At 38.3% G+C, this 72,089-nt stretch overlaps 2 protein-coding genes across 2 annotated transcripts; both read right to left on the bottom strand.

Annotated features, from left to right (window-relative positions):
- Positions 1–22,864: 22,864 nt before the first annotated feature.
- On the bottom strand, positions 22,865–23,961 carry LOC127790556 (uncharacterized). The gene is made up of 2 exons (XM_052320116.1): positions 23,580–23,961; positions 22,865–23,447 (listed from the first exon to the last, which is right to left on the bottom strand). Exons 1-2 carry the CDS (start codon positions 23,719–23,721, stop codon positions 23,209–23,211), a joined length of 381 nt encoding a protein of 126 aa, XP_052176076.1. The 5' UTR covers positions 23,722–23,961; the 3' UTR covers positions 22,865–23,208.
- Positions 23,962–25,011: 1,050 nt separating this feature from the next.
- On the bottom strand, positions 25,012–27,181 carry LOC127791233 (heat shock 70 kDa protein-like). Its single transcript, XM_052321091.1, has one exon. It carries the CDS (start codon positions 27,009–27,011, stop codon positions 25,065–25,067), a length of 1,947 nt encoding a protein of 648 aa, XP_052177051.1. The 5' UTR covers positions 27,012–27,181; the 3' UTR covers positions 25,012–25,064.
- Positions 27,182–72,089: the final 44,908 nt, after the last annotated feature.

A 72,089-nucleotide genomic window follows, 5' to 3' on the forward strand; every position in this document is an offset into this window, starting at 1 on the left:
AAATATAAACATGCACTGAACTGATATAACTCACTGAAACGCACATATATATATATATACATGCACTGGAACTGATTCAATTCTGGAAATCTGATATCAAACTCAATTAAGACCTGTAAGAAAGGATTACAGGGGAAGGATACTTGCCTTATGGTCTTCTTGATCGACTTAATGATCTCACGAGAGCCTCCTCTGCAAAACTTGAACTCACTAATTGCTTCTTGGCTCTCTGTTCTTGCGGCGTGAAGAACATATGGCTTATGAAACTATATATATACTGATCTAAGAAGCCCTAACGCCATAACTCATTCTTCTATTATAACTAGGAGTCTTTCAATCCGAATCCTCCTCACAGCTGGGTTAATTAATCCCTTAAACGAAATAACTTTATTTAATAATTAAATGCTAATATCAAATCCTTAAATGACCAACACGTCCTTGCATTTAATCTTCTCAATAATTAAATATAATTAAATGCTATTTTCTCAATTAAATCTCTAAATTGCCACATTAACAATTAATTGGCAAAAATTCTCCAAACAAAACTAATTAAGAAATTCAATAATTTCTAAATAAAAATCTAAACCCTCTAATGGGTCGTTACATAAATAGGTTGTCACGGTCCCATATCGATATATGCTCTTCGTTTTCCAAGATCACGTTTATAATATGAGGTATTACTTTCAAGTGGCTCAATAATACATTTATCTGAAGGCTTGGATCTTTTAGTTTTGGATGGTAATATAGAACTTGAAGAAAGAGCATTGCGGGGACCATTTGAGTTACTTGATGATTGATCATTGGTTTTCTTAGTGAAGTATTGAAAAATATTTTGGTTGTGCATTTTAATATACCTGCATATCACAATTAACAAAATCCCAACTAAGGCAATTCAAATATTCAATCACAATTAACAAATCCCAACCATGACAATTCAAATATTCAATCACAATTAATAAATCCCAACCATGACAATTCAAATATTCAATCACAATTAACAAATTTTAGTTAAGAAAATTCTTAACTAAATGCAGTAGTCAAATAACAATTAACAAAAAACCAAATGCACTAGTTTAACCCTAAAGTCTTAATTCATAAACCCATCATAGGTGTTAAATTAGGCAAAACAAAATAGAATATAATCAAATAAATTAACTTACTTTTAGTCTCTAGAGTATGAAGGGATGCTTACTGCCTAGTGTCTACCTTCCAAGAACAAGATTTTTCAACAATAAATTCTTGTATATTATTACTTTTACCAAATATCCTTAGGCTCTTAACAGAAACAAGTTTATTTATATCTTAATAGATGAAATAAATATATTCAATGGAGATGTTCTTTGCTTAGCCAAAATAAAAATAAAAATAAAGATAAGATGATTTATTAAAAAGTCAGAGGCGATGCAGGTTGCCGGAGTCGGAAGCAATGGCGAAGCAGTAGCCCCCCGCCTTAGCCCAGCGTGGCCACTAGCCATCCCCGAAAAATCCTCCTTCAATGATGTAGGCCATCGATGTGGGAACTTGGAAGCAACAATGAAGATTGAAGAAGTAGAAAAAATAGATTTTGAAATATATAAATAGAAGAAGTAGATAGAATAGATGGCTTACCTGAGGAATCTTGATTCTAGAATAAGTGAAAGCAAAGAACTGATTGTTGAGGCAAGATTGAAGAAGAAGATCGTGGCTGCGCTGCAGGAGCCAATTTGAAGCAATAGCTTAGGTTAAAAGATTAGGAATTTATTTTAGATTTGGGTTAATAATGTATTTGGGCTTAGGCTGATAATATATTTGGGTTAGTTGGTTGGCAAGTTTGAAAAAAAAAAAAAATATTTGGGTTGGCTGATTGGGGTGGGTTTGGGAAAAAAAATTATTTTTTTAATACTAAAAAGTCTATTTTTAAAAAAAAAAAAATCGGGGGGCTCCACCCACCCTGCCCATGGGCTAGGTGCGCCCCTGCATGACAACCATATCTGATCGTAATTGCAACACAGCCTCCAATCACCTCCTTTGATTTCATATATATTAATCTCATAACATATTAGTGTATCGTATAAATTAAATTATTAAGCACCATCTCATCTAAAAAGTTAATCTAATAGATAGAGAGTTAACTTTATCTTTTATATTATAATTTTTATTTTCACTATGTAACTAGTCAAAAAGCATGCAAGTATATAAACATTAGGTTAGTGGTGAGGTTTGAATAAAGAACCTTTAATACCGTATTGAATTGTTAACTACTATTTTATCCAAAAGCTTAATGTAGTAGATAGATGATTAACTTTATCTTTTATTTTAATGAAGGTGAAATTAACTTTATCGTTGCATAACTGGTCCAAACATAAGACAATATTATTTAATTCCATTTCTATTTTATCATTATTTAATCCAAATCTCAAACAGTTTGTTAGGGTTTATCCAAATCTTCTTTGGTTTTGGGTTTAGTTACGCCCTTTGTTTCCAATTCCAATTTACATCTACATATAACTCGGATTTATCCCCACAATTTACATCTTGGACTCATTCCTAATCTTTCTCAACACCTCTGTGATTATCATTATCTGACATTAATTTTGGAAGTCAATTTCATCTCCATTAGGATTTGAATTTATTGTTAACTTTGTCTAAAAACTCAATTCCCTTCAGTGTTGTTGATCTTTGTTTTTGGATGTTACAGCCTAGGATCTAATTAACCTCGCTTGGATAATTTGATAGAATTATATATAGGTTTTATAGTCTTGATAGCATGTTCAGTGAAGAGCATCACTTGGGACAACATTGTGCCACTTTTGATAAAAAGAACTGATGATAGATTTTCTGAGGTGGTAGCCGCACGTTCCCTTCTTGCCTCCCTGAGTGTACCTGCAATAGAGACGGGGCTTGTTCCCCCGGTCGATCTCCGATGATTAAGTTAGTCCTTGATCTAGGATTCATTGTCCCTTTTAAACTATGTTCTCTCAGAAAAGGATAAGAAGAATCTCCCACCTTTTTCTCTTACCTCTTCTCAAGATAGGGATCATGGAGGGATCTTCGGGATCTTCCTTCCGCCTTCTTCGGGACTTTCCCGATAAGAATTTCGCGATAGCATCCGTCTCCGAGAAGTTCGGGATAGCTGTTGCCTCCGTGATCTTCGGTGGGTTAGCCTGCTCCTGAGGTCTCGGAGGTTTCTTTACTGAGTGCTTATCCGATTGACGTGGCGATGCTTGTCTGCCATGTATCTTTTGACCGCCACTAGGTATCCGTCTTGGCATAATTATGGGACCGAGGGCGTTCTCCTCATCAAGAACCATGGGTGTAAGAGAAAAAAAAATGCATAAAATGGATTGCAAATGGGGAACAGAAGTTGTGGCACTTTTGATAACGTTTGCACGTTTATTCTTCTTAAAAGACTTCAATGTTTTGGCCCAAAAAAAGAAAAAGCTGCTGGTTATGATTCTGGGCTTTCATTTAGTAAATGGCTAAACAAGATAGTTGTAGGAGGGAGGGCATTCACACGCACCTCTTTGGCATTTGAGTTGGGTTATGTTATAATTGAGACTCATAATTTGATTGTAATTATGATTTCGAATTTGACTATGATTATCATGTTATCAAATTCAATTTTAAGTGAAATTTATCTCATTTAGATGAATATTCTCATGAATTATTTTTTTATCAGGATATAATTTTCTGTGTACATCTATAGATAATTTTATATCTATAAATATGTAACGACCCATTATTGAGTCTATGCTATTATTGATATTTATTTTATTTTGGTGTAAATATATATATATAATGGCATTATTTTAAAATTAAATAAAATGGATTGAGGGTTTAATAAAGCTAGATTTGGGCTAATGTGAGAAAGCCCATGGCAAATGCTAGTTAGAATTCAAATGAAACAATTTTTAATGGATTGAGCCTAACTATGTATAGATTGAGTCCATAGTTGATTTTAAATGAAGTGAGTTGGACCAAATGAAAAATAGAACTTTTGAACCTTAAGTGTTGGGTCAAGTTGAAAATAAGTCTTTTGGGCTTTATGAGATGTTGGGGCTAATTAAATGAGTTGGGATTAAATTATATGTGAAGGGTGAATGGGTTTGAGCTTGAGCCCATTTACAAAAGGATGATTTAAATTTAAAAGGAAAATTAAATGAATGACAAATGACATAAAAGGGCATGAAAATATATGTATGTGTGTGTGCAAGTGGGAGGGACAAAATTGAGAAAGCATAAATAGGGGTGGGGTGACAAACATTCCTCCATTTCCCTCTTTACGTTCCTTCTCCTTGCTTTCTTGTTCCCTTCTCTCTCTCGTTAGTATTTCTTCTTCTTCTTTTCCTCCTCCAACTTCCTATCTTCTTCTTTTTTTCTTTTGCTGATTTGGAGCTTCAAGGGGTGTGACTTTGCAGCATTTATTAGGCTTCTTATTTTCTAAATTCGGTTTCTCTATTTAAGGCAAGTCTCATTTTTTCCGCATTCTTCATTTTGAAATTATTAAATTTTCGGCCAACTTATGCATGTTGTAGATTTCAGGCTATAACTTTCTATATTTATATTCAAATCATGTTCTGTTTGTTGCATTGGAAACTAGATTTCTTGAGATTCGTTTTGATATATTATTTAGAATTTTTAGCCAAATATTGAGCCTGTAAGTGCTCTATGAAATATCAACTCGAATATGAAAATTCCATTTTCGTGTAATCTGTCATTATTCCGGTTTTTTCCCTATACCTTTCTGTGTTTACATCCAAATCAAGATCTGTTTGTTGTGATGTAAACTAAACTTCTTGAGCTTCGTTTTGATATATTACTTGGAATTTTTTTCCAACTATTGAGCCTGTAAGTGCCCTGTGAAATATTTACTCGAATTTGAAAATTTTGTTTTCATGTAATCTGTTATTACTCCAGTTTTTGGCCTATAACTTTCTGTGTTTACATTTAAATTAAGATCTGTTTATTGTTATGTAAACTAGATTTCTTGAAATTTGTCTTGATATATTACTTGGAATTTTTGGCCAAGTATTGAGCCTGTAAGTGCCCTGTGAAATATTTACAAGAATCTGGAAATTCTGTTTTCGTGTAATCTGTCATTGCTCCGGTATTTGTCCTATAACTTTTTGTGTTTACATCCAAATCAAGATCCGTTTGTTTTGATTTAAATTAGACTTAGTGAGCTTCATTTTGATATATTAATTTGATTTTTTGGCCAAGTATTGAGCCTGAAAGTGCTCTGTGAAATATCTACTCGAATCTAGAAATTTCCTATACCGCGTAATCTGCCTTGCTTTAGTTGTTGGGTAATAACTCATTGTTGTTATTTCCAATTCTAGATCCGGTTGTTGTTTTAGAAACTATAGATCTGAAGCTTTGATTTGATATATGAATCATGATATTTGACTGAGATATGAGCTCGAAATAGGCCCTTGAAGTTAGACTTCAAAATCTGAAAATTTTCTAAAATTTTACCTAATTAAATCCTTTTATATTGTCTATTTTTTTTATAATTGAGGTGATGTTTACCCTTGATCATTCTTCTTAAATATTTGAAGTATTTTATTCAAAATCCTTGATAAGGTTTTGTATCACCTTATATTTCTTAAGGAATGACACATTTATTGATTAAGGTCCAAAGTCTTGTAAGATTTGGTATTTCTTTGCAAGTAAAAATTTTGGTTCCTTGTGATTGTTGTTGGGGTAAAAATATGTAGTAAATATTGGTTTGGCACTTCTAGAAGTATGAGTAAATAAATGTATTAAAATTTACCATATGATCATGAGATAGTGCACACCTTAATTTATGTAATTGCGCATGATAACCATGATTTGAGATTTTCTTAATCATCGAGGATTGATATGAAATTGGGATATACATATGTGATGCATGATTATTATCTTTGCGCACCTATTATTTTGCACAGCAGCTACATCCGTAGTGAGAAAATGATATTCTATCAGCACCTGACGTGGGTGAGGTGGCTATCAACTCGGTAGGCGAGACTCAAATTGTTATTGCTTGTTGATGTATTTTCATGGATATATTGATTGTGGGAGCCTTGAAAATTATGTAAAAAATTCCTTACTATTGGTGCATGTGCATAAGTATGGAAATGACTACATGATATGTATAATAATCATAGCATGGGAAATTGACGTAAATAGAAAACTTTTGAGTTGTGTTATACTAATATCTTCTCATAAAGTTGTTGTTTACTCTATCTTGATTATCCATGCCTTTGATTCTATATCTCCATGCTTTATAAATATACTTGCTGAATCTTGTGGCTCACTTTGTTCACTACAAGAAAACAGTCAATTTGAGACGGATTTTGCGTTTGAGACGGATTTTGGGCGGTCGCTAAAATCTCCGTCGGTAAATTTGAGACGGATTTTGAGACCGATTAGAGACGGATTATTTCCGTCTCTGTTTGAGATGGATTTAGAGACGGTTTTTTTCCGTCTCTGTTTGAGACGGATTTAGAGACGGATTATTTCCGTCGCTATTTGAGACAGATTTAGAGACAAATTTTTCCGTCTCTGTTTGAGACGGATTTAGAGACGATTTTTTTCCGTCTCTATTTGAGACGGATTTAGAGACGGATTTTTCCATCTCTATTTGAGACTGATTTAGAGACGGATTTTAGAGACGAATTTTTTCGTCTCAAATTGAGACAGATTTATAGACAAAGTTTGAAAAGAATTTGAGACGGATTTAGAGACAGATTTTTACCGTCTCTAAATCCGTCTCTATTTTAAATTTAATTAAAAAATAATTTTCTTACAAAATTTTATATATAAACCTGTTATGCACAATATAAATAATATATAAATATATAAACCTGATATACACAATATTAAATCCATATAATATTAAATTCATACAAGAAATCCATACAATATTAATAAAATACATCGTCCATGAATAATAAAAATAATACAATGTAATATCTATCCATGGCAATGACAAATCCTCTTAATGATCCGATCCCATATACACGACCCTTCTTTTTCTTGCCTGCAACCTCCAACCATAATGATGTCTTATCAAAAGCTAGTTGTGAAGGTTGTGCAGCAGCGTCACTATCTTCTGTCGGGCCAACTGCTGATGATTGTGATGATGCATCATGTTAGCGCATCTGGAAGTCAGCCTGCAAGTATATACATGGAATAAGTTGTATTATCAAAAATGTCAGTTAAGCATAATAGAATATAAGACACAAGTATTGTTGTATACTTACATAAGTTTCCTCAGACCTATTGTCAACGAATCCTGATTTATCTTTTTTTTGGTGCGTCGCAATAAATAACTCAACCTGTGTAGGTGGGCGACCAAGTAGCTTAGACTGCAAGGGAAAAAATAAAGTGTTCATGCAACCATACTTAAGTAATTAAGTATAATGAAAATAACAAAAAATATCAAATATTACCAGTCTCTTCTTATGCTCTGATATAGGGATGGAACCACAAGTATGCTTGCTACCTCCGACATCTGAAGACCGATTTTTCTTGGCCTTTTCTGATTTGTTTTTAAATTCTGGAGTATTCCAATACTCCTTGAGTGCTTCAAATACAACTTCACACATCCAATAAGGTTTTTTTGACAAATCCCTCCTCACACAGAACAAAAGGTCAGTCAAACAATCAGAGGCTGTCTTTTCCTCCCTCACATTCTAAGTAAGCCAACACTGACAAAATAGGTATATAAACTACCCTAAGCCCAGTCCATATATATTTAGTCACTAATATCCAATGTTATTTTTAAAACTATTGTTTTTCACAAGACACTCAAAAATATAAATGATAAAATAATGAATCTCAAGTGAGAAAAAACAAATCTAAATAGTAACACCACAAAGAACATCAATCATATTCGGATTCCTTCAGATCCCAAACATCTTTGATCAATTCATCAATGATTTATCTCCATAAGTCATCAAATACCTCTACCAATAATCATCTCTAAGGGATATATGCATGAAAATGCTATTTGCTTGTATACTACAATAAACACATCCAAGGAACTATTAGTGTGTGTGAGAGAGAGTGTGTTTAAAAGAAAGAGAGAAAGTAGAAAGAGAAGGTAGCCATAGCAGTAGAGGCAACTGTTCACGACTAAGGCCTCGTTTGGCTTGGCAGTGTTGTGTTGTCCATAAGACCGCAAAATAAATAAAGATTTCCATCATTGGGCAAATGTATCGAGATATATACCACATTCAACCTTAACTTGTATATGAACATAACTTCAAAGGAGTGCAATATAGATCATACAGAGCAACTGCTTGCTAGTGATCAGACCAAAAAATCAGCAATTTAATGGCGGAAGAGGCAAGGAAAATCTGGGGCTAGAGAAGGCAGTGATTTTAAATAGTCATTCCATGCTTTGATAAAAATAGTGTTGGTAACGATTAAGCGCCTGCTTGGTATAACAATATTAAACTAAACAATAATTGATAGGTAGTACACAAAAGCTTAAGCAAGGAAAACACTATTCTAATCCTCAAACAAACTAGCAATACAACAACATAGTATAGCTATACAAAATAATTGCAATAAGAAAACCACTATAACTTCTAAAGCTTCATACTTGAAACACCTACAAGTAAAAATAACATTTAAGTAATCATGAATTAAAGAATCAAGACATAATCAACAAGTTAAAATCAATTGACTAGAGCGAGCATATCAAAGTTTCATGGAAGTGTTGGAAAGCAAAAGGAATAATGATTGATTTTTCACAAAAAGAATAAAAAAGTCAAGCAATACAACAAATTGGTACAAACTTTAATGATATTGAATTATAGATAAGGCCACAAATCCTAGTGAATCTATTTCCTATCTTTTAAAACTGCTTGTTCTTTTGTGTTGTTAAGGAGTTGGATGAAAACTATGGCAATTTTCAGCACTTTGAGAAAAAGAAAAAGGACATAAAGCGCATTTATTCACATTTACAAAGACCAAAGTCTCTATATATACATTTTGAAGTTAATTTATTCTTTCTAAATGAATGAACAAATGAATAAGTACTCCAATTTCTTTCACAACAAGAAGAGGAAGTATAGATTGTCCAAACATCTTAAAAGCTAACATTTGAAGCAAAGGTACACTTGAACCATAGCATGTTCAACACTTCCTAAGTTCCATGTCATACCTCTCATAATAGAATCTGAATTTCCAAATAGCCCACTTTTGAGAAAAAAAAATTTATGTATTGCCCCACCCCCACTCACTTCATATATTTATATATATTTTATTTATATTGCCCCTCTAGCCTACAATACCTTCATATATCTTGTTGTTTGGTTAATTGGCTTAGATTGGTAGACATTTTTTTGCTTGAAAAAACTGCAGGCTAGTAAAGCAAGTAATATGATCATTATCTCATAAATCATGCTACTTTATCAGAACATCAAATTAGAGTTTGGGAGTGTATTTTAATTAGTGATAATGATAACAATAAGGGAAGGTTATCATTGATCCCACCCACTTCAGTTGCAAGCATGTAATCCCCTGGCATCACTGTGCTCCCAAATTACTAGATTTTCAATGCATATATATATATATATAATATGCATACGTAGAGGAAATGGGCACTTCAATTATTCATTCATTTCATATCTTCCAAATCACATGATTTTCACGAGTATAATAGAGATTAATATGTGTTCAAGTTACCTATGGTTTTGTTACAAAAAAAAAAGTCACCTCAAATAATATATATTTAGAAAATAAATAAAAACAGAATTTGAGAGTTTAAAAGTTCATGTCTCTCTGAAAACTATATCTATCTATATACATTTTAAAAGAGTTTAGTCACTTAACAAACAGTCTTATTTGCTATTCAGTTGAATCAAACGAGAAAATATCTTATATTAAATTATCATCAATGACTTATTTCCTTTCTTGCTCTCTATATTTTATTCTATTTTGTTATTATCATTTTTGCTTTTCGATTGTTCCTTTAGAACCTACAAGCACCTATATGGCACAGCCAAGCATGCACCGATCCATCCTCAAGAAGGTTGAGATTTCTAATTGAACTGACACAAACACAATTCTTATCCTAGAGCTGAGCTCTGTATGAAACGATTAAAATCAAACAGCATATAATTAACTACCAAACTGACTAGAACAAATGGAATCATCAAACTCTTAACCAACCTAGTCGAGGAGGACTTGGAGAAGAGCTGGTTGAAGAGTGAGAGAGAAATGGGAGAGTTTAGCCTTACGGTTTCTTTTCGTAAAGAGGGAAATCGAAATGGGCGGTGGAAGAACCAGACCTTGAGACAGCTGCGATGATGATTGGAGGCGGATCAGGAGGCGGTGACGGCAACCGAAGGCGGGAGACGAAGCGGCAACGACGACCCGAGGCAGGAGACGAAGGCGGCGGCGACGACCGGAGGCGGGAGACGAAGGCAGAGGCGGAGGCGGAGGCGGAGACGTCGGGCGTAAGTTCAAAGAGAGAGAGGGGGGAGCTAGGGATTTGAGGGAAATAGGGAATGAGAGAGGGAAAGAAGGATTTAGGAATTTGGGGATCGTGAGTTAGGGATTTGAGGGAAAGAGGGAATGAGTGGAGGAAAGAAGGATTTGGGGATTTGAATTTTTTTTAAAAAATAATTAATTATTAATTAAATCTTAATAATTTTTTTAAGTACTGTGTCACACAACTTGGTTTATAAAATATTAAAAAAATTATAATTTTTATAAAAAACAACAAAATTTATTATTAGATATACTTTTTAATAATAAATGATACAAAAGTGGTTTTTTACTTTCTCATTTGTATATGTACTTTTCTATTATTAGATATATTTTTTCAATGATAATCTTTATTATCCTTTCTTGAATATCAAATATTACTTTAATATTTTCATATTTATATATATATTTATCATTTATATTTTTCAGCTGAAAAAATCTCAATGATCTAAATATAAAGGATAATGATAACATCAAAATTAGTTGTCCAAATTGATTGTCGAGTTAATAAAAAAATAAAAAATAAAATATCAAATAAATTATTATGTAAATAAATAAAAAATAAACTATCAAATATTTTATTATATTTTAAGTTTGGGAGTGTCATAATACTTGAAAAGTAATCAAATAAATATTTAATTTTGAATCAAATTAGTCAATAAACTTTATAATAGTAAAATAATAAATTATTTTACTTTTAGAATTAGGAATCTAATTTTGAGTTAGTATCTAAATTACGACTTAAATTTGATAATGTGTTGCAAGTGCCATTATTTTTATGAAACGCTCATGTTTTTGAGTTTTAATACCATTCATTCTCCTACCAACATACTCAATTAATCAAAAAAAAAAAAATTAAATAAATCATACATAAGCCCTCAAACTTCTAAAGAAAGGGCTGCACGATTAATGAAGATTCATAAAACAAAGTGAAACACTGTCAATTGTCGCTGGCTATTTTTGACGATTAGAGACAAGCACCCAATACCCTTACCCATATTGACCAACATACTCAAAAATCAACAAAATCCAACGGTTGGATCTCTATAGATCTATGTTTAAACTTCTGGCCAAATACCCAATTTCCACATATAAGTATATATATCATGGATATATACTAAAAAAATTGTATTGATGAAACTAAAAGACTTACCTACTTGTACATCGAGTTCACTTTCATAATTAAAACGTGTCGGATCGACGATCGAACGGCTACATACATGACATAAAGCGATGATTTAGAAAAGTGTTATTGAGATAAAATTGAGAGAAAAAATAGAGCAAAATTGGTGGGGAAACTTTCGCCTCCCACTATCGACCCCATCCTATTTATCTTTGGGCTGATCGGCAAGAGACCTTCCCTTTTAGTAGGCGGATCTGACCCCATCCGCTTGACTTCTCTTCTTTTTTTTTAATATAGATATATGTGTATATATATATCTATTTTTTAAATATAGATATTATTATTATTATTATTATTATTATTTAGAGATCGATTTTCTCCCATATCTTCCGTCTCTAAATTTGTCTCAAAAAATTTCGTCTCAAAATCCGTCTCTAAACTGTTGCTTTATTATAGTGTCATTTCGTTACAATAAGTATGTTGTCAGAATTTTCATACCTATTGTGACAAATTAGTTTGTCAGAATAAGTCTAAATTCTTGTAGTAAATGTATTCACTATCTTAATGTGACTGGCATTGTTGAAATCTATAGGGTCCAATTGAACATATCTTTAACCTATCATCCTTAAATAAATAGACAGTTCTTAGATTTCTCAGAAGAAAAATATCATAAATTAATTATAAACTGACACATGGACTACTACTTTTAATTAGTATGAAATATTTATATTAAAGAATAATAAGTCACATGTCAATATTCATGAGATGAATATAATAGATATATGGATAAATGTTAGTAGAACATCTACTGAATGTGACACGAGTCACATAGGTAGTACCATTTTTTTTGTTGATTCATATTAGAAAATTATTTATATATTTATTATTGAATGTCTATAATTTTTTTTATTTAACATTTTTTAATTGATTTAAAGGTGTTTTTAATTAATTAATCATCTTAAATTTTAGATTAATTAAATTTTAATTTAATTATTTTTTAATATTTGATTCTCCCATTTTACGTCCTCAAAATTTAAAATGTAATGTATGTTTAGTATATATTTTATTTATAGAGTTTTATAATATTAAAATGTAGTGTATTACTAATTAAAATGTAATGTATATATTATTAATATTAATTACTAATTAAAATGGAGTGTGTGTTTTATAAAATTTTATATTTAGTTTACATTTTTTAATATATTTTTTTATTATTTATATATTTAAATAAACTTTCAATAGATTTTAAATTAAATAATTATATTTAATTGCTAATTAGAGACGGATTTAGAGACAGAAAAATATTCGTCTCTAAAGTTTGAGACGGATTTTCAGATGCAAAAAAATTCATCTCTAATTAGAGACGGAAAAAAATCCGTCTCAAAATCTGTCTCACATTTCAGAGACGGATTTTTTCCGTCTCTAAATCCGTCTTTAATTTGAGACTGATTTATTTTTGTCTCTAAATCCGTCTCAAAATAGAGATAGAATTTTTTTCGTCTCTAAATCCGTCTAAAAAATTTTCTGTCTCAAAATCCGTCTCTATTTGAGATGGAAAAATCCGTCTCAAAAATCCGTCTCTAATTTACTGTTTTCTTGTAGTGGTTGTACTCTCGTGTCATTCCAGGTAAAAGTAAAGTAGTGGTTGAGGGCGAGTCTAGTGGGACTAGAGCCCAGGGTTAGAGGTGTACAGAGATCTCCCATATTAGATGGTCCATGTTAGTGTTTGTGAAAATGGCATGTGTGAGGAAATTTTATGTTGTAAAATTTGTTAGTGTCCTTGTATTTCATTTTTGTGTAAGCCATGGTGCCAAGATGTTGTAAACCTTTATGTTGGTTTTCGCTGAATTTATCTAAAGATATTAATGTGGTGTTGTATGTTATTGTTCTATATCATTCTTGTGATGACCTCCTTTTGGAAATCCTATACTAGTGAGACTATTCGAGAGTGGGTCACTACAAAATAGGTGTCCAATACTTTAAAATTAGTTGCAACTATATCACTGTTGTACCAAGAATTATTTGTTTAGTGATAGTTTTTGGGTCTTTTGCGTAAAATTCTATTTTTGTGTGTGATTGATTAGTTTGATTATGGTTTATTTCGTAATAAAGTGGTATTAGAACGGTTAGATCAAACCATCAACGTTTAGTAGATCTTAGTCATTAAATCTGCACATCTGTATTATCATTATCACTATTATCTTTCAGCAAGGGTTTCAAAGCTTCTACCGCCATTGTCACCTCCTGATTGCAACAACCACTATTCGACGGTTGTCGTTTGACTGTTACAACCGTTCGACCACTACTGCGACCATAGGCAGTTTTTACTACCACCGTCGCTTTTGATTCGACCGCTGTCTAGCTGCCTTCGTCACTGCCCCTGACGGTCTTCACCTCTGCCACTGTTGGCTAATTCTTCCCCATCGTTGGCCTTTTTCGAAGCTTGGTCGACCTACACCATCGACCACCATCACGATCTTTGTTTACCATTTAGCCACCACCGCTGTTAACCCATTATTCCCCATCGTCAACTACTCGACGCTCCTATATTTCGACCACCATCAAACGTCGGTTGTCTCTGCTCTATTCAACATCGTTCTCATCGTTGATCATGCGGCCTGCTTGGTTTTCTCCCACAATTGACCACCTTCTGGTTCCCCTTTTTGGACCCCCGCCTTCATTCGTCATTGCAGCAACTGTTGGTGTTCTACCATTGTCGGTTGTTCTAAGCTTCACCAAAATCTGGTTTAACCCATTAACCCACTAGACCCACCTGGATCAAATCCACCTAGATCCATTTCAGTTATGTTCAACCTAATCTGACCCAACAACCCAGATTCAACCCGTCAGATCTATCCACCTAGATTCGTTTGATTTGCTGCCTAGATCCGTTATCTTGGTATATTTTCTATTCAGGTTTATTTATCAATCATTTGGCATCATTTAGGGTTATTTGATTTTCGTGATAACTACTTTGAAATACGATATTCTTTTGTTGAATTAAAATATTTGATTTTCATTATCAAAAATTAAGTTGTGTGCAATTTTGGACGAATGAATTTAAATGAAGGTGGAATTATCAAGGAAGATTTACATTGATGAATGTGGAGTCATTAAAATCAGTAAAGATATATTAAGACTGATCTCATTGCATATATTTTTAAATGCGGCTGAAGATATCCATTACAATGAACTTTGTGTGAATTTTGGTGGTAGTGGTGTACTTTTGGTTGTTATTTATTAGGAGATTAATTCTCCTTGATTTTGTTGAAAGAAAGATTTTTGGATAATTATATACTTGAATTTAATGTCAAGGTAGAACTTATTATAATTGTGACACAGAATTCAAATTTGTCTAAAATTGGGATCCTAATTTGACTGTGATTATAATGTTATCAAATTTTATTTTAAGTGTGATTTATCTCATTTGGAGAAATATCCCCATGAGTTATCTTTCAATCAGGATATGATTTCCTGTGTGCAGATAAACGATTTTAGATCTATAAATAGGTGTCCAATGTTTTGAAATTAATTGTAGCTATATCACTTTTGTACTAACAATTATTTGCTTTGATGAAGCGGAGCCGATCACCTTCTTCTGTCTTGGACCAAGTACCTGCAAAAAGGGTGGGGACTTGCTCCCCGTGATCCCTCCGACGCTCAAGTCAGTTCATAGGGTTTTTGAGGAGTATAATAGTAATGGAAAAATAATATATGAGTCCCTTAGGAGTCAGCTCCTATACCTGTAGAGCCTGTCCTCTATCCGTTAGCCTTTCCCTTAGGAGATAAGATATATTTGAAAAAAAGATGTTGATCCCCTTTCCACGGGAAGAAAAGATAATCTTTCCTAATAGAGATAATTCTTGAGATATTTAAAGATATCATTGGTTGACTTAATCTTACTCTTTATCTCTTTCCAGTTCAAAATCATAATAAAGATTATAAAGATAAGCGGAGCTCCTAAGTCTTGACACGTGGCGATCGCATATTGGCCTTTACTGGCACACATGGCTCCGAGTTAATGGTAACCTCCCAGGGGTAGTACAGTAAAATTGCCCCCTGTAAATATTCCCTCATCATGCTTAGTGATATTTTTGTTCTTTTACTCGTGATTTTTCTAATTTAGATTTTTCACATAAAATTTTAAATTTTATGTTCATGTGTAAGTGATTGGTTTGATTATATTCCGCTGTAGGTCCAATTTCATAACAGGTTATTCTTTTCTTTACAAGGAATCTTTCTAACAGCGTGATTTCTCTGAACAGTATCTAAGACAATCCTTTGAGCTCTTCCTCCTACACACACCCTGGGTGGGTATCGCTAGCTAGGCTTTGAATGATATACGTGTAGTTTATGACTAGATTGTTCATCCAGCCAAATGGGGTACTATGAGGGCCTGGGGGAACTATCCTGATTTCTTCACCCAAATCACCAGAGGCAAATCTGTTTAAAACATCTTGTATTCAACCTTTTATACATTTTTCTTTAATTATTTTATATTGTTAATGGTAGAAAATTGCCCAGAGACACAGGAATGTGAAATCCATAAAAATTGGACAGCTAAATGAGGGAATAAATCTCCATGCTACATGGTTGGATGCTCCTAAGCTACTGACAAATGACATGGTTACTACCTTTTGGTTACCAAGTTGTCTAGGATTCCCATTTCTTTATCCTCTTGGTAGATGATTGATTTATTCTTCTTGAAATCTAGTTATGTTGCTTCTTTTGTACTAGGGACTCTGCATGTCAAGCCAGCAACTAGTAGATTTTTTGTTCGAGAGCAATTGAAAATTGTGAGTTCTCCACACCTTTCTCCATAAAACTCTTGTGATATCCCCTTCTATTTGGAGTTAAAAACATCTGCATCTTGCAAATAATGAAGGAGACTAAGCTTTCACTGGTTTCTGAGAGGGTGTTATTAAATAGGCATCTGGCACCGTCATCTAGCAACGAAGAATGTGACAACATGATAGAGGATCTGCTTGGTGCTTCTGTCGCAGAGCAGCTTCTTTATCTCCTACCTGATCCGCGTTCTGAAACTGATGAAAGCTTGGAGGAATAGGATTATGAAGTGGAGTAGTAGTAGTAACCTGATCAAAAGGGGAGAGGAAGAAGAGCTAAAAGAAGATAGAATTAAAGAAGAAAGAATAGCAGACGAGACAAAAACTAGGTTTTCAATTCCTCCCTTATTCATGATATTCTTTGACTATTTATAATAGTCTTACATGCTAGAAAAAGAAAACAAATGTGGGAACAACTACTCGCTGCAATGCATGGAATTAGGAAAAGATTATCCACTACCCACTACTACACTACCACCTCATCTTAACAAACAAACAAACTGACTGATTAATTAGATCAAGTCCCATCTAATTGATTTTTGATTGGTTTGTGAATGTCAATTGGCATAAAGTACCTATTTTTAACAATCTCAAATTTTTTAGAACACTTTTTGAGGATTATGACAATGGGTTCCTCGTCAAAGATTGGAGGACCATCATAAGTATCGCCATCATCAAACTCATCGTATTGTTCGGGATTGTATGGTGAAAATAAGTTTGTTGTATCAAACTCATCAACGCTATACTGTTTGCCACAATCCTTTGCTCCAAACATCTCTTGTGGTTGAGTCAAGATTATGACTCTAATACTATTGTTACACCCATTGGGTAGAATTTATCTTTAAAAATTAACTGTTAAAGGGAGGGTGCTCAAAAGTTATAAACCTCACGCTAAGAGCCTAAACTTCTAATGTGAGATAAGTCCCATACCTTTTAGTAAACCATAACATACTACCACACTCCGCAATCAGGTGCCCATGACGACAAGTTGAGCACTGGCCACGATTAGTCCCGAACTAACACTGCAATGCCAGTGTCATCTCTGTTGCCAAGCGATTGCAACTAGGAGACATGGGGTTGCTTATGATACCACTAATATGGATAAAATTTGGAAGAGATGAAGAAGAGCTAAAAGAAGACAAAACTAGAGAAAAAAGAATAGCAAACGAGACAAAAAGTGAAATTTTAATTCCTTCCTTATTAATGATATTCTTTGACTATTTATAATAGTCTTACATGCTGGAAAGAGAATAGTTGGTTGGGACTTCAACCTATAATATTAAGCTTTAGATGATTAGAATAAACAATTGGCTGATTATTGCCTCCATAGAATTTCTCGTTCCATCTCTCTCTTCTTCTCTTCTTCACTAATTGGGTTTTACAAACACTGAAATTAAGACTGAATGAGTAAAATGACCACGATGCTCTTGCTAGGCCTTTTTACCATGGGCTTATATATGTCAGTTTGGTTCCAATTGTTGAAGTCAGGTTTTTCTAGATACTTCTAAGTTAGATTAGAATATTTGTAATGATATTTAGCTGTGGAGGGTTAGTAAAAAGGAATGGATGTCCTTGTTTTATGGAAAGTTTTTTGTAAGGGCTGCTAAAGAGAAAGTTGCAATAGGTATGGCCCCTCTTTAAATCATGGGATTATGTCTTTTGTGTATATATATCAGCAAGTATCAATGAGGCATTATTTAAGTTCTGAAAAACAGGAAAGTGTGCTCCTTCCTTTCTATGCTATAATTCTAACAAATGGTATCAGAGCTGTCTTCTTGAGGGATCTGTGAGGAAAATTCTGAGAGTGTTTGTGAGGTGAGAGATCAAACACTTGAGAGAGTGAGATGGCTTCCAGCAATTTCCTAGGGACGGGTCCTCCAATGTTTACAAGAGAAAATTATCACATATGGGTGATAAAGATGAAGGCATACCTCAAGGCTTTAAATTTGTGGGATGCAGTGGAAGTAGGAGCAGATCCTCCGCCTTTGCTGCCTAATCCAACAATGACTCAGATTAAGAATCATGAAGAACAGAAAGCTAAACAACCAAAGGCTCTTACATGCATTCATTCAGCACTGTCAGATGTTATCTTCACCAGAATAATGACATGTGAAAGTCCTAAGGAAGCATGGGAAAAGCTAAGATCAGAATTTGAAGGAAGTGACAGGGTAAGGGCTGTTAAACTCCTAACTTTAAAACGTGAATTTGAAATGCTAAGGATGAAAGAAGGTGAAACGGTGAAAGATTATTCTGCTAAGCTCATGGAGCTTGTAAATAAGATAAGGCTGTTTGGAGAGACTTATGAAGATAGTAAGGTGGTAGAAAAAATTCTAATCAGTTTGCCAGCAAGATTTGAGTCCAAGATTTCAGCCATTGAGGAATCTTGTGATCTCAAGACTTTAACAATTGCTGAGTTGATTAGTAAACTACAAGCACAAGAGTAGAGAACAAGTATAAGAGAGGAAGAAGTATCTGAAGGGGCATTTCAAGCCAGGCATAAAGGGAAACAGCCTGCTAAAGACTCAAAACAGCCTACATCAAACAAATGAGGTAAAGGAAAAGGTATTATGGGGTCCAAGGAATTTGGAAAAAATGGCAAGTTTCCACCGTGCAACACTTGTCAAAGGACCAATCATCTGGAGAAGGATTGTTGGTACAAAGGAAAACCTCAAATAGAATGCAGGTTTTGCAAAAAGCCTGGTCACATAGAAAGAAATTGTAGGGCCAAGCAAAGTCAATCTCAAGGTCAATCCACACAACAAGCAAATTTTATAGATGAGCAGGAGAATGAATCTGCTAGTCTGTTTATGGCTTTCTAGGAAACACAAAACTCCTATAAGCAGACTTGGTTTATTGATAGTGGCTGCACTAGTCACATGTCCAAAGATGAGCAGATTTTTTCCAATTTAGATAGGTCTGTGAAGACAAGAGTAAAGCTTGGAAATGGACAGGTGGTTCAAGCAGAAGGAAAGGGTTCAGTGGCAGTAAACACTAAGCAAGGAACTAAATACATTCATGATGTGCTATTTATACCTTGTTTAGCTCAGAATTTATTAAGTGTGGCTCAAATGCTTGCAAATGGGTACTCATTATCATTTAAAGGGAAATTCTGCTATATTTATGATCCTCGTGATTGCTTGATTGCTAAAGTGGTTATGGTTGATAAGGCCTTTCCTTTAAACTGGAATGTTGTTGGTGATAGTGCTAATTTTGCAAAGATAGATGAATCTGTGGTATGGCATAGAAGGTATGGGCACTTTAATTTGGCTGCTTTAAAATATATGCAAGCAAATGATTTAACAAGGGACCTACCTGAAATCCAAGTGATGACTAGTGATGTGTGTGGTTCTTGTCAATTTGGAAAAATGCATAGACAAACATTTCCTGCTAGTGCAACATGGAGAGCTAAGAAGAAATTAGAGTTAGTGCACACAGATGTTTGTGGACCAATGAGCACAGAATCATTAAGTCAAAACAAGTATTTTGTGCTCTTTATTGATGATTTCACTAGAATGACTTGGGTATATTTCTTGAGAAGCAAAGGGGATGTCTTTTCTGTGTTTAAGAAGTTTAAGACTATGGTTGAGACTCAAAGTGGATGCAAGTTGAAGGCTTTGAGATCTGATAATGTGAAGGAGTATACTTCTCATGAATTTGAGAGGTTTTGTGCAAATTTGGGTGTTAGTCATCAACTAACAGTGAGCTACTCACCAAAGCAAAATGGAGTTTCAGAGAGGAAGAACAGAACTATTGTGGAAATGGCAAGGTGCATGATGGTGGAAAAGAATTTGCCTTTGAATTTCTGGGCAGAGGCTATTCATACAACAGTGTATTTACTCAACAGGCTGCCTACTAGATCAGTGGATGGGAAGACTCCAGTGGAAGCTTGGTCAGGGTTAAAACCAACAGCCAAACACTTGAGGACATTTGGTTCAATTTGCTATGTCCATGTGCCCTCTGCAAAGAGAAGCAAGCTAGATCAGAAGGCTGAAGTGGGAATTTTCTTGGGCTATTCATCCATGTCAAAAGGATACAGGATTTATAATATGCAAAGTCAAAAAGTTTATGTGAGCAGGGATGTGGTGATTGATGAGTCTCTACACTGGAATTGGGACAAAGGTCTTGCTGAAAAAGACAAAGTTTTCTTGCAGAAAACTGAAGAGAAATCAAATTCACCATAACTTTCTATTTTGACTTCTAGAATGAATTCTGACAAGGCTGCTGATTCCCCTCCTGATTCTCCTATTCTCAAGACAAAATCATTGTCTGAGGTATATGAGAAATGCAATTATGCAGCCTTGGAGACTTCCTCCTTTGCTGAAGCAGTAAAGTATGAAGAATGGAGATTGGCAATGCAGGAGGAGATTGATATGATAGAGAAAAATAATACTTGGCAGCTTGTGAACAGACCTGAAGTAAGAAATGTGATAGGGGTGAAGTGGATTTTCAGGACAAAGTTGAATCCTGATGGCTCTATTTACAAGCACAAGGCTAGACTTGTTGTCAAGCGATATTCACAGCAAGCTGGTGTAGATTATGGTGACACGTTTGCACCAGTTGCAAGGCATGAAACTATAAGGTTGCTATTAGCTTTGGTTGCTAACTTGAAATGGGAAGTGTATCACTTGGATGTAAAGTCAGCATTCTTGAATGGTGAGCTGCAGGAGGAGTTATTTGTTGAGCAACCAGAAAGGTTTCAGGTTTCGAGGATGGAGAACAAGATTTACAAGTTACAAAAGGCTTTGTATGGCCTGAAACAAGCTCCTAGAGCCTGGTACAACAAAGTAGACTCACACCTGCTGCATTGTGGTTTCACAAGAAGTGAAAATGAAGCTACACTCTATGTTAAAAGGTTTGAAACTGGAGAATTGTTAATCTTATCTATCTATGTTGATGATATGTTAGTAACTGGAAGTAATTCAAGAAGGAAATGGAAGCTGTATTCGAAATGTCAGACTTGGGGCTTATGACCTACTTTCTAGGGATGGAGATTAGCCAATCATCGACTGGCATCTTCATTTCCCAAAGAAAGTATGCACTTGATTTGTTGAAGAAGTTTAATATGGAAAGATGTAAATCTGTTGCTACACCTCTGGCTCAAAATGGAAAGCTGTCAAATGCAGAAAAGGGTGAAGATGTGGATCCTAACCATTATAGAAGTTTGGTGGGAAGCCTCTTGTATTTAACTACTTTAAGACAGATATCATGTTTGCAGCAAGTGTGTTGTCCAGGTATATGCAATCACCTGGTCAGGTTCATTTAGGGGCAGCTAAAAGAGTCCTAAGGTATGTCAAAGGTACTTATGATTCTGGAATTTGGTATACAACAGCAGAAAATGGAAAGCTGTAAGGGTTTTCTGATAGTGACTGGGCAGGATGCCTTGATGACATGAAAAGCACCACTGGTTATGTATTTTCTATGGGTTCAGGAGTTCTTTCATGGGTTTCAAGGAAGCAAGATGTTATTGCTCAGTCAACTGCAGAAGCATAGTACATAGCTGCTGCTGCTGCTGCTAACCAAGCCATTTGGTTAAGGAAGGTTTTGGCAGATTTGTTTCAAACTCAACAGGAAGCTACTGTCATTCAAGTTGACAATAAATCAGCCATTTCAATGACTAAAAATCCAGTGCAACATGGGCGTACAAAGCACATAAATGTCAGGTTTCATGCCATCAGGCAAGCTGAAAAAGAAGGTGAAGTGCAGCTGATTCATTGTAGCTCAGAAAACCAACTTGCAGACATTATGACTAAGTCACTTGCAGCTGGAAGGTTTGAAGATTTAAGGGTCAAACTGGGAGTCTCCAAGAAAAATCATGAGGAGGAGTGTTGAAGTTAGGTTTTTCTAGATACTACTAAGTTAGGTTAGAATATTTGTAATGATATTTGGTTATGGAGAGTTAGTAAAAAGGAATGGATGTCCTTGTTTTATGAAAAGTTTTTTGTAAGGGTTGCTAAAGGGAAAGTTGTAATAGGTATGGCCCCTCCTTAAATCATGGGATTATGTCTTTTGTGTATATATATCAGCAAGTATCAATGAGGCATTATTTAAGTTCTGAAAAACAGGAAAGTGTGTGCTCCTTCCTTTCTATGCTATAATTCTAACACCAATCCTAGCAAGTACCAACCCTTGGCAATCTCTCCTCTCTGGCTGGCTGCTGTTCAGTTTTAAAAACATTGGTTTCTACCTAGTTTTGTTTACTTCTCTTTGGTACTTCTAGAAGTCGCAAGCTATATATATATATATATATATATATGAAGTAAAATCAATCAAACCTAGACAAAGACAAATCTTCCATTAAGTTAAAAATAGATGGTCTCTATATATGAGTTACATATATATAACTGTTGGCAAAATCCCTACCTAGTGAAGGTCATTGGTAACCCACCCAAACACCAAACTATATGTTACCAATTCTCTTTCCCGACCAAATCTGGCCTTTAAACCGACAACACAATAATATTTAATTAATTGTCATAACAAATCTAATTAATCTCACTTCCACAAAAGTACTGAGACAAACATATAAAATGAAAAAAAAAACAGCAAACATATCCGAAAGCCCGACGAGCTCAGGACCATTCCATTGTACACTACTAGGAAGTATCGCATGCTAGCTGCCACTTGTCAAAAGCTTAATCCTGTGCCCGTCAGAAAAGAGCCCCAAAACGACGTCGCACATCAACCCATGCACAATAGAAGGCTAAATAGCCTGAATTATATATATATATATATATATACATACACACACACACACAAACGCGACAAACTTGAGAGGTATCATCAAAATGGTAGGGGAAGGACCAGATTGAAGCCAGCATGTAGTAGTTCTATGGTGGTGAAGGTGATGAAGAAAAAAGACCACCGCCACAGCCCCGCCGCCGCCGGCGATCCTGCACTTTTCCGAGGATTTGGGCGGTGAACTACATTTGCACCTCCATAAGATCCCTTCCCTTTCCGTCCAGATCTCCGGACAACCTCTCCTGCCTCTAACAATTGCCTTTTCCCACAGAACCAAGAACCTGAATATATACATGCATACATATATACATATAATGGCATCTCAATATACATGTGTGTATATATACATATATAGATAGATAGATAGTGGGAAAATGAGGCGAAGAGACAAGCCATGTGGCTGAGCTTCTTACCATCATCATTCACTTGCTGCGAGGGGGGGAAATCCTTGGCTGTAGCCGTGGAAAGTGTTTCATCATCAAGAGCCAAGCTTGAAAGGGCTTGAGCACAAAAGAATATGACAAACGGCATTAACCCAACAAATTTTCTCTTCATTTTCCCAGGAAACTGTAGGAGGAGAGGGATGTGCCCTGTTTGGCTTGCTGAGAGATCACTAAATGGAGCTTGCAATTACTTCTTACGCAGAGACAGGGAAAGAAAATATTAAAAGGTTGCTTCTTTGAAGAAAGAATCCAAAAGGATTGGTGGCTCCCATTATGACAGCCAGGGCAAATCCTCAAGGGCCAATTCTTTATAGAATTAGCCCCTCATAAACCTCTCTCTCTCTTTCTCTCTCTCTCTCTCTCTCTATGTATATTTATTGTAATGTGGAGTGATATATATGTATGTGTGTATAATTACAGGAGGCTGTGTAGTATCAGGCATAAAGAACATGATACTACACTGGATTTAACAGATGAGAGATTGTGTTTGGTTCTTCTTGACGTTATTCACTTAAAAATCAAGCTAATAGACAGGTGGCAGGGATCAGTGTTCTCAAATCCATGTTTAAAGTGGCTTTGAGCTGGTTGTTCTTTCTCATTTCCATGGCATGAAAAGACCATGTCATGTCTTCTGATTCACTTAACTATATAAAGATCTCATGATTTGTTATTATAAAATTATCATTATTATATTTCATAAAAAATTATAAAAATATTCATTTGAGAGTATAAGTTTTAATAGAAATCATATGTTATGTAATTAAAGAAATCAAATTAAAATTTAAAAATTGTACCAAAATGTTGTGAACATTTTATAAAAGAATATCACTTTTCTTGTGTAATGCCAAAGCTGAAAAGGGAGTGCTGAAGGAATAAGGGATAAAGCTAATTAAATTAATGTGGGCGATGGGTGTCAGTCACAGTCACATTTACTGAATAAAATTAAGAGAATTGGATGCCTTGATGACTATCAATGTCATCAACTTCACTCTCTTTAGTCTTTTACCAATCCTAGTCTGAATATTGTACATCAATCAAGCCCAGCAAAGCCTCTCAATTGTATATTCCCCTTGAAGCAACTTCCCTCCCTCATGAGTCATGATGTAATATTACAACATAAAAGGGGGAATGAGATCTTGGACAACTGGATCTTCTGCTTTCAATTGATAAAGGGTACCCCAATATGTAACATGCGTCACGCACAATATATATATTTATATATATTTCTTGTTTACTTTAACATGGTACTATTTTAATAAGCTTTTATTAAAATAATATTATTTATTTAAAGAAAAAAAAAACAAACTCAAAGACTAGTCATTTATTGATAACAAACTATAATTTTTTTTTTTACATAGAGATGTCACTTAGCATGGCCTCTGCTCCCTCAAAGCAAGAACAAACTGGAATGTTTGATTGCGTAGCCAAAGGCCAAAGGCCAACTTCTGAAGCGCTTCAGTCAACTTCCTCAATCTTAGGCCCGGCACCGGCACCGGCCCCTCCGGATCCTGAGGCGGCGCCCATTGGCACGTCACCGCCGGCGCCTCCCTGATATATCTTGGCGATGATGGGATTGCAGAGATTCTCCAGCTCCTTCAACTTGTCCTCGAATTCATCCACTTCAGCCAACTGGTTTCTGTCCAGCCAATCGATCGCCTCGTCGATGGCCTTCTCGATCTTCTGCTTCTCCTCCGGGGCCATATTCCCGGCAATCTTCTCGTCCCTCAGTGTGTTCCTCATGCTGTAGGCGTAGTTCTCCAGCGCGTTCTTCGCCTCCACCTTCTTCTTCACCGCCTCGTCCTCCGCCTTGTACTTGTCGGCGTCCCTCACCATCTTCTCGATCTCCTCCTTGCTCAGCCTCCCCTTGTCATTCGTGATCGTGATCTTGTTCTTCACGCCGGCCGTCTTGTCCTCCGCCGACACGTTCAGAATCCCGTTCGCATCGATGTCGAAACACACGTTGATCTGCGGCACGCCCCTCGGCGCCGGCGGGATCCCGGCTAGCTCAAATTTCCCCAGGAGATTGTTGTCCTTCGTCATCGGCCTCTCGCCTTCATAAACCTGAATCAGAACGCCGGGCTGGTTATCAGAGTAGGTGGAGAAAATCTGCTCTTTCTTGGTGGGAATGGTGGTGTTCCTCGGAATCAAAACCGTCATGACGCCGCCGGCAGTCTCGATGCCGAGGCTGAGCGGAGTGACATCCAGCAAGAGCAAGTCCTGAACCTTCTCGTTCCCTTCGCCAGTGAGAATCGCCGCCTGCACAGCGGCGCCGTACGCCACCGCCTCGTCGGGGTTGATGCTCTTGCAGAGCTCTTTCCCGTTGAAGAAATCCTGCAAAAGCTGCTGAACTTTCGGAATTCTCGTCGACCCGCCTACCAAAACAACTTCATGAACTCGACTCTTGTCTATCTTTGCATCCCGAAGACACTTCTCCACCGGCTCCATACATTTCCTGAACAAATCCATATTCATTTCCTCAAACCTCGCTCTGGTTATGGTAGCGTAGAAATCGATCCCTTCGTATAAAGAATCGATTTCGATAGTGGTTTGAGTGGTCGAAGAGAGAGTTCTCTTGGCTCTCTCGCAGGCCGTTCTAAGTCTTCTCAGAGCTCTGGCGTTCCCGCTGATGTCCTTCTTATGCTTCCTCTTGAACTCGGCGACGAAATGGTTGACCAGCCGATTGTCGAAGTCCTCGCCCCCCAGATGAGTGTCGCCGGCCGTGGCCTTGACTTCGAATATCCCCTCCTCGATCGTCAGCAACGAGACGTCGAACGTGCCGCCGCCGAGGTCGAAAATCAGGACATTCCGTTCGCCGGATTTCGAACCCTTCTTGTCGAGCCCATAGGCAATGGCAGCGGCCGTCGGCTCGTTGATGATCCTCAGGACGTCAAGCCCGGAGATGGCTCCAGCGTCCTTGGTGGCCTGTCTCTGGGAGTCGTTAAAATACGCCGGGACAGTTATCACCGCTTTCTTGATCTTCTGCCCCAGATAAGCCTCCGCGATTTCCTTCATCTTGGTCAGGACCATCGACGAGATCTCCTCGGCGGCGAACTGTTTCTCCTCGCCCTTGTAGGTGACAACGATCATGGGCTTGTCGGCGGGGCCGGCGACGACCTTGAAGGGCCAATGGCGCATGTCGGCCTGGACAGAGGGGTCGGAGAATCGCCGGCCAATGAGGCGCTTGGCGTCGAAGACAGTGTTGTGGGGGTTCATCGCGACCTGGTTCTTGGCGGCATCGCCGATGAGACGCTCGGTATCGGTGAAGGCGACGTAGGAAGGGGTGGTCCGGTTGCCCTGGTCGTTGGGAATGATCTCGACGCGATCGTTCTGCCACACCCCGACGCAGCTGTAGGTCGTGCCCAGGTCAATTCCGATGGCCTTGCCTTCGCCCTTGGACGCCATTGATGCTCAAAAGACTTGCAGAAAGAGAGAGCGGGAGTTCGAAATGAATGTGATGGAAGAATGCAGCGATTGATTTCGACTTTCGAATCTTGATCTGAGTTAGGTTTGTTGGTGATAAAGACATGAGTACATATATATAGGTATGGGTTGAAGGGTCGGGGTGGTTCGAGAGAGAGCCGCCATTGTCGAAGCAGCTTCTCCATTCTTCTTCTTCTGTGTGTCCTTTTCCGGTTATTACTTCTTCGAGGCTTCTGGAGAGCGCGGGAGTTGTATAAGTACAGTTGGGGTTAATGTGTTGGGCTTCACGAGTGATTCACAAGCCCAGCCCAAAGTAATCAATGGACTTGTGACTTGATTTGAGTTTATTCCGTCTAATTTAATCCATTTGATTTGGTTTATTTTTGGGGCAAATTTGCATGCACCTTTCAAACACATCTCATTAGTAAGAAATGAAATTAATTAAATTAAGAGTATCCTTAATTTAATTTAATTAACCCCATCTTTTAACAAGTTGTCTTGGTAATTTTAAAAAGGTTTGGGAATCCAATTTAGCGAAAACAAAATTTAGGAGTTGTTTTCAAGTCAAACGCCTAAAGTTTAAATGTATACGATCAATTTATTTAATGATGCTAGTATCGAAAGAGGGGTTGTGCCTAATTTGAAAAAGTTCATAGACCTATTTATTAAAATATAAAGTTTAGTGAATATCTAGACCAAAAATCTAAAATTTTAAAAATATACTATACATTTACCTTATTTTTTCTAACTTGATTCAAGTCTCATTTAAAAAAAAAAAAAAAAAAACTACACTTGATTGATATTGAATTTGAAAGACCCATGAAGTTATTTTGTACTTAAATCATGTAATATTGAACTTTGAGTCAAAGGACCCAAAGTCCCTTAAAATTTTGTTATGGAGCTATTTTATGCTTAAAATCACGTAATATTGAACTTTGAGTCAAAGGATCCAAAATTGCTTAAAATTTTATCACAAACCTATTTTGTTAGTGTTGTACCCCTTCCTTTCTTTTTAAAAGAGTTCTTTAAAAAAGAGGAGTCCTTGAAGAGAAGACTACATAGGCCTTTTAGCAGCTTTTGGTATACTCTTTTCGAAAGTCTCTTGGAGGAGCCTCGAAGCAACATCTCCAAAAGGCTAACAAGGAATCATACATGTGTCTCAATCAACCATTGAGATATGAACTTTTATAAAAGACAAGACATAATATCTGAATATCTAATAACCGAATCTTGTCTCTTTCAAATTTTTCTTTAAGGAGTCTTTTACATTTTTTCTCGCGATTTTTTCCTTTTTCACATATTGACTTGATCGTCAAAAGGTCTTTGCGGGAGATCCTTTCTATAAGCCTTCTAATCTTTGTCGTGTGTTGCAGTTCTTCCGAAAGCTGAGCCCAGTTATTCTTCGTCCCTCCAAGAGAGCCCTTATTCTCTCCGAGTCCTTTTAAGCACTTTCTCGAAAAAGACCTCTTCTTTTTTCGGAAACCGATCAATTTCTCTCTAAGGGGTGTATCAAACCTCTTCCGAAAGCCTTTTCTCGCATTCAGGCTTTAGGCCAGTTGCACCTTTCCGAGAGAAGCTGTTTCTCCGAGCGTCATACCTCTCTCTGAGACACTATTCATCTCCGAAGAGATCCATCCGAAAGGCATTTTCCAACCTTTTAGCATCCCTTTTCTCTCAGAAAGCCTTCTCTTCAAGATAGCCCTTTTAGTGGTGGTACTTTTGGAGACCGATAACTCACTTGGCTTCATACGATGATTTCTCTCATCTTCAAAAAATTTCTATTATTATATTTTTACAACAACCATCCTTAATAACGTAATATACATTTTATAAAATAATACACTCTATACCCTCGGAATTTACCCTAAATGCAAATGATACCCTTAAAACTTAAAAAGAATAATAATAACCACTCTCTTGACATTACAAATTTTGTGTGGCTGCTAAATTTTTTTAAATACCCAAATTACCTTCTCACTCTTGCTTTACCACATCGGCTCATCCCTCCCTCGACCAAACCGTCCGTGCCGTTGAAGAGCAAAGAGGCGCCAACATTGCCGAACGAAGAAAGAGACGATTCGCCGCCGCTTACTTGGTCTTCATCGTCTGCGCTGCGATTAACTTTCTCAAGCTCCATGGACAAGAAGTTCCAAGTTCGAGCGATTGAGTTAGTGGCTCAAACATCGCCACATCACTAAGATTATCAATGCCCACAAGGGCATCGAATTAGGTCTGGAGTTTTTTTTTTTCTTGGGCTTCTAAGAAACCTGTTTACAAACACATGGTGGACTGTTTTAAAAGTCGAAGTTAAATAGGCTCATCCGTGATCAAATCTTTGAGCTCGCAGAAAATAATGTCAAGACTTTGATGATACAAAGCTTGTAAACGTAATGAAGAGATTGCAGAGGTTATTGATTATCTCAGTGAAATTGGCTTCCAGATACTTGGTGCTGGCTTGCAAATTGAAAATGGCAACATGCCGGGGTTCTGATATATATAATATGATCAGAGGAGTGTCCGTGCAAACAGAAAATACAAATTTCTGAAGAAAAGTTTGTCGGGTGTTATTTGATAATAATAGTTTAATTTTTAATTTTTTTAATAAAATATACTTTGATATAGTAATAAAGTTTGTTAGTTTGATAAATTAGTTATTATTTAGAAATTATGAATTTAAATTTTGTTAATAGATTTTGAAATCAAGCTCTGAGCACCTTCAATATGAAAATTGCAAAGTGGTTGAGAAGTCACTTTGTTCTCCAGCTACTTTATGGTACGGATTGATCAAATTTGATAACCTATTGTTGGCGTTAATAGAAATGGCCCTATCTAGCTTGGAACCAAAGCAATAATCTCATCCTACCATCAAATGCCTATCAATCTCTTACACTTGAAATTATCGTCTTTGTGTAATCTTTCGTTATTCGTGTCCTTAATTTTGGTAAAAAAAATAAATCGTAAGTGAAGACTTTATCTTATTATGCAGAACAAGAAATTAAACCCATAACTTACTATGTGCAGGGGTGGATCCATGCATGAAGCCCAAAGCAACTCACAATTAAAATTATTTATTTAAAATTATATAAAAAATAATTTTTAGGTAAAAAATTAATTTTTTATATAAAAATAATATTTTTTAATAATAATTCAGTTAAAAAAAAATTACAGCCCACCCCCAAAATCCGTGGTATGTAATTTTATACCTTAAAAAAAATTGTAGCCTTCCCCTATATAAATTTTTTAGATCCGTCCCTACTTATGTGAATCTCAATTTATCGTGACCCAATCACTTAATTTATACTCTACGGACACAATATACTGCACTTGGGTAAGTCATCTCTATTCCAAGTACACAAAGAACGCATAGCTACTTAGGGTTTCTTACTCATGGGTCCACAAAGAACGCATAGCTACTTAGGGTTTCTTACTCATGGGTCCAGACCCATGAATCCCTAATGTAGTTGTCTAAAACAATTAATGCGGCAACCCAATATTTGGCTGAGGAGATTCTTTTGCCCTAGTATGATACTAAAGGGTATGTTAAAAAATATTTTATTAATAACACTTTATAATAACAAAATATTGTGTTTAACGATGCAGAGGATATTTAGTTATAGCATATATATATATATATTTGTAATTTAAAAGTATTTTTTTGTAATTACAATACACTTTAATACCTTTTAGAAGAAATATAGATTTTGTGTTTATAATTAGATTGTTAATAAACTTTTGTTATATAAAATTTATATATAGTTTTGAGAGGGAGAATGGAAGGGATAGAACTCAAGGGCAAAATGGTTATTTTGTACATATTTTAAAGGGAAATTCTATCGGTAGCTCGGTGAATTACTCCTCACAGTTCGATCAAATATTGCCTCAACTACCCTCTATTAAAAAACCTTTATTATCCTTACCGAATCACTTTCACTGAAAATTTGTGAAGGTTTCTAATCACAACGATTATCTTCATGTTTCTGCTAGTTTTAATTTTGTTCTTCTACTTTTCTCTACATATAATGGATGATTATATCCAAAAATTGATGAGATGAGAAGAGTTTTATGGAGAAGATGATGAGCAGCAGGTCGTGCACAATGATCAACATCTTGTGAACTACAATGAAGCGCAAACCCTAAACCAGCAGCACGTCAATATTCTAGTAACTCATTTTATTTGTAATTTTGGATTGCTACATGTTTGAAAATTTCAAGAATGATAATAATAGAGTTGGAGTAGAAGCTGAATATCAGGGAACCCGAGCTTCCTCGACGCATTCCAGTCGGGGATACCCAAATTCCCTGACCACGTGGTCGAGGAATCTGGGTATCCTCGATTGGAATGCGTTGGGGAAGCTCGGGTTCCTCGAAGAGTTCTAGTCGGGGAAGTCGAACTTCCCCGACTGTTAGTCATCGGGAACTCAAGAATTCCCCGACCGCTGCGAGTCAGGGGACCCTCGGGTTCCCGACTGTATATAGTTGGGAACCCGAGGATCCCCCAACCCACACCAGTTAGGGAACTGAGGGTTCCCTGACCACTGTGGGTCAAGGAACCCTTGAGTTCCCGACCCGCACCGATCGAGGAACCGAGGGTTCCCAACTCACACCGGTCAGGAACCCGAACCCGAGGCGACCCGTAATCGGGTCGGCTAATTACTCATTAATTCATGGGTTTCCGGGTTCCCGACCCGCGATTCCATTTTGTCCCGCATTATTTTTAAATTTATATTTTTTCTTCTGTTTATATAAATCTTATTTTTAATTTATATATTTTATTCATATTTTATTTAAAGCGCATTTTTAATTTATGTATCTTATTTTTTTTTTTGATAATAGGGATTTGATGATCAAAATTTAGAGAATTTTGAGAATGAGAATGCCATATCATTTGATGCTAGTCAAACTTTTGTTAGTAATGAGATTTTTAGTAATAGGGAAATACTTATTGAATGAGTTAAGACAGTTGGAAAAGAAAATGGAATGGTTATTGTTATAAAGAGTTCTGAATATGGGGGTATAGGAAGAAAACCTAGAGTTCGTCTTGCTTGTGAACGGAGTGAAAAGTATAAATCATCAAAAAAATGAGATGAGACAATAGGAGAAATAAACCGTAGGATGACATGTTCTAAAAAGTGTGGTTGTCCATTTGAGTTACTTGGTGTTAAATTATCAAATGAACATTGGATGTTGAAGGTTGTATGTGGATTGCACAACCATTTACCAGTAACTCAACTTGAGGGTCATTCATATGCTGGCCGACTTATAGAGAAAAAGAAACAAATTATGATAACAATATATAACAATCTTGTGAAGTCTAGAAATATTTTGATGACGTTAAAGGTAGGAGATGAAAAAAATGTGAGTACAATCAAAACTATATATAATGCACGACAAAGATATAGAGTCATGGATAAAGGTGGTCGATCACAAATACAACACTTGAGGAAAAAATTGAAAGATTGTAATTATGTGGAGTGGCATAGAAGTGATAGATTATTAAATTGGCTATAGAGTTATTTAAAACATTTCTCCATGTGTTAATAATGGATTATACATACAAAACTAATAGATATAAGTATCCACTACTAGAGATCGTTGGTGTAACGTCAACTGAGCTAACTTTTTCTATTGCTTTCGCATTTATGGATCATGAATATGAGGATAATTACATATGGGCAATGGAGAAATTAAAGAGTCTAATGACTCATAATACGTATCTAGGAGTAATTGTAGCCGATAGAGAATTGGGATTGATGAATACAATACATAAAGTGTTTCCAACGACGAGCACCTTGTTGTCTAGGTGACATATCAAAAAATGTGCTCGCCAAATGTAAGAAATTATTTGATAGAAAGGAGACATGGGTGAAATTTATGTTAAGTTGGAACCTAGTTGTTTTTACATCGACTGAGGATGAATATGAACGTCGTCTGTATGAGTTAACACCTGAGTATCATGCATATGAGGGCGCACTTAATTATGTGAGAAAGACATGGTTGAATGATTATAAGGAAAAATTTGTTGCAGCATTGACAAATAGAATAATGCATTTTGGCAACGTTACTACGAACAGGGTTGAGAGTGCACATGCAAAGTTGAAGAGACATCTTGGATCTTCTCAAGGTGACTTAGAGTCATCATGGACAATTATTAATAGTCTTATTGAGTTACAACATGTAGAGATTAAGGGGTCGTTTGAAAAAAGTTTAACGTTGGTGCAACATAACTTCAAACCATCAATTTTTAGAGAATTACGAGGTGTTATATCGAAAAGTGCATTGAATATGGTGTTAATGCAATCCCAACTTGCTCATAAATTTAGGATAGACAAAGTTTCATGTGGATGCATGATTAGAAGCACACATGGTTTATCTTGTGCACATGAAATTGCAAAGTTCATGGTATAAGGACGACCAATTCCTTTGTCAACTGTGCATCCTCATTGGACAAGATCTCAAGTAGTGCATTCATCTTATGATGGTGTGTCATCACAGGTAATGATTGAGCAAGAGCTGGAGAGTATATATAAAATGTTTTATTCAGAACCGGAGCCAGTGAAGCTAGTATTAAAGTAAAAGTTGAGAGAAATAGTTAATCCAGACATGACTTCACTACATCCACCAACCATGAAAGTTAGGACGAAGGGTAAGCCAACATCGAAGAAGAATATTCAAGTTGATACATCCACCAAACATGATCTGTCCTTGTTTGAAATAGTTCAATTTGGTCAAGACAGTACATCCCTAACAATATGGATATCCAAGAGAAACACCAACCGACTTAAGGGGTATGATGATTGTTTCCCACCACAAATACAACCGTTCATGCATAATATTGTTAATGTAGAATTAGATGGACATTGTGGATTTCGCGCGATAGCAGGGTTACTTGGTGTGAGTGAGCACAGTTGGAAAGATATTCGTTTTAGTCTGATATGAGAGTTGCAATCTTTTTGTGCGATGTATACGTAATTATATGGATCAGACATGCGTGTGGATGAGTTACTACATATATTGTATTGCTTTGATGATATTGCACCGTGCGAGCATTGGATGACTTTACCTGACATGAGCCATTTAATTGCTTTAAAATACAATGTCGTATTGGTGCATTTGTCACGGATCCAGTGTCTTACATATCTTCCACTCAAATCGATCCCTCATCCAGTAGTACAACATAGGATGATTACTGTAGGATTTATGAATGACTGTCATTTTGTGCAGGTATTCTTACTTGTTTTGTTATTTATTTGTTTATATAGTTATTTATTCATGCGTTTATTTTAACAACAATTTTTGTTGCATATGTCATTTATCAAGTATTCCTTAAGCCAAGCTCACCAATTCCTCATGTCGCACTGAATTGGTACAAATTTCGATGTGATAATGCACATGATTAGGAAATGCCATACATATCCAGAATTCAGGCATTTTTATCTCTAGTTGGTCAAGATGTGGTAACACAGGAAGTTTTTGACTTATCTGACACATGATTCTTAGGTTGTGTTTCCGAATAAGGCCCAAGGCGATGATGATTTTTTGGGTAAGTTTAATCTTCATAGGCTTCAGCCCGTGATTGAAACATTAACCCATATCACCACTTATTGGCAGCCCCATTTGAAGTCCATAAGCCCATTTACTATCTCTTTAGAGAAGAAATGGGCATAAGCCCATTTGCTCAAGAGATGGAGAAGCCCAGCCCATTACGTATGTTAGCCATGCTTTCAGCCAAGAGAGGAGGATGGTTGGGCAATTCGGGGTTGGGTTTCGTTGGGGCTTGGTGGTCTTATTTTTGGAGTTACCTAAGTGGTGATTTGTTGTCCATATCTGAGCCTTCCTATACTTTATATATATTTTCGCATTTTATTTTGTGGATTATATTGCACTAATATCTTGTTTTGTAGATCTCCCGTTCACAAACTTACTTGACACAAGATGTATTTGATTTAATTGACCCATAATTAAAGTTTATGATATAAAGGAGTCTGATATAAAGGAGTTTCAATTTTGGAAAAGAAAAATTATATTCTGTTAGTAATGATAAAATTACTTTTTAAAATAACACGGTAAGTTATTCGAGTTATGAAAATAATTTTTAAAGAAACTAACATGGTTTCGACATTTATATTTTTATTACCATTTCATCGACTAACTACCCTCTTCATCAGCCTAACTTACAATAATCAATTAGCCAACTGTATCATTTTATTTTATTAATGTAACTTCTAACTATCTATTACTGATTTTTTTTTTTTTTAAAGACTATCATTTTGTTAATAAAAATAATGTTTACGTATATGTTGTTTTTACATTTTTATTTTAAAGTATTTATAGAAGCGACATTATGGACACAATATTTAGTTTTTCATTTTTAAAGAAAAAATAAAAACAAATACAAAATACATAAATAATAACAAACACATGAAAACTAAACTATATAAAGTATAACATCCTAAAAGGGTAATTAATGACATTGCACCAAATACAGATAGTCTCATATTACAACAAAAATCTAATCTCTATCAGTCCTTTTTCTTGTCTCTTGAAGGGGTCTTGGGGCTGAATGATGTGGATATGAACTCGTAGGTGGTGAATTTATAATTGGTGCTGGAGGTGATGTAACCACTATCGGTGTTTGTACCACACTAGAAGATGCTCTGTAGGATACTGTATATGAATGAGACCTAGTAAAAGAAGACCCAATAGGAATAGTTAAAATATCATATACCTAAAGACATGCCCATCTCCATACATCTACATTCTAAGTGGATCCACTTAATATGACGCGCATAAGAGGAGACAGTGATGTCATGATGCGTTACAAGACACAATTATTTTAAATATGAAAAATTAAACATAATATATTAAAAAATATATATTTAAAAAAATTACAATTACAAAATTAATCTTACCACATCAGTAATGGTCACTCTATCTTAATTACCTCTATCAAACCCAAATCTATGTGTAGGGTTTTGTATGACTCAATACGTAATGTGATGATACCATGCCAAGTAGTCTTCATTGCATTCCCATGGCACTCGGGCAAGTCCACCCCGTTGGTGTGCTGGCAATAAGTGAAAATCCCAGCAAGTCCAACTATTATTGATAAAATCATAAATTACCTTATATGTTGTCGTAGCTGTACCTCGCTTAGCTTTAACAGGGGATAATGGAGGTGGAGGTATATTCTGCATATGCCTAAATTGTCGCAGAATCCTTTCAGGATGATATGGTTCAATCATGCCTCCACACTTAAGACATTCGAAGAAGAACACAATCTCATGTAGTAGGTGTAACGCCCCGCTCCCACTTACGGGTGTTACTCGTGAACAATCACCCGAATTGTCCACCTGCCCGGCCTTAGGCGAAGGGTGGATCGTGTTTCAAGATGAAACGCCCTAGGTGGGATCTAGGCTCGTCCTTCCCTTCGCTGAATCCCAGGATTCGTTAGAGGAAATGGGCTTTAGCCACACTGCATTGGCTATAGGGAAAATCTCCTTTAGGCGCCCAATCACCATTTTCTCGTTAATTCTTTTTCATCGAAGAATTTTACCGGGCTCCAAAAAAAAATCACCATTTGAACCAATCCATTGATGGATCACCAATTTTTGGAGGAAAAACTCATCATTTTCAATTTTTCAAATTTTCGGTATTTTCTCCTAAATACCCGAAAAATCCATTTATTTTGAAAATTCCTCCGGGGCCCAAATTCAATTAAGAAATGCCCAATTTCTCCCAAAAATTCCAATTTTTTTTTAAAAATTTGGCCGGCGGGGCCCCGCTAGGCGCTGGCCGCGCCCGCGCGCGCCTGCCCGCGCGCTGGCATCGCCGCCCGCGCGCGGCCACCTGCTGGCGCGCGCGGCTGCGCGGCTGCCCGCGCGCGCGGGCTGCAGGCTGCTGCCTCCAGCAGCCTGCAGCTGCCCCCCTTTCACTCCCTTTTTCTTTTTTTTTTTTCTTTGGGCTAAAAAAACCCCAAATTTTCTTCCAGAATTTATATCAATAAATAAACTTCACTTATCATCAATATTAGCCTATTTTTCTCCAAAATTTAGGCTTAAACCACACTCTTAATGCTTCCAAACCTTCCAAATAACATTTCACCAAGACTTAGGCTTCCTCATGCCATAAGCTATAATCCAATAACCCACCTTCTAAATGAAACATACATTCCAAGATATAACAAACACACATGTTCTTGGGCTTTAACAAGCCATCATCAAACAAAAGAAATTACATCCCATAATTTTTAGGCTTACAAGAAAAGCCATTACCAACCAAATACAATAATTAAATCAACACAACAACAATGCTTCCATAAGCCATAGCAAGCTCTTGGGTCTTCATTCCCATGCTTTCCCATGCCATTCTACCTTGTATTGATTTTTCCATGCTTTCACAACCTATATGTGAGGATAAAAACCTCATGAGCTATTAAGCTCAATAAGGGTGCAATGCCAAATAAATATGAACATAACAAGTTATATGATGCCAAATGCATGCAAGTGTGGCTAGGTTTCTTTGCCCTCACAACCCTCCAAGGTTAGAGGCATCAACCCACCATTTCATCAATGTTCTCAAACTAACCTATGGCCATAAGTCTCATGAACATAAAAGAACATGCCAAATGCAACATATACATTTATGAAACATATTTAAAACTCATTGCAAGGCCACCCTCCCATGGGGCCAACCCTTACCTCTTCTTGAATATTAAATCTCCATTTCAAGAGAGCTTCCATCTTCAATTTCTTCCATCTAAGATGGCATTCCAAAAGAATTTTATTTTGCATACAAGCATACTAAAATGGAGAAAAGAAAGAATAAGGCTTACCTTAACTTCTTCTTCTTTTCTTCTCCATTTCCTTCCTCCATGAGAGACTTTCTTCTATCTCTCTTCTTTCTTCCTTCTTCATTTCTACAAATGGCCAAAAGGGAGACAAGTCTCCTACACTTCCCCTTTTATACTAGCATTTTTCAAATTCAAGAATGCATCCTAGCCATTCTTTTGGTGAGAACAAATCCTCACCCTCCAAACTAACACAATCCATGGCCTTAAGTCTTGCTTGAAATCCACCATTGGATCACCTTTGCCTTTACAAGACTTCATCTCCACCATTAAAAGAAAGCACACTTTTATTTGGATGGCAATCCATGCCATTTCTTCTCTTTAAATCCCCACCATTGGATTTATTCTCTATTTCAAGAATACATCTCATCCATTAGATCTTGAATTTCCCATTTAATTCTCATTTATTTAATTGAGACCATTTTCACAACATCACATTTGAGAGACATAAATCCCTCATTTTCCATTTAAATAAATCCCACCATTTTCCAAGCATTAATGGGTGACCATTTTCCCATTTTCCATTTGATTTATTTAATTCTCATATTTTCCAAGGCATTAATGGTGACCATTTACCATTTTCTTTTGGATTTTCTTTTAATCCAAATAATCATGCCTCTCATTAAATGCTTGAAAGACAAATTATCATTTCTTTTTTGCATTTAATTTAATCACCCAATTATACTTGAACCACAAAATGCCAAGTGTCACAACAAGACACTAACCTTGGCTTCCAAGTTTAATCTCATCTCTCCAAGTGGCATTACCACATTAATTCACAACTTAGGGAAAATATAATTATTCTCCACAAATAATTTAATATCCACCATTTTCCCTATTTCAAAATTAAATTTCCTTTATGGAATTAAATTCCAAAATTCTCAATTACTCTTTGTGAATTTATTAATCCCATATATCTCCACATAAATACCAAATTGGGATTTTTATTCACTTACACACCTAATTCTTCATAGGAATTATTTTTAATTTATCAAAATACCCTTTATTGGATTTCTCTATCCAAATTACCAAAATACCCTTCTCATGGGCATTCTCAATCTCAAGGATCCATCACCTTCTCAAGGGTATTTTTGGAAGTTTACTTACTTCCTTTTTTATTCTCTTAACACCGGTTACACCGGGTGTTACAGTAGGTGCTGTGCACGATGCCTTTTACATGGTGTCCATATGACCTGCACGTGTTTTAGAATTTCAATGACGAGCTATATTAAGTTGTAAAATATAATGTGTGAACAAAATACCTGATCTTCAATTAAGTCATCAAGTTGCTCTCGCAAATATTGCAAAAAATCATACTCATGAACAGGAAGCCAACGATGAGCCCTAGGCAACTCCTCAGTATATGCTAAGTTATGTTTACTTCTAGTAAACGAAAAATGTTCATATATCCAAGCCTGTGTATATTTAATATAAATAATTGTTAATATATATGAAAAGATGTCAAATATATGCACATAATAATAAAATTTAAATGATTACCTCAAGTAGTGTCAAATATCCACAGATTCCCTTGATATCTCTTCTACTCGCGATACCCAGCTGCCTATATAAATATGCCAAAGAAACAACCCCCCATATATATGTACCAAATACACTTAAGTCTTCCAACAATGCAAGATAGGAAACCAAAATCATGGTACCACTCTTATCCACAAATAATGTACAACCTAATAAAAATAACAAATACGCCCTATTGGCATTGTAGATCTCTTTATCCAGAGCTGAATCTGGCACATTCATAAACGTTCTTCTCAACCAATCTAATTTCACATAAGGTCCCTGGGTCTTTGCTATCTGGCTTGCTGTTTCTACTACTGAGACCCCAAGTAAACGACATAGTAAGTTCTGAGCTTCATTACCTATCAAATAAGGGACTGATACAGGGCTGCCAGCAATTGGTATCTTCAAAATAGTAGCAACGTCATCTAGCATGACTGTCATCTCACCAAATGGTAGATAAAATGTGTTAGTCTCTGGCTGCCATCTCTCTGAAAAGGCTGACACGACTGTAGGATTCGCAAATCGATACGTGCATTCTATCAAAGGTGTCAACCGAGATCTTATGATAACATCATGATACGTTGCTGATTTGCCAATAGCCAATCAGGAATTCTTTGTCCATAGCTATTGCACTTCAATACTCCTCTTTCCTATTACACAAAAATAATAAAATGATTAATAAAATTATAATAATTAAATTAAATGTAAAATTATTTTCATAATCGCTTACCTCTCCAACCTATATGCTAACAACAACATGATTTTTAAAACTCTTTAAAATGGATGGATCTTTAGGGCCTCCCAAAAATGGTCCAGCAATATTGTCTGGAGCAGTAGTAGATGACTACTCTGGAGCACTAGTAGATGGCTGCTCATGACCCTCTACCCTTCTCCTCCCTTGTGGAAGCTGTCGGACGCTGACGAGATGAAGATAGGCGAGATCCCTCTACTCCTCTCCCTTGAGTACGTGCCATACCTATAAATGAATGTACCATATCAGTCATTTTTAAAATAATAATAATCTATTACAAAATTAATTTAATTCATATAAGAATGTTATATTAAATGTCTAAATACATGATGACAAATAAAATTGTTTATAATAAGATTAACAACAATTGGATTTATTAAAAAGGTGAAGTGTAAAAATATAATTAATATGAAAAATAACATGTGAGAATAATATGAAATCACTGATATTTTAAAAAAATTAAAAGGCACAAATATAAAAAAAATAAAAAATAAATACTGGTTCAGGTTTATCCAACCTGGGTTTGAGAAACCTGAACCGGGTTCAGACCCCCGCATCTCGCTGTGTGGGGGTTTCTGAAACCCCCGAAACCCTCTCCCCCACACTGAAACCCCCCACCTCGACGGCGACGATGGCAGCCACCATTGCGGTTGACAAAGGCGGCGATGGTGGCTGCCATCGCGGCCGATGGCGATGCCGCCATGTGCGATTATTGAAGAAAGAGAACTGTGAAGAGAAGGCATACCTGATTTTACAGTCTTTGGATTTCTTCTTTCTCGCAAAAACAATGGCCGACAATTGTTAGGGTTTGTTTGAGGAATGTGAGAAATGGTGTGGCTATGGTTGTGAGGGCATATTTGGAAATTTATGGGTTGTAAAGAGTAAAAAAGAAATTTTAGTTGACTGGGTTGTGAAGAGTAATTTATTGGGCTGCCGATAGAATTTCCGTATTTTAAATTATAGAGATAGTTATTGTCATTTTTGAAAATTATAAAGGCTCCTAAGTTTCTAAAAATAATGGAAAGACAACATTAGGGTGCATTTGGTTGGATGGAAGGACATTGATGGAATGAGAATGATAATTTAATAAAAATGTGTTTGGTTAAAATTATAGAGTGTGTTGTCATGAAAATAATCCAATAGACACGTGAATTATGTTTTATAAAAGTTTATCGATATATTTTTAAAATATCTTGGGTTTTAATCAGTTGATTTTGAGTGCGAATTTCGATAAAATTACTAAGCAAGTAATGAACAAATCAAACACAACCACACAAGCCAAAGTTTTTATAGATTTTTAGTTTTTAAGGGTTATTATCTTCTCTCTTCAAGGAACAGCTTGAAATTTCAACTAGGAAGATATACACCTCAACTTCTATACATAAGCTAATTAAGAACAATTTTTTAAGCAAGTTACATATATATTCTGTAATACCTCAAGAGCTCAAAGAAGGGTAGTATATATATCGAGAATAAGTAAGAAAAGAAACAATACCAGTTAGATATCTTTTGGGTTGAATGTAGGTAAGAACTCTCGGGTTAAACGTGCTTGAGCTGGGGGAGCTCAAGGATGGGTGATTCCCTGGAAAGTTCGCGTACGCCTATTAGGGTAAGTTGTTTCGATCCTTCCTATCGCTCGATGCGGGATGTTATAGATGGTATTAGAGCCGACCCTTGGAGAAGGCGCTCCGATGAAGACGAGGAGTAGCGTCGGGGCACGAGGGCCTGTATAATGAGCGACTCATAGCAGGTTTCTAGGATGACAGCCTCCAAAGGGGAGAAGATCTAGGACCAGTTATAAGGTCATATGATGAGGACGTCATGTACTCAAGGGGGAGAATGTAATAGCCTAAGAACCCAAAGAATGGTAGTATATATATCGATGATAAGTAAGGAAGAAAACAATACCAGCTGGATACATTTTGGGCTGAATGTAGGTAAAGAACTCCCGAGTTAAGCGTGCTTGAGCTGGGGAAGTTTAAGAATGGGTACCCTTTGAAAAGTTTGCGTAGGCCCATTAGGGTAAATTATTCTGATCCTTCCTATCACTCGATATGGGATGTTACATATTCTCACGAATTAAAGTAAGTTGTCTTGGCACATAAGTTAGTTAAATATAAAATGCACTGATGTACAACTCTTAGTATTCAAATGAAGATGAATGAATATTTAAATCAATTGAAATCCTTTAGCATCGAATGTACTAAAAGAAACAATATAAGTATCTTTGAGTTCCAGTAGGTGAGGCTCTTATATAACCCTTTTATTAATCTTAGGGTTGTTGGAAATTATAAAGGATAACCAAGTTTGAATTCATGGGAATTCTTTATCAAACTTGAGCAATTTTTAGCTTAATTTGTAGAGAAAATAAATTTTCCAAATTAATTTTAGCTTAATTTTAGGGTGAGCCAACAATGATCAAACCATGTACAATAAATTATGACAAACAACAAAGAAGAAAATATGGCTTGGTGGTCAATGGAGCTCATTCAAACATTCAAGACTGATTTTGAATAATGTAGATATAAAAGATATAGATAAAATAGTAACCATTAAAAACTTTTATTATTCTTTAATAAGAATAATAATAAAGTGAATAGTTGTGGAGGTAGGTTGTCACCAGCAACAAAGAAGAGAAAAACAATTTTGAAGTTAAAACACTATTACAAACTATTTTTTGTCTATTTTAATGAAATACATTAATGCCTCAGTATAGTTTACATATTTATCTTTTAGGGAAAATGAGAAAATTTTAAAATACATAAATAGATCAAGTAAAAGGATTTAAATAAATATGTGTAGGATGAAAATGAACGAAAGATGTGCATATGAAACATGGTTGGTAACATACTCTTTAGAAATCAATTTTGAGTTTTAATAGTGTTTGGTTTATCAAAGTGGAGCTTTGTTCAACAAAATCGGCTTCTCAAGATAATCGAATTCAATTTTGAATATGAGAACTTTTGTTGCATTATATTCCTTGTGAGGTTTCTTCTGGGGGAGTTCCCCTAGAGAAGTCGACTCAAACCTAGGAGAATGCCTTCTCTTAGAATGGTTTATGGGGCCTCATTCCCCGAAGGCTTGTGTAGCGTTTTGAAGACCCTTTGCCGACTAGCTTTCCCGAAAGCCTAGACAGTTTTCCAAAGACCTTTTAGGGACTAGTTTCCCCAAAAGTTTTGTTGAGCTAACTTACTCTATTTAACTTCTAATTAAGTTTTGATGATTAACAAAAATGATATTTTTAAATAAATATACAAATTGTAGTATCTAATTATTTTTTATTAATTTATAAATATTTTGACATAGTATATATTATCAAAAGTTGTATTTTTCATTAAAATTATTTTTCAAGTAAAATTTTTATTTATAAGTATTTTGACTGTTGCTATAGTATTTTGACAATTGCTACAGTATTTCGACTATTTGCAACAATACTTTTGACCATTTGCTTCAATACTTGCTATAGTACTTCCAGCAAACGCCTATCAAAGCCCCTTGAAATTGAGATGTAGACCTATCCATATTGCATATCTAAAGTACCCACAAGCTCTCAAACACTTTTAAGCAAATTCTCAAGCAATCCAAAGCTCTCAAAGTTTCGTTGTCCATCTACCGAAGAACCACAAGACAAGAGGAGAAAAACATTTCAAGTCTTCTATGACAAATCCAAATTTCTCCATTCGATGTCACTAATTTATTTATTTACATTTCATTGTCTTGTATATTTGTTCTTAATTACTTATTTATTTGTATCAAGTGTGGACAAATACTTGTATTCACATAAACTTTTATTGTGTATTGTATTAGTTGTCTAGAATCTTTAAAATCTAGGAGTGTATCTAGTTTTTAAGGTGAGTTAGGGAGAAAACCTTAGTGTTGGATTTGGTTTTCTAGAACCATTACAAAAATCTAAGTGTATCTAGTTTGCAAGCTAAGGTAGGGAGAAAATCTTGGTGAGATTAATGAAACCCCAAGGGTGGTTAAGATTTTGGGAGAGTGGACTAGGTATGTGTGAAAACATCAAAACACTACAAATTGCCTATTGTCTCATTATATTTATTTTTTCTATATGTACTACCCCAAATCAAAATAAGTAATATATCAAAATATTTCATATTTTGTGATGTTAGAAGAATCAAGTTTAAGCATTTTAAATAGCTGAATTGATTGCAGGGAATGCTCTAAAGTGTAAATGTCTGGGAAAAATGATATGGTATTGATGAGCATTCTGATATAGGATTTATGGTATTAAAAGAAATCGGAACCAAGATTGTTTTCAATACAGTTGTGATTTAGGTTGAAAAATGAATCGTCGTAGGAGACTTCTGGGAAGTCAACGAAACTCTGAGAGAGCTCTGGTTTTATGAGGGCGCTGGGGCGAAATTATCCTTATCGAGTAAGCTTGGAGTTATTAATTTTGAATTTTTCAGTACCGTAATGCAAATTAATTTAATGTTTGAGGATGTAATTGCAATTAGGAAATAACCTAAATGAAATAAGGATGAAATTTGGGGTTTAAATCTGTAATTTCCTATATATATATTGATGTAATATATAGTGTTATCAATATATATATTTGTGCGCATGTGTGAGGCCATGTGTAAGCACCCTCGCTCGAATATCCCCAACCACCCGGACTACCCGAACAGGAGCACTTACGGAAGGAGAAAGAATGAGACACAAGACAAGAACCACCCTGGCATGCATACACAAAAATAAGAACAACGGAAGCGAATCTAAACACATGCATGCACTACGAGTACCCCACTAGCACAACGGTCACATGATAAATAAATAAATAAACATAGACTCCTGTGCCGACATACACAAAAATCGAGGAAGGACCTGGCACAGTACAAAATAATGGAGTAAATCCTACTCAGACATCAGAGTTGACAGGGATTGACGGGACTGCCTGTACACCATATCGACTCTACCGCTAAAAGATGACTCCATTGCCATGGCCCATGCTGCCACTACCTAGAATGATGGAAAACAAAGTGAGTCGAGAGACTCAGCAAGCATAAGGAAAGAAAGGCTGAAGGCTGTATAGAACCAATAAGCTCTCCCCCAGAACACCAACCCCCAAGCATACACAAGCCATGAGACGCTACCACACAATAATATAGCATAATGAAAGCATATACTGGTCCTTAGGGCCAACACAAGACACACGACACCCAAGTCCCATACCAACCTGCCGCTGCCCTGAAAGGCAACATAAATCTCCAACAAACCTGCGCGCGCTGTCCCGGGTCGGTGCTCCCGTTACCCGTGTGTCCGTGTCGGTACTCCCGACACCCAAGCCATAGGCTCCCTTGGAACGGTCCTCCCGTCCGAGAACTGATAATTGCCAGTAACCATGCAATGCACATAAAAATGCAATGGCGTAGTGAGCATCAACGTGATACACTGGCGCCCATACATCTAGGCATCAAGCCATGCTCTGCCCACATAGTAAACCACACGCGATGCATATGCCCGTGCTGGATGTAACCTAACCAAGTTAGAATGTCCGTGTCCCAAGCATACTCAATAAATGAATATCCCAACATGCAACTCGTTCCCATGTGCATATCAAATCATGATCAGTAATATAATGAATTTAATTGTGCAGTAAATCACATACTGGCAGAGCTAGTCAGCAGTGCCCGGCACCGATCAACGGCTAGTGACTAAGAGTGTCCACCCGACAGTCCACATCAGGGCCGTACAATAGTCTACCCTAACGTCACCAACAACCGACCCCTGCCCCATTGCTCGATAGCTCTAACCGAACCATAAATAAATTCTAGAAAAATCATAAATAAACCCGCACGTCTAGGAACCTAGTCCCCAAGCTGGGTTCGGCATCATTCCGAAAGGAATGGGAGTGATATAAACCCCCGTAGGCACTCAACAAATAAACTCTAGAAGTCTCGGATTTAATTTAAATTAAAACAAATGAACAATAATTCAACAAATAAGGCTAGGCGCCGAATTAGAGTAAGGGAGGAGATAAAGTACGAGAAATCATGGGGTCTTTCACGGGAATTAAAGATCATGAGGAGAAGGTTAGGATCTTGCCTTTACACGGTCGTTTCCTGCCTTTCTTGCACTCCCGCTGCGAAGTAAAACGTTTCTTAGTAATTATTAAAATCATAACTTTAATTAAATAAATCTACCGTGTAAAATAAATAATTTAGTCGTCTAAAATCCCATGAAGGCTCATCATAAATAAAATCCTAATAAGTCCTGTATTTATTTTACATTAAATCACGCTACTAAAATCCTCGTTTTGTATAATTAATACGCGAAACCGAAACGAATTGAGGGAAGACGAGGGGTTCATAAAATGGAAAGAGATCGTAAGGGTAGAGGGAGCTTGCCTCGTTTAAACTGATTACAGCGTTTCCATGCTTAAACACTACCAAAATAATACACGCTGCAAATTCGCATAAACTCCCAAAATTAATAAAATTGGACCCAAAACAAAATTTCAACCGTACAGAATGTTTAATACATAATTCGCTACTCACCTGACTAATTAAACTGTAATTAAACTGAGTTTAATCCCCAATTTTTTCTCCAAAAATGGCCCTTGGCGCGCACTTCTTCTTCTCTGTTTTTCTTCCTCTGGCTGCTGCTCGAAGATGCCCGATTTTCCTCCAATTTTTGCTACAAATTACAGCTTAAAAAGCAAAGGAAATGGGCCACTAGCGGCTGCCGCGTGGCAGCCTCAATGCACCCACAGAAGGAAACGACGCCGTTTTGGGCAAGGTTTTGGTTAAAAAATCAGCCAAAATCCCTCTAGCGTGCGTGCCTCTCCCCCTGCTCAAACCCGCGACCTCTCGCCTCATCCATCGCGAGCGTGCCAGCTGAGTTGGCTGCTCTCTCACTACATAATGCGCCTCCTATTAATTTTAAACCATTCTTGAATCCCATTTTTTGGAAATTGCAAAGGCACTCCAAAACTTTCAAAAATTCACAGTTACACCTGCATCCAATTTTTCTTCTTATTTCACTGACACCCCATAATTTTCAAAAATTTCACTAATTTAATTTATTTTCCCATTTTCATAAATACTCCCAATTAAATAATTTTTTTCTTAGAATAACATAAATAAACATTTTTCTTAAATCTCCAAATGCCCAAATAAATTAATATTTCCTTTAAACCCATAAATATTTAATTAATTACTTTTAATTCCTTATTTTCCTCAAAACCACATAAATAAATACTTCCTCTTAAATTTCCACATATTCAATAATGTCCTCAAACACCGATTTGAATAATTATTATTCATTTTCAAATTTTGGGATATTACAATTCTCCCATCCTTATTAGAATTTCGTCCTCGAAATTCGCGTCTAGTCCATGTCCTGAAGATACGCTCACAACTCTTATGATATTACTCAACATCACCTTTGGAACATTCCATATCATCATTTTCCAGTATTCCCACAAATCCGAGTCTACTTGACTTAACACACTAGCACATCTCCCGATTCCATCACCTCAATTGAACCACGTAATGACAACGAATACGGTAACTAGCTTAAGGAACATCATCAATCATATTACATACAACCACAAGGTTCTCCTATTACAATATTATAATCCAACCGTTCTTCAAAGCTATCTCGCATTCCCATCACATTTCCATTAGGTACTATCTCGACCACATATCAGCCTAAAGGCGAGCTCAAAATTCAGAGATATTCAATCTTAATGATAAATTGATTCGCAACACCAAGCTCAATGCAAAGACAACTAACTTCAAATACAACTGGTAACGATAGGAGTAGAGCCATCCTTTTGCATGACGAGAAACTAATACTCGATAACGTGACCGGGAAACGATACTATATACTCAATCAAGAATTCAATAGCAATATCCCTTAGTCTGACTTTTTCCCAACTGATTCTTAACCAAGTACACAGCATTTTCTCGGTAGTACTTTCTTCCACAATTTGTCGATTATGCTCAAGGTCCCGTCAATAAGTAGGGGTAATCATTTAATCAGGACTATCAAGAAATAAACGTTCTCCACTCAATACATCTTGAGATCTAAAATGTCACCAGATGATCTCCCCTCCTTAAAGGAATTAACATACCTAATTGCTGGTTCTTACTATGACTTATTCGGTGACCACCAACCCTCAATCTTGTCATGCTGTTGATTATAACTCCAAATAGCTAATTGGTCATACCTTCTCTCGATCGCAAAATGCTAACCCTGACCTTCTCAAAGACTATAAATTAGCTGGAACACGATCTTTAGAACCGGTGTTATCCGCCCTGCAGCCTACCCGGCTGAAAGCACCTTACCATATCAACAACTGTTCTAATCCCCACGACATCTCATAGGTCTCACTTCTGGGAAGAAGTGACTTAAAGATGTGGGTTAAGCATTCTTCTGACTGGCATAACAGACCATCTCATGTTTCTATCGTGTACCACTTGACCAGTACCCAGGGAAGTCTTATCCCCTCAACCGGTCAATAACCGATCCTAGGGCGAGTGGTCCACAATTAGTACCGAGTGTACTCATAGCAACTACTATCCTTACAACAGAACCCAACAGTGACTTAGACATGCAATTAACCTCGGTCCTGGCCATATACTCGAGTATCTCCCGCAACATCAATCTTAGTGGGGTTTTCTTATTTCTAATTCACTTTATCACGGATGCTAACAACAACTCAAACGTCGACTACCACCTTCGTTTTATCCTATTTATTATAGAATCTCACAGCCTTAGTCCTTTACCATGCCAACCGCGACGTCGCCTGTACTCCGCTCCACCTGTGAGAACGAACACCTATACCTTATCTAGGTAAAAATGCCAAATCCCCAAGCAGCATAACCGCTGAAAGCTCTAAGTCTACAAGTCCGTAATGATCCTTCAGTGAATTCCCATCACAGATCTCTCTTGGGATCTCGTATTGGTGTTCCGATTTATCCATCTAGATTCGATTAAACTTAGGGTTGCTACCCTAAACCTCCAAGAAAATGAAAACCCCCTTAGAACCTCAATTTACCATCGGACTCCTATAATACATTCCCACATGGTGGGACCTTTCCATACCACTCCTATCAAAATCCAATCATAGACTTCCAGCTCACATGCTATCACGACCCCATCTCTCATGAATTAACGCAAGCCTTTTGTAGGGCGTCGGCAACGCCTGACAAGACCAAGGGAACTCCAAACCTCTATCTCTATCGCTAGTCTCAATCAATCCATAAATACTGCGAAGGCGTTGGTCAGCTCAAATGGCATGGCCACGAACTCAAAGCTGTCGTACGAGTACGACAAGCAATCATTAGAAAACACCCCAGAGTTAGCTCGACAAATCATCTACTCAAGAGAAAAGAACATTTATACCTTAAGGCTATCCGGTTCAATTGTAGGGTCAATCCCTTACCAAGATAACCTCCTTAGTAAATCTTCAAGAAAATCAAGAGTATCCCATGCTCATTCACTACTGGGAAAGGAAATCAACCATACACACCCTTATCATGAACAACGTGCCTCCTAAATGCAGCTTTAAAAGTTTCCTTAATTCATTTCCCTTAGACGAGGTATGTGTTAGCTCTAATCCACACCACCAATAAACAATGGGTAGGGACCTAACAAGTCCATCACAAGTCAGGCGTCCGGTCTACTCGGTCTTAACAAAAATGGTCCACAACTAAATGTCCATCGCAGGTTTGCCCTATGACTTTCCAAGTCCATATTATTCATCACATCAGGTCACTAGGATACTCTTTGCTAATAGTAATGACCACTTGATTCCTAAGGATCCCAAGGCTCATAAGTTACTAAATACATCTTATTACATACTATCTTCAAACATTATACATGATGTTTCTCACACACTTCCCATCCCTACAAAACTCATAATTTGCAACCATACATTTGCATTGCACCCCCTTAATAATCACATTATCTAGAACTCCCCTCATCACCCCTGGCAACCGAGGTAGCTTCATTTTTCAGATAAGCTAAGTCCTCATTGCTAACAATGTTAGAGCTGGGTTCAACAAGTCCCTCTAGTGGCTATGACGGTACCCTCACGGTACCTTAGAAGGAATGAGTGTCAGGTAGTGCTCCAATCCTAAGCACATCCTATACCGGCTCCTAGCAGGGCTCCCAAATGGCAGCTTGTTGCCTCACAGCCCTAGCAAAAGCATCATAATGGGAATGAAGGCTCCCATCATTTATCATTACTTCAGTCAGCTGCCTCCACATGTCATTCATGTGCTCACGGGCGAACATGACTTGTCTCTCTGACAATCCCCAAAAGGTCTCGTGGATCATCTCTTGAAATAACTCATCAAGCCAATACATATAACTCGCTAGATATTCTTTTTTGACTTACCCACCTCCTCATCCAGAAGCAAACTCCTGTTCTCACCGACACCATAAACAATCCAATGCTGGGAGATCATCCAAGTTAGGTAGCGATACACTGGGATCTGTCCTCCAAGTTCCATTGGGAATACTCAAAATCTACATACAACACCAAATATCAGGCAAATAAATTACGGCTAAACTAACCTCTTACTGAAACACTTAGGGGCAAGCACAAGTCCCAAATAAATCCCATTCATGCCGCCTCATGGTCCCATCCTAACATGCACTTATCACCCCTGCACGAACATAAATTGGGACACAATCTCTCACACGAATCAACAAAACTCAACGCAGCCTGACCCTATTCAATTCACCTAGACCTCTCTAACTCTACCCGATAACCTTGGTGTACAGGAACTCTTCCCCCCAAAATTGACTCAAACTAAGCTCTGATACCAACAATGTAAGCACCCCCACCTGGATATCCCCAACCACCAGGACTACTCGAACGGGAGCACTTACAGAAGGAGAAAGAATGAGACACAAGACAAGAACCACCCTGTCATGCATACACAAAAATAAGAACAGCGGAAGCAAAGCTAAACACAAGCATGCACTACGGGTACCGCGCTAGCACAGCGGTCACATGATAAATAAATAAATAAACATAGACTCCTGTACCGCTATACACGAGAATCGAGGAAGGACCTAGCACAGTACAAAATAATAGAGTAAATCCTACTCAGACATCAGAGTTGACAGGGATTGACGGGACTGCCTGTACACCATACCGACTCTGCCGCTAAAAGATGACTCCCTTGCCATGGCCCATGCTGCCACTACCTGGAATGATGAAAAGTAAAGTGAGTCGAGAGACTCAGCAAGCATAAGGAAAGAAAGGCTGAAGGCTGTATAGAACCAATAATCTCTCTCCCAGAACACCAACCCTCAAGCACACACAAGCCATGAGATGCTACCACACAATAATATAGCATAATGAAAGCAGATACTGGTCCTTGCGGCCCACACAAGACACACGACACCTAAGTCCCATACCAACCTGTCGCTGCCCTGAAAGGCAACATAAATCTCCAACAAACCTGCTCGCGCTATCCTAGGTGGGTGCTCCTGTCACCCGTGTGTCTGTGTCAGTACTCCTGACACCCGAGCCATAGGCTCCCTCTGAACGGTCCTCCCGTCCGAGAACTGATAACTGCCAGTAACCATGCAATGCACATAAAAATGCAATGGTGTAGTGAGCATCACCGTGATACACTGGCGCCCATACATCCAGGCATCAGGCCATGCTCCGCCCACATAGTAAACCACACGCGATGCATATGCCTGTGCTGGATACAACCTAACCAAGCTAGAATGTCTGTGTCCCAAGCATACTCAATAAATGAATATCCCAACATGCAACTCGTTCTCATGTGCATATCAAATCATGATCAGTAATATAATGAATCTAATCGTGCAGTAAATCACATACTAGCAGAGCTAATCAGCAGTGCCCGACACCGGTCAACAGCCAATGACTAGGAGTGTCCACCCGATAGTCCACATCAGGGCCGTATAATAGTCTACCCGAACGTCACCAACAACCGACCTTGCCCCACTGCTCAATAGCTCTAACCGAACCATAAATAAATCTGAGAAAAATCGTAAATAAACCCGCACGTCTAGGAACCTAGTCCCCAAGCTGGGTTCGGCATATTCCGAAAGGAATGGGGGCGATACAAACCCCCATAGGCACTCAACAAATAAAACTCTAAAAGTCTCGGATTTAATTTAAATTAAAACAAATGAACAAGAATTCAACAAATAAGGCTAGGCCCCGAATTAGAGTAAGGGAGGTGATAAAATACGAGAAATCACGGGGTCTTTCATGGGAATTAAAGATCATGAGGAGAGGGTTAGGAGCTTACCTTTACACAATCGTTTCCTGCCTTTCTTGCACTCCCGCTGCAAAGTAAAACGTTTCCTAATAATTATTAAAATCATAACTTTAATTAAATAAATCTACCGTGTAAAATAAATAATTTAGCCGTCTAAAATCCCATGAGGCTCATCATAAATAAAATCCTAATAAGTCCCATATTTATTTTACATTAAATCACGCTATTAAAATCCTCATTTTGTATAATTAATACACGAAATCGAAACGAATTGAGGGAAGACAAGGGGTTCATAAAATGGAAAGAGATCGCAACGGTAGAGGGAGCTTGCCTCGTTGAAGCTAATTACAGCGTTTCCATGCTTAAACACCACCAAAATAATACACGCTACAAATTTGCATAAACTCCCAAAATTAATAAAATTAGACCCAAAATGAAATTTTAACCGTACAGAATGGTTAATACATAATTCTCTACTCACCTGACTAATTAAACTGAGTTTAATCCCCAATTTTTTCTCCAAAAATGGCCCCTGGCGCTCACTTCTTCTTCTCTATTTTTCTTCCTCTGGCTACTGCTCGAAGATGCCCGATTTTCCTCCAATTTTCGCTGCAAATTGCAGCTTAAAAAGCAAAGGAAATGGGCCACCAGCGGCTGCCGCGTGGCAGCCTCAATGCACCCACCGAAGGAAACGACGCCGTTTTAGGCAAGGTTTTGGCTGAAAAATCAGCCAAAATCCCTTCAGCGCGCGCGCCTCTCCCCCTGCTCGAACCCGCGACCTCCCACCTCATCCCTCGCACGCATGCCAACTGAGCTGGCTGCTCTCTCACTACATAATGCGCCTCCTATTAATTTTAAACCATTCTTGAATCCCATTTTTCGAAAATTGCAAAGGCGCCCTAAAACTTTTAGAAACTCACAGTTACACCCGCATCCAATTTTTCCTCTTATTTCACTAACACCCCATAATTTTCAGAAATTCCACTAATTTAATTTTATTTCCCATTTTCATAAATACTCCCAATTAAATAATTATTTTCTCAAAATAACATAAGTAAACATTTTTCTTAAATCTCCAAATACCCAAATAAATTAATATTTCCTTTAAACCCACAAATATTTAATTAATTACTTTTAATTCCTTATTTCCCTCAAAACCACATAAATAAATACTTCATCTTAAATTTCCACATATTCAATAATGTCCTCAAAACACCGATTTGAATAATTATTTTTTATTTTCAAATTTTGGGATATTACACAATGCCTTTATAACTTCATAGCTATGCTCTGCATACTCCATGGCTACAAGTGGAGTATTTTTCACGCAAGAAGTGATGGCCAAAATAGGTGGAAAGGCGGTGGGTTTTCTATAAATAGGAAGCAATGGGAAGGAGAAATAAAGGAGTGGAAGTAAGATATAACAACAAGCGGTGCGGCCATGGCAGAGAAGGCAACACAACCGGCGACAATGGAGGCTGGGCAGGCTAGTGGCGATTGAGATTGGTGGTCGAGAGGCAGCTGAAGTTGGTTGCAGCATGCGAACAGCAACCATGGCTGCAAGCAGCGGCCATAGCAGCACAATAAGCACGAGAGAAGCTGGGGGTAACTGGTGAGGCGGAGCAACAACCGGCGATGGTAGGAGCAACAACCAGCGGTGGCGTGATGGCTACCAATGGGCATGCGAGGGAGGGCTATATGAGTTGGGCATGGCGGAAGCTCTGTTAGTGCGCAGGAGGTAGGGAAGAAGAGGAAGGAGAAGAAGAGAAGAAAAAGAAAAAGAAAAGAAAAATAGAAAAATAATAATAAAGAAAATTTTGAAAAATAGGAAATCATGTTTTATTAATTTTTCAAGAAATTTGGCCAAGAAAGTTACTTGAGACACGTAGTTCGAGAAAAAGTATGTATACCGAAAAGGTTGAAGGGCTTCATTGAGGTGAGTAAAATTTCTTAAAAAATTTCAAAAAATCAGGAAAAATATTTTATGAATGGTTATAGAAAAATATTTAAGAAAATATTTGAGGAGTAATTAGTTTGGATTTATGGAGGAAAAGTGGGAGAAAATTAAAAGAAATCACGAGAAATTTAGGGAAAATAGGATATTGAAGTTTTGGATTAAATGTAATGACCAGGGATCATTGATGTGTTAAGATTTGGTAAGAGTGGGATTTCAGGTCTCGGCACATCAATCGAGATCAACACACATTTTTGAGGTTAGGGCACGCATACCGAGAAAGCCTGGGAGGTTAAGTCAAGGGTATGTTGAGGTTCCAAATTGAGTACATTAGAAGCCTACCACGAGAATCAAGATATTCTAAGATGTGATTGAGGCAAGTGGTCTGACCCTAAACCCGATTTTATGTAAATGGTTTCATCATATTGCCATGCCTTAATGTGAATAAGTCATGTAGATTGCATTTACATGTTATGATGAAATGTGCATATGTTCATGATGATATTGTTGATCATGAATCGCATATGTTTGAGAGTACGAGCCATCATCGCTGCTCTACCAAGGGTGCACCCATACACCTCGGCATGGTCAGGAAGCCGTAAAAATGGGGAGTAACATTAAGGTACGATCGGCTCAAATGAAAGAAAAATGACATTTTGCATATTGCATCCATGCACGAAATATGAATTTTGTACTCTTACTTAGATAATTCATCATCTAACCTAGGCTTTGCCCCTGGAATATTCAAAAGTTCCAGATGGAGATTGTAGTAGAAAAGAGGATGAATGAAGCATGAAATGGCACTTAGCAAAGTGCATGATGTATTGATTGTATGTTATGTAGCATATGTATTTAAGTTTTGCTACTTTGAATTCTAAATGTTTTGAGGAATGATGATGTATAACCTTATTTATGGTAAATGTTAAAGATTAAGGTTCAATTCTTAGCTTTCGCATTTGATATTTATGATGATTCTCATTCGAGATAGATGAATAAAATTTTTGGGATAGATATGAGGAATGATATGGTTAGCATTAGTTTTGAATAGAAAAAAATTATTATCCCAGAATTATCCCAAATTATAATACACCTAGAAAATGGGGTGTTACATTATATCTTGTGGCATTGCATTTATTATCAATCTCAAACACTATATATATATATATATATATTTGTTAAACATATTCTCTATAAAATCATTTATCAAGAATCCTCATTAAAATTGATAAAAATTTTAGTCACTCAATTCACCTCCCTCTTGAATGGCTATTCTCTAAGAGACCAACTGTAACTACCCGCTCCTACTTACGGGTGCCACTAGTAAATAATCGACCAGATTACTCACCTATCAAACCACAACTGAAGGGTTGGACTATGTTTCAAGAGAAACGCCCTAGGTGGGAACTAGGCTTCGTCCTTCCCTTCGCTCCACTCAGGAATCGGTCCTAACTCAATCAAGAAGACACAGCGGACTGAGACCCGAAACCCGAGTAAGCTTCACCTCTCTTCAGCTCGCCCCATAGCAAGCCAGAGGTGACCCAGGCACAAAGCTAGCATACAAACACTTCGCTGAGTATTGGGGATTTATGAGAACATGCCTCGCTGATCTTTACTCGATCCGAACTTGGCTTCAATAACCCAAACCATATATATAATGAACAATTTCACAATCATTTATCACTCTACGATGATTACAACAATTAGATACAACCAACTCTAAACAAGTATACATTTACTCACAAGGGTATACATATACCACGCCCCCTGGCTACATACAAGCAATATTAAAAATACATAACTCGGGCAACTCAGCTAGTTGCCACAACGGCCTCCCGGCGCCATTCCTGCTTGCGTCCGGATTTGCATAATCTACACATGAGGTAAAACCTCATGAGTCATAAAGACTCAGTAAGGGTGCAATGCATGTAAATATGAGTATAATCATATTTATGTATGCCAAATGCATGCAAATGAGGCTAGACTCACACATCCTCACAACCCACTAAGGTTTGAGGCATCAACCTATCAGCCCCCACCACTAGTCCTCCATATGGCCACAGGTCCACTAGTTCTTGCATCACACAAGATATAACCACTACTTGCCAATGCAACATAAAAACATTATCAAACACATTTACCAACTTGCAAGGCCACCTCCACATGGGGCCGTCCCTTACCTGGCTCGAAGCCTCATCTCTGCCTCGGCACGTACTCCAGCCTGAACCTCAAGTTCCTCTAGAATCACTGCCTTCACGGTCGGACCTAGAGGCAACCACATAAAAACCCAACTCTATCAACATCCGGCATTAAACCAATGCCCTCAACTTCGCCACACACACACACCGACAACAACTTCCAATCAACCCCACTGAGGGTTTAATCCAACCAATACGACACAATTCATTATCTCTCATAATCAAATTATTTTGAAAGGAAATAAATTAATTACCTCGATTAATCTGAAGAGAAAAGCAGCTAAACGCCGACATCGGCCTTGCCTCTCGAGAAGCCACTTGTGCCCAAAATCTCATTTTCGAGCTTCTGACACTCTCCACAAGCCCCAATTTAATTTCCAGAACTTTCCCCCAATTTTTCTAGAATTTTCGACTACTTTTCCCATTTTCCATATTTTCTTCCTTTTTATTTTCTTTTTTTTCTTTCTTTTCTTTCTTTTCTTTTCTTCTCTTCTCCCCTGTTTTCTTCTCCCGCGCGACACTATTCATCATCTTCAACCTCCCGCGCCTTCTCCATTTGCCCTTCTTCTCTTTCTCTTCTTCTTGCGCACGAGCAGGTCCTTCTTCTTCCCCATCGCGCGCCTGCCTGCGTGCACCACCGGCCACCCACTGCCTGGCCTCCTTCGGTCGTCATGCAACAGCTGCCCAACGCCCACTTTGCTGCTGCAACTGTCGCGCGCAGTCATGGCTACGCTTGGCTGCTGCAATGGCAGCTTTGCAGCTGCCATGGCTGCGCTCCTGGCCCTCTCCGACACTTCCTCGTGCCCCTAAGCTTGCTGATGACCTCTTGCGTGCGTCCCCTGACGCTGACCAGCAGCTGGAACAACAGCGAAGCTGCTGCCATGGCCGTTCGCCTTTGCTGCACCAGCCATCTTCGGCTCTTCCAACATCGCTGGTCACCACGGCCACCACAGCCTGCCTCCACGCGAGCCATCGCTGCCATCAGTCTCTCCTCGGGCTCCATCATGGCTGCCATGGCTGCATCTTCTCCAAGCAGCCCCTGCAACCAGCCAGCAACACCGCCATTCTTGGCCGGCCAGCTACCATCTCCCACAATCTCTCTCTCTTTCTGTCGCGATCTCGGGCTGTCCTCTCTCCCTCGCGATTTCACTCCTATTGCTTTCGGCCATAGCTCTCTCATGAGCTCTCTTTCCCCCTCTGATTTGGTTTCAAATTTTGAAATATGGGCAGAGCGCCACATATCTATATATGTATATATAATTGCACATTAACCCCCTTTAACATCATTATCCCATTTAAGGAATTTTAATTACACTTGAGACTTTTAATAATAACACTTTGACCCTCCAAGGCTTAATTAAATTATCATCAAGCCACACCACATCTCGATTTATCAAAATTAATAACCGACCGCTACTCGGGAATATCGACCTCGCACCTGTGCCTGTACGGGACCTTTATTCGACCCGAAAAAACTTAAGGGTTGCCTTATTCTCAAAATTGGACCACCCCTAGGGTCCCCTCAGCTTCCCGAAGGTCCCCTCTGATTATTCGGTATTGGCTCCCACTCGGGCTTATACAGAATTTATTCCGAAAATTATTCCCGATCGGACTGCTTTCAGCGCCATTAATCTCATCTCGAGACGCTCATCAATCTCTTACCCTCATCCCTGGACATCCAAGTCCCAAGGCACTCCCAGCCGCCAATTCGGCAAATTTCATTAATTAATTTCTTGATATTGGCCTTTGGGCTTCCCGGACCACCCGAGGTCCTTTCAAAACAATCAAAAATTATTTATTTCAATACCATGTAATACCGGGTATTACACCAACAAGCTTGGCCTATCAAGGTCCTTGTAATACCCCGAGAGCCTAGAGAAGTTAGTATATATCGAGGATAGTGTAAGAAAAAAAACAACACCAGCTGGATACCTTTTGGGCTGAATGTTGGCAAAGAACTCCCAAGTTAAGCGTGCTTAACCTGGGGGTAATCCAGGGATGGGTGACCCCCCTGGGAAGTTTGCGTAGGCCCATCAGGGTAAGTTGTTCCGGTCCTTCCTATCTCTCGATCGGGTCGTTACAGGTGGTATCAGAGCCGACCCCCGAGCCTCTGAGTGCGGTGGTGGGGCAAACCTCAGCGAGGAGGCTGAGTCCCGAGGGGGGTGTGTGTAGGCCCCTATGGGGGGTGCGTGTAGGCACCTTAGGCGAATCCCACATCGGCCATACAAGGGGGGAGATCTAGGACCGGTTGTAAGGTCGCATGACGAGGACGTCATGTGCTTAAGGGGGGGTGAATGTAATACCCCGAGAGCCTAGAGAAGTTAGTATATATCGATGATAGTGTAAGAAAAGAAACAACACTAGCTGGATACCTTTTGGGCTGAATGTTGGCAAAGAACTCCCAAGTTAAGCGTGCTTAACCTGGGGTAATCCAGGGATAGGTGACCCCCTGGGAAGTTCGCGTAGACCCATCAGGGTAAGTTGTTCCGGTCCTTCCTATCGCTCGATCAGGTCGTTACAGTCCTCTCGAATCCTAACCCAGGGACAACTGGACACCCTCACCCGAAGGGTCGTGCCACGTGCCCTTGTGCATGTGTGCCACATGTCCTAGCTTAAAATGTGTCCTAGTCCCTCAAGGGGTATAAGTACGTCCTAACCCCTCGTCTTCTAGATCCTTCTTTTGGATCCAAAGACTTCTCTCTAACTCTTTTACACATACTCTTCTGAAGACCTTTAGTTATTTGGGGAACATCATTCGACACTCATCTGCATTGCATTTACATCATCTCTTCAACAATATGACCACATCTGACTTAGGCATTAGAGGACCCACACGAGAAAAATCCTTGTGTGCCTCCTGAAAACCTTTTTCCTTGTAGATCAGAAGACTTAAACCATCCAGGGACCATTTAGAAGACCTTTCCACAGAGCTCTTCCCTAAGCCCTTTTGTGGTTTCTCACACCCGAAGACCCTTCTCCTTCCGGAGCCATTCTTTCATAGGACCCCCTTCAAGAAGACCTTGTTCTTTTGCTAGCCTTCCCAACTATCTATTGAGCTTTTCTTGAAATAAAAAAGCTTCAATTGATAGAGTTAAGTGGGACTATTGTTTAAACTCAGTGTAGCACAACAGTAATAGAGTAAAGCAATAATAATGGATCGAGTAAGATCACTATAGCAAGGGGAGGAAGCTACCAAAGCTGAAGCAAGTCTTCTTGGGAAAATAATTGGGGAGTTGGAGATCACCCTGCGGCATGTTACAATCTCGAGAAGGAATGCCCAAGTCCTAATAGAAACCTCAGGGCCTTAGAAAGGAACGACCCTACAAGCCATTTCTCTCATGGAATACCTACAGCTTAAAAGGAGTTATTGTTGTATCATATTTTTTGATATATGAGAAAATGTGTTTGATGAAAAACCAATCTTAGAGTGAAAAATCTTTATGAGAATCTCATATTTTGAAATAAGTTTTTCATATTTCGAAACAAACATAATTAGTGTTTGGCGCGAATGTTCAAATGTTGAAAAACCCAAAATTCATGCATCATGTTTCAAAACTAAGTTTCCATGTTTTGAAACATTATTCTGCCATGTTTCTATACATGTTTTGAAATGTCTTTTGATAAGGTTTCACTGTTTGCTAAGTTTATATGCTATATTTTGAAACCTGTTTGAAATCTAAGCATATGTTTCGAAACCTATATAGTATGTTTTGAAACCTCTATTAAACCGTCCGAGCCCAATCTCGGCCTTCTCCTTAGGCCCAATCTTGGTTCTCCCTCTTGACCTAGCCTCGGCCCAGCGCTAGCTACCACAACATCATTGCAACCCCCACTGGGTATCCGCACGGCTGTCTCAGATCCTATCTTCATTAATAGCGGATCCCATCCACATTAATGAGGGTCTCATCGCCATCATGCTACCACTTGAGAACCTTCATCGGCACCGGATAGTCAGTCCCATCACCTGCAAACACACAACGCATGCATGCAGGAAGATGTCTCCTCATCATATATCAGCTAACTCTTCTCAGAGCCAAGGTATGTTCTGACCTCTAACCTACTGATACATTGCTTTCTCCTTACCCTCTCACTCACTAGAGCATCGGAGTGCTTGTAGGTGCTAGCCTCCCCCCCGGACGGATTTATCGCCGGAGCCCGCGCCTTGCCATTGCGACCCCGCCTTCGATCATCCTCTTTGGTTAGGAAGGAACATCTGGCACCCACCGTGGGGCTTGATAAAACTTACCTACCCCATAACTTCACTAGAGTCTTTCAAACCAACCCCCCTATTGCCATACCATGGCACCAACTGGAAATGCCTATGCTAAAAAATCGAGCGATAGCCATACCCACATTGATCCACCCCTAGCTAATCGGATAACCGGAGCTATCGACACCATTTTAAGAGGTTTTTCCAATGGGGCACCAAAGTTTGCACAAGAGCAATGCTCCCACACAGTCATGTCAATAGACGATGCCAGGAAGAAACCAAGACAAATGGCTCGACACCCTGTGATCTGCTTCATAGACGAAGACTTTGAGGAAGTTGATCTACACCCTAATGATCCCATGGTAATCTCGGTCATCATCGTAGGCTTTTTGGTAAAAAAGGTCTTGGTGGACCAAGGCAGCTCGGCCGACCTATTATACCTACCAACCTTGAGAAGGATGGGTACCCTTGAAAGAAAGTTAGAGCCATTTCACGGAAACCTAATCGGCTTCTTAAGAGAACAAGTAGGCATTGAGGGTTACATCGACTTGTCGACCTCGCTCGAGACAGCTCCGCTAGTTAAAACCATCACTATCTGGTACCTTGTCGTGGACCATCAAGCACCATACAACGTGCTCCTTGGCCGACTGTCCCTCAATGCTTCGGCGCAATAGTATCCACCCCCCATCTAACCATGAAATTCCCGGTATCAAACACCAAGGTTGGGGTCATCCACATCAATCCAAAGGAGGCCCGATAGTGTTACCTTGACAGCCTCAAAACTCGGAGCCCCAAGTCTGGCAAAGGTAAAAAGAGAAGTGTAGCCCCCAGTGGCAACCGAGTAACAGATGTCGATAACCAGGGCCTGCAGCACCATGTACATATGGTCGGGCTAGATCTACTGTGCGAACTCTCGGACAGGCGCCCCCAACCCACAGAGCAGCTCCACCCCATAAGATTGGGTCCTCGGCTCGAACAGATCGTCCACTTTAGCTCTACATTACCAAGTGAGCTGAAAGAAAGGCTCATCGGCTTGCTCCCATAGAACATCGACCTCTTCGCTTAGACCCCCGTTGACATGCCGGGGATAGATCCACTTGTCATCTGCCATAGGTTGGCGTTAGATCCAAAGGCCAGACCTATCGCCCAGAGAAAAAGAAGATTGGGAGAAGAAAGACGACGTGCAGCCACTAAAGAAATAGCCAAACTCCTAAAAGCCGGATTCATTAGAGAGGTTCCATACACCACGAAGCTTGCTAACGTAGCCATGGTAAAAAAATCATTGGGAAAGTGAAGAATGTGTATTGACTTCACCGACTTAAACATAGCGTGTCCAAAGGATTCATACTCGATGCCCAACATCGATCGGCTTGTAGATGCGGCCTCCAGGTATAGGTACCTAAGTTTTATGGACGCTTACTCCGGTTATAATCAGATTTAGATGCACCCTGAAGATGAAGAAAAAATAGCATTCATCATAGAGAATGCCAACCTCTGTTATCAGGTCATGCCATTTAGACTAAAAAATGCAGGTGCAATGTATCAACAACTAATGAACAAAGTATTGGCTAAACAAATCAGCTGGAACATTGAAGTCTATGTAAATGACATGGTGGCCAAGACTTCATAAAAACAGGACCACTACTCAGACTTAACCGAAATCTTTGCACAACTCTAGCAGCACAACATGAGGCTTAACCCTAACAAGTGCGCATTCGGGGTGCAAGCCGGCAAATTTCTGGGATTCATGTTAACCAGCTGAGGAATTGAAGCCAACCCTGACAAATGCGAAGCCATCCTCGCAATGTGCAACCCTACCAACCTAAAGGAGGTCCAATAGCTAACAGGCCGAATAACGGCTTTATCTCGCTCCCTCCCAAAATCGACCGACTGAGAGAAACTATTTTTCCAATGCCTAAAGAAGTCAATAGAGTTTCAATGGATAGAAGAGTGCGAAACCGCCTTTTAGGAGTTAAAAGCCTTCCTAGCAACCCCTTCATCCTTTAAAGACCAGAACCTGGAGAAGAACTTTCACTCTACCTCTCCGTCACCACTAATACCCTCAGTGCAGTACTGGTTAGGGAGGAAGGTAAGATGCAGCGGCCAGTATACTTCATTAGCAAAACCTTTCAGGGAGTTGAATTATGCTACCAAAAGATCGAAAAGCTAGCATTAGCATTGGTCACGGGGCCTGCAAACTCAGACTGTACTTCCAAAGCCATCAGATCATGGTCCAGACTAATCAACCGATTCGACAAATACTCTAGAAGCTGGAGCTCTCAGGAAGAATGATTGCATGGTCAGTCGAGCTCTCCGAGTTTGGCATACAATACCAACCACGTAAACACATCAAATCCCAGGTACTCTTCGATTTCTGTGCTGAACTTTCTCCCCCTGATCAAAACTCGGAGCCCAACCCTTGGATATTATTGGTCGATGGAGCCTCTAACATAAAGGGAAGCGGAGTTGGGATCATCCTAGAAGGGCCTAGCGAGCTGATACTCGAATAGTCACTTCGCTTCAACTTCAAGGCAATCAATAACCAAGCAGAATATGAGGCCCTTATAGCCAAGTTAAACTTGGCAAAGGAAATCGGAGCATCTTGACTAGTCGCTAAGAGTGACTCCCAACTGGTAACTAACCAAGTCAAGGGTGAATTCAAGACAAAAGAGCCACAGCTTGGCCGATACCTCGACAAGGTCAGAACCCTGGCTGAATCCTTCGACTATTTCCAAATTGAATATATCCCCAGGGAGCAAAACGCACTAGCAGATCTGCTCTCAAAACTTTCCAGCACCAAGAAGCCCGGAAACAATCAACGGTCATATAGGAGGCCTTGGATTTACCCACCGTTGATCTTCCCGACATACAAGCAATAGAAACGGGGTCGAAATTCTGGGGAACCCCTATCATTCGATTCCTACAAAACGAGGTGCTCCCTAACAACACCGAAGAAGCCAAAAGACTCAGAAGAATAGCTTGCTACTTTACCCTACTTAGAGACCAGCTATACTAAAGAGGTTACTCCATGCCACTCCTCAAATGGGTCAACCTTGACCAGTCCACCCACATCATGGCTGAGATACACGAAGGAGTATGCTTAGGCCACCTCGATTGACGATCCCTGACAGGGAAAGTATTGAGAGCTGGATACTATTGGCCAACGATGAGGAACGACTGCCTGGCCTATGTAAAATGCTATGACAAGTGCCAGAGGTTCGCAAACAAGCATCATTCCCCGCCTAAAAAACTCCACAACCTCAGCAGCCCCTGGCCATTGTACAAATGGGGGATAGACATCCTTAAACCCTTTTCGAATGTAGTAGGATAGTTTAAATTTATGGTAGTAGCAGTTGACTACCTCACAAAATGGATCGAGGTTGAGACCTTGGATAAAATCACCGCCCAAAAGATCCAAAAATTCATTTGGAGAAATATTGTTTGCTCGTACGATCTCCCTGGTGTGTTAAGTTCGGACAATGACACCCAATTCACCAATGACAGACTCCAGGACTTCTGCTAAGAGCTCGATATCCACTAGGTCTTTACCTCGGTTAAGCATTCCCAGACCAATGGCTAAGCTAAAGCCGCCAACAAGGTCATCTTGGCAGGCCTGAAGAAGTGACTTGACAGCGCCAAATGAGCTTGGCTAGAAGAGCTCCCCACGGTATTATGGTTGTACCATATCACCACTCAGACCTCAACTGGGGAGATGCCTTTTCAACTCACTTACGGGTCATAAGCTATGATCCCGATCGAGATCGAGGAACCCAGCCCCAGGCGGTAGTATTTTCGGGAGGACGCCAATAGTGAAGGGCAGCGAGTCAACCTCGACCTTGTCTAGGAAATTCGAGACCAGGCCCAAATCCGTGAGCAGGCTGTCAAGAAAAAGACGGCTCTAAAATACAATAAAAGAGTTCATCCTAGATGATTCTAGGAAGAAGACTTAGTCCTAAGAAAGATTGAAGGCCCAAGAAAACAAACCTTCCAAGGGAAACTCGACGCCAACTGGGAGGGCCCTTACTGAGTTACCAACAACCTCGGTGTAGGAGCTTACCACTTGGCTGAACTCTCCGGAAGACCCTTGACCAGATCATGGAACGCAGCCTATAACATCCCAGATTTTCAACTCACATATGATGTAACACTTGGGGAAATAAAGCATTTCCTTGGAAGTTAAAGAATATAGTAGACAAGAGTATCATTCCTGGGTGAACTTTCGAGGAACAAACGAAGGATTTCCGAAGGATCGTGGAGTCTAATGCAAGAGATCATCATCTTAAAGGATTTTGGAAGGGTTTAAGCAATTCTAGGGCTCAAGTGACATAAGGGTAAAGAAATTTTGGGCCAAGGGGTTGTTTGTGAGAAACTTAAAATATCTACTAACTAAGTGGTTAAGGGAACCAAATGGGCTAGCAAGTTATTGGAAATTTAATCAAGAGCAATGATGAGAAATGTGGAAAATGCAATTAACCATGTGGGATATAGTTGTTAATTAAAGGTGTAATGATGGGAACTGTAGAAAATGTAATTTACCATGTGGGATGTAATGATGGGTAATCTTGAAAAGTCTAATTTAACATGTGGTGGAACATATCTCGATGGACACTTGTCGCAAGGGGGTGAAATGGCACAAATCTCTAGGGACACGTGGCGCGATCCTATGAAAGCAATGATAAGCGACACATGGCACAGTCGGATTGCCCGAGGATGACTATAAATATTAAGCCTGTAGAAGGAACATTCTCACCATTTAACAAGAGGAAAAAGAAGGTGAGTTTGAGAGGAGAAACTTTGTCGAAGAAGGAGGTGGAAAAACACTTCGCCAAAAAATTTGGACCACCACCATAAAAGGAGTGAAATAGATTAAAAATAGCAAGATAAGTCCAATTTCTTTCCATTCTTCAATAGAGAATTGAATAAGTGTCATGTGGGTTCAAACGGGGGTCGAATTGGAGTCCGGACGAGGGAGAACGGGCCGAAAAACTTCAAGAGGTCAAAACGGAGGGGTGGCGCGTGCAGCTCACTCGCCACATGCCTGCTGCGAGTGCAGCGCGTGGGGGTCCTTCCCCCAGTCTGTGTGGGCACGTGTGGGGCCCCCTGGCCCAAAATTTTGCAAATTTGGTCCTTTATTTTATCCCCAGGACACTATATAAAAATATTCTAAGTTTGAGTTACGAAAATATGTAATTTTTGTAGAAAACCATTCCCGAACCCTGTGAAAAGTACCCTAACGCATCCAAACTACCAAGGTGAGTGCTTCTTGAATTCTTATGTTACATACCAAACATTTTTTCTTCACACGAGTAAGGGTGAGTACTTGCATAAGCATGACTTTCCTTTATACCGAACATTTTCTCTTACTTTGTCATGCATCACTTGGTGTGTGTGGCTAGCTGAAGTCAAGATCTCATGTTAGACTGGTGAAAAGTCATGGAGATGAGCAGCTGGCTCTAGTTTGATTTTCTTGAATCTTACCCTGTTGGAATATTGGATGATGCGGTAGTAGATACACTCTGCTACACTTGGGAGCATGGGTTACAGTAGAAGGGAAATTGTGAGTAGTGTTGTGTCACCCATGATTTGGAGATTTGGGCTGGTACTGAAAGAAGTATCAAAAGTGACAGGAGTCAGGTCAATTACAACTCTCAGAGACGAGGCATGAGGCTCTAGCCTAACAATAGCACCATGGGTGTGTGGCCTGTAACAGCAGATCTAAGCCTAAGGACCAAAGTAAAGGACTAGTGATAGGCTTGTGACTAATTATCGAAGAAGCTTGTAGGCTGGCTCACGATAAGGGTGTGGGACCCATGAGTTAGAGCTACTTAGTGGACTATAGAGATGGTCAGATGCCAAAGTTTGGGTAGCACTGTGGTTGTTATGTTTGGACTAAAATCCAAGTCCCAAGGGATCGAAGCACTGTGATAGGATTCTTAACTGTCTATAAATGGTTGAAAGCTTTTTGAGATTGGTAATCTATTGTTAGAGATTCAGGAAGGGATTTTTCGAAATAGATGTGTCTATGATAAGACTCGTGAAAGGAGTCAATTGGGAATGGGTCAAAAACCCTGACGTCATTTTTTGATGAAATACTTTGATTTCTAAGTCGAATTCAGGAGCCTAAGACCTGAAGTTGGGGCAACTATGTCTGATAAGACACACCAAATCTGGTACATTGTCCATCCTGATGTGAATCTTGAAAAGTGGGATGATATCTCTTAAGGAAAGTGTTGTGGGGACACCATAATCTTGAGGAATGATGTTGAATTTCGAGGACGAAATTTATTTTTAAGGGGGGGAGGATGTAACATCCCAGATTTTCAACTCACATATGATGTAATACTTGGGGAAATAAAGCATTTCCTTGGAAGTCAAAGAATATGGTAGATAAGCGTATGATTCTTGGGTGAACTTTCGAGGAACAAATGAAGGATTTTCGAAGGATCATGGAGTCTAAAGCAAGAGATCATCATCTTAAAGGATTTTGGAAGGGTTTAAGCAATTCTAGGGCTCAAGTGACATAAGGGTAAAGAACTTTTGGGCCAAGGGGTTGTTTGTGAGAAACTTAAAATATCTACTAACTAAGTGGTTAAGGGAACCAAATGGGCTAGCAAGTTGTTAGAAATGTAATTAAGAGCAATGATGAGAAATGTGGAAAATGCAATTAACCATGTGGGATATAGTTGTTAATTAAAGGTGTAATGATGGGAACTGTAGAAAATATAATTTACCGTGTGGGATGTATTGATGGGGAATCTTGAAAAGTCTAATTTAACATGTGGTGGCACATATCTCAATGGACACTTGTCGCAAGGGGGTGAGATGGCACAAATCTCTAGGGACACGTGGCGCGATCCTACGAAAGCAATGATTTCCTAAGTTATACGAGCGAGACATGGCACAACCGGATTGGCCGATGATGCCTATAAATATTAATTCTTTAGAAGGGACATTCTCACCATTTAACAAGAGGAAAAAGAAAGTGAGTTTGAGAGGAGAAACTTTGCCAAAAAATGAGGTGGAAAAACACTTCGTCGGAAAATTTGGACCATCACCGTAAAGGAAGTGAAACAGATTCAAAACAGCAAGGTAAGTCCAATTTATTTCCATGGTTCGATAGAGAATTGAATAAGGGTCATGTGGGTTCAAATGGGGGTCAAATCAGAGTCCGAACGAGAGAGAACGGGCCGAAAAACTTTAAGAGGTCAAAATGGAGGGGCGGCGCGTGTAGCTCACGCACCACCTACCTGCTACTAGTGTTGTAACGACCCGTTAGAGGGTCCAGTATTTATTCAAGAATGATTTAATTAATTATTGAAGTATTTGATTAAGCGATTTTGCCAATTAATTATTTAATGTGGCAATTTAGAGATTTTGAAGGAAAAGAATAGCATTTATTTCTTTTTAATTTTGGAGTTAAAGAATTTGCCAAGGTGGCAAACTAGTGATTTTTAATTGAGATAATAGTATTTAAATAGCATTTAAATGGCATTTATTTTATGGATTAAATGCAAGGGCATGAAGGTAATTTTGGAGTTTTATTATTATTTGAGAAGTTTTAATAATAATTTTTGTATTATTATTAATTAAGTGGGACTATGTATTTAAAGAAGAATGAGAATTCATGTATAAGATGGATTTGGATTAAGAGTCTCCTAGTCCCAATAGGAGAAGGTTTTGAGAGTCTCCAAGTTCAATTGGGAGAGGGATTCCAAGTTATAAAAGGAAAGAGATCTAGGACTTTATGTTTATATATAGAGCCCATTAGCTTAGCTTTTCTTCATGTCGTGTGAAGAACAGAAAGGCCAAGAGATAGCAGAGGCTTGCTAGAGTCTTCAGGATCACTCCAGGGTTCCATTTTGGATTGCAAGTTCTATAAATCCTTATCCATTTTGGATTGCAACTTCTATTAATCCCTATCCATTTTGGATTACAAGTTCTATAAATCCTTATCCATTTTAGATTGCAAGTTCTATTAATCCTTATCCATTTTGGATTGTAAGTTCTATTAATCCTCATCTATTTTGGATTACAAGTTCCATTAATCCTTAACCATTTTGGATTGCAAGTTCCATTAATCCTTATCCATTTTGGATTGCAAAGTTTCATTAATCCTCATCCATTTTGGATTGCAAGTTCTATTAATCCTCATCCATTTTGGATTGCAAGTTCTATTAATCCTTATCCATTTTGGATTGCAAGTTCTATTACTCTAAGTTCTAATATCCAGATACCTTGTATCGTATCCGGATGTATCTAAAGTTCTTCGAGCATGATATCCGGATGGTTTGTTTATACATCCGGAAAGGTCAAGATAATATCCAGATGTCTCGCCAGATATCCGGATGCCTCCCTCAAAAGTTGAATTTTTCATTCGAATAGTCCCCAGTTATATCCGAATGCATCAGTGAGATATCCGGATGACCAGAATCATATCCAGATGTCCTAGTTCATATCCGAATACATCCTAGCATATCCGAATAGCTTCTACTTTGAATGTCAGTGTATCCGGATGAACCTTCTTCATATCCAGATGTCTTTCATCATATCCGGATATCCTTCCTGATATCCGGATGACTTTTCTAAAAATCCAATTTTAGCTTCCAGTGATATTTTAATCCAAGTTTTAATCAAAGTAATGTATTCAATACCTCCAAATATTGAATTTAAAGGCTAGAATCTATCAAGTTAATCATGCCCATACCATAAATCATAATTCATAGAATCTTTGTATTCCAATATATAGATGAAGATCATATCATGTTCAGCATTATTTTATTATAACATGATCAGCATTATTTTGTGAGATTATGTGCATACATTTTGGTATGAGCATTGAGCATGACTTTATATGGAGCACTACATATCGTGTGCCAGCATTTATGTGAGCATTGCATTGCATTATGCGTGCTAGGCAGCTTGTCCGAGGGGATCCCATCAGTTTCAGTTTCAGCTCAGTTTATGAGTTGCTCGCCTGGTGGCAACCAGGGGGCTAGGGGCTTTGCCCACAGTATGTGCTTACAGTTTTTATGTATGCAGGTTTCAGATCAGACAGGTATGTATTATCAGATTATGTGGGCCTATGAGCCAAAGTTGCATACCTGCATTTAGTTTACAGTTTATGTGCATTACATTTTTATGAATGTAATCAGACAGTGATTGTTTAGTACAAGTTCAGTCAGTTATTTATCAGTATCGATATTCTTTGATTCAGCTTCAGTATTCTTTCCAGCTTATTACTTGCTGAGCTTTTGTAGCTCACCTTGTACTCTTCCCCCCTCCAGGTTCTAGCAGGTGAGTACCAGATGTGGGGCCTAGCAGCAGTGGTTTATAGTGTGTGTATGTGGAGCCGCTCAAGATAAAAGATGTCTGGGAGTCTGTTGAGTTTTATAGTGTTTTCTCAGTTTAAATCATTTTATATTTCAGTTGAGGGATTGTCCCTTAGACAGAGTTTATGGCTTTCAGTCTGTATTGACTCAGAGTTTTTATTCCAGTTGACTGATATGTTCAGTCATGGTATCAGATTGCAGTTTATCAGCCAGTTTATTTTATTTTCCTCGTAGCACCTCTTCTCGGTCAGTTCTAGAAGAAGAGGGGGTGTTACAAGTGTAGCGCGTGGGGGTCCTTCCCCCAGTCTGTGTGGGCGCGTGTGGGGCCCCTGGCCACAATTTTGTAGATTTGGTCCTCTATTTTATCCCTAGGACCCTATATAAAAATATTCTAAGTTTAAGTTACGAAAATATGTATTTTTTTATAGAAAACCATTCTCGAACCCTATGAACAGTACCCTAAGGCATTCAAACCAGCAAGGTGAGTGCTTCTTGCATCCTTATGTTACATACCGAGCATTTTGTCTTCACACGGGTAAGGGTGATTACTTGCATAAGCATGACTTTCCTTTATACCGAACATTTTCTCTTTCTTTGTCTTACATCACTTGGTGTGTGTGGCTAGCTGAAGTCAGGATCTCATGTTAGATTGGTGAAAAGTTATGGAGATGTGAGAACATGATAGATTAGCGAGGGTGATTGCAACACCTTGGCGTCACTACCACACGAGCTATTTCATATCATTTGCATAACTCATTTACATGCATGCTTTCCTTCTTTGATGCACTCACTTATATGTCAATATCTAACTTGGGTTGATGCCCCTGGGACATTCAATGTCCTAGGTATATTAGCATGTCAAGTACCCCAGAGACAAGTAGGAGAAAAGGCTACGAGGAGGTTGATGTTTAGTTTAACTTCATGTTATTCATGTGCTATGGATCTTATGTAATCGTTGGATTTATTTGAGACTTGTGTATCACAATTGTATAAACAGGGGTTATGTAAGGCTTGGATTCTCCTTATATGTTGTTGAGGGTGTAAGTCGAGGTTACTATGTACTATGAACATGGTAAGAGTTGTTTGTTGGATTTAGGAAGTTTAGTTTTCGAATGATGCATTGTGAATAGTAGCTAGGATACTCAAGGTTGTAAGAAGTGTGTGTGTGGGTGTCCTGCAATTGTACCTTCAATGATGTATTGTCTTTTGGAGTATTGAAGGTCGTGAGCATTTCTCATACTTGTAAAGGAACTATAGTGGAAACTCCCTTTATTTAGCTTTGGTTAAGCTCTCAGATTCTATCCAAATGCTTCCGTTGGTAAAGGTTTCCATAACGCCCGCAGGTGAAGTTTTCTTATATTTCACATTGTTATGTAATTGGAAAAGTGGGGCGTTACACAGCCAGCCTGCGGAAGTATTGTAGCTGAGCGACTATTCTCGTGTATCATTCAGATAAATATACTTCCTTCTATTACTTGTCAAAATCCTTGTGTTGGTCCAGATCCAAAGTTTCTTTTCTTATCGCAGGCCTCGAGTTACCTCGGTCTGCTGCATTTAGCCTCGAGTTACCTTAGCCTATCTACAACAAAGCTTTGTAACAAACAAGCCCCGACGAACCTCGAGTTACCTCGGTCTGCTGCCTTTGGCCTCGAGTTACCTCGGCCTATCTCCAACAAAGCTTTGTAGCAAACAAGCCCGGCAGACCTCGAGTTACCTCGATTTTCTACCTTTGGCCTCAAGTTACCTCGGCCTATCTCAAACAAAGCTTTGTAACAAACAAGCCCCAGTGGACCTCGAGTTACCTCGATTTGCTACCTTTGGCCTCTCAAGTTACCTCGGCCTATCTCAAACAAAGCTTTGTAACAAACAAGCCCCAGTGGACCTCGAGTTACCTTGGTCTGCTGCCTTTGGTCTCGAGTTACCTCGGTTTATCTCCAACAAAGCTTTGTAACAAACAAGCCTGCCGGACCTTGAGTTACTTCAGTCTGTTACCTTTGGCCTCAAGTTACCTT

This window comes from Diospyros lotus, chromosome 14 (assembly GCF_014633365.1).
Source record: "Diospyros lotus cultivar Yz01 chromosome 14, ASM1463336v1, whole genome shotgun sequence".
NCBI classification, from domain to species: domain Eukaryota; kingdom Viridiplantae; phylum Streptophyta; class Magnoliopsida; order Ericales; family Ebenaceae; genus Diospyros; species Diospyros lotus.

Bases quoted from the DNA above. Each gene is read 5' to 3' on its own strand.
- LOC127790556 (XM_052320116.1), bottom strand. From the start codon at position 23,721: ATGAAGAGAAAATTTGTTGGGTTAATGCCGTTTGTCATATTCTTTTGT. The intron at 23,448-23,579 runs GTAAGAAGCTCA...GTATATATTCAG, and splicing joins GCAGCAAGTGAATGATGATG to GTTCTTGGTTCTGTGGGAAA.
- LOC127791233 (XM_052321091.1), bottom strand. From the start codon at position 27,011: ATGGCGTCCAAGGGCGAAGGCAAGGCCATCGGAATTGACCTGGGCACG.